Here is a 59,848-nt window from a genome sequence, read left to right as displayed (position 1 = left end):
CAATTATTCTGGTTAACAATATAAAGATGAAGTCAACACTGGAGAAACTTTAGGAATTTGTGAAGCCTTTTGGCCCCAGGGCACACATCAAGTCTGTGGAAAAGAAAATTGTGATCTTGAGGAGTCCATATAATATAGGGAGCACAATCTGGTCCAGGAATCCCAGAGATCAAGAGCAGCAGCAGATGACATATATGTCCCCAGACTGTGGTACTACACCAGCCTGCATTTTCTGTCAGACCAGACTGAACCCAGGCCATCACTTTCTTCTCTTAGTTGCAGCCCTCCCTACCACGCTGCCCTGCAACCCTCCCTGCAGCCTTCCCTCCATGCTGCCCTGCAACCTTTCTTGGAGGCTGTGGCTCTGGTGGTTGACTTGTGGCAGGAGGAGCAGAAGGAGGGGCTTGTTAATTTATTTGGGTGTTGACAGTTAACTCGCCCTTCAGCCCCTTGTGAATGACATCTGAAAAAAGTTTTTCACTAAGGAGGAGTTGGCCCTTCTCCATTTCGAGCAACCCGCTGGCTAAATAACAGCCATAGGCCTCTTCAGGTTCGAGGGAGCCCTTGAGAAAATTTGTAGCTTCTCTCATGAGGCGCAGTGATGCCTCCTCTGTCACCGTCCCCTTCCTAGGCCTTTTTGTATGAAGGCGGAGGGGAGGCACCTGTGATTGTCTGCTGCTCCTACTGGGCCCGGCCACCTCCTGGCTGACACTAACCCCTGGCTCCTCCTGGCTGACACTAACCCCTGTCTCCTCCTGGCTGTCACTGGGCCCGGCCCCTGCCTGCCTGCCACTTTCCACACCTTTCTCCTGGCTGAGCTCATCCTGTGTATAAAAAAGGGACATAGTTTTAGTTTTTGGTTCATCAATCACATACAATTTTCAGCTCATGACTTGCAAATTCAATGTGGATTTTATCCAAAAGATGATGTCTACATATCAATTGACATTAGTGGCCAAAAAATTGTCATCAGCTAGAAAAAATGCTGGTGTCAGAATGATACTCTTTTATATGTAATAGAACATCTAGTTAACATAATTAATATTAGGACACTAAATATGTCTAAAAATAATATACATGGCTCCAGATGGTCACATCCAGTTCTTTCAGGATGGAAGTCCCAGGTTGGTCCTCATCAGCCTCTGCTGGGGTGGAGGGAAGGGTGGAGAGAGGGTTGAAAGAGATTCCCAATTTTCCTATCCACAATCTCCATGGTTGCTTCTGGGATGAAAGTCTGCACAAATGCCAGAAATCTCTCCAGCGTTGACTTCCTTAGTGTTTTAATGTAATATTGAGGGTGTTTGATTTATACTTCTTATAAATTGTGTGAGAAATTCAGGGTCCTTAAATTTATTATTAATTTTTTCTGTAAAAGACAATAAACACTAATGTTAGGCTAAGCTCTTATAATCTTATCCCAACATAGGCCTCAATCTTTAAGCAGTATAGGCCGCTACAAAGTTAATAAAATTTACCTTCGTCTCTGACGCTCGCAACTTCAGTTCTGCTTTCCTCCGCGCACTGAACGTACATACGGCACATGCGTGATAGCTTTATACACACTGCGCATGCATGAAACTCCACCTGCATCGCCCGCCCCTGACGTTCTTTTTTAACGAATATTCTCTGCCCCCTTCTCTACGCACAGAACGTACGAACGGAACATGCGTGTTAGCTTTATACACACTGTACATGCATGAAACTCCGCCTGCGTCGCCCGCCCCTGATGTTCTTTTTTAATGAATATTCTCTGCCCCCTTTTCTCTACAGCGCGCAGTAGGAGCAACAATGGCAGAGACACAACAGGTGTGTACTAATGCTTCAAGTAATGAGGAAAGCCCAGAGCCCAGAACGTCCCGATCCGGGAAGAGGAGATTTACGGCCTCCAATTTTGCCTTTGAAGAGATGGTAGCAATTTTGCTGAAAAAAGATTATGATGGGAAGCATGGACCGTATGCCCAGCCTAATTTAAGAAAGGCAAAAATAATGTCGAAAGTGGTGAAGACCCTGCATCATCATTTTGGGGTACGGCGCTCTAAAATTCAGCTGAGGAAACGATGGTCCAACCTAAAACTCAGGGAGCCAAATCAGTACAGATGAATCCAGAAAGTGTTAAAAAAATTACAAAAAAATAGAGGCCTGTTTGTTAAAAAAAAAATGTTAAAAAAATATAAAAAAACAGAGGCCTGTTTGTTAAAAAAAAATCTTACAAAAATTACAAAAAACAGAGGCCTGTTTGTTTAAAAAAATAAATAAATAAAAGAGAGGCCTGTTTGTTATTAAGAATTTTAAAAATAAAAAAAAATAAAAGAGAGGCCTGTTTGTTCAAAAAACAAAAAAAAATCATTTTTAAAAATAAAAGAATTATATTGTTTTACAAATAAATTATATATATATTAAAAACATTTTTTTTTAAGAAATGCACATGTGAATGTGCACAGATTAAAAATTCTGTTAATAAACAAAATGTGTGGCTTCTTCTTTCAATGCTCAATACCAGTTTTGTAAGTTATTTGGTGTTTACAGTGGGGCTTATTTACACTTGGCACTACAAGTGCACTAGGATAACCTAGGAGACAGCCAAAAATAAAGGCAAGCAATAAATACATTTCTAGATTTTATCTGATCATTATTTTTTATTAAAACAAATTATAGATTGTCTGGCATTGCAATGGCCCCTACCCGTAAAAAAAATCAACATATTTATCCCAAACTTGACAGGTGCTTTGGGGGGCCAAGCCAGTACAGGCAGTATCCCATCAGAGGATTCTCTATAAGTCTGGCCTCAGGCCCAAGTGATGCAAGATAATTGCTCAAATGTTTGTGTAAATAATTGTGCAGGATGCAGCACGCTAGGACAAGGTGATTTAGTTTGTAGTCTGCCATGTGGATAGCTGTCTGAAACAGGCAGAACCAGCTGGCCATTATCCCGAAGGCATTCTCCACAACTCTTCTCGCTTTGGCCAGCCGGTAGTTAAAAACCCTCCTCTCCGGGGTGAGGGTCTCTTGGGGGGAATTCCCTCATCATGTGCTTGCCCAGACCAAAGGCTTCATCTGCAATGAAGACAGAGGGAAGTCCTTCCAAGTTATCCGCATCAGGTGGCAATTCCAGGCCACCACTCTGGAGACGCTGGTAGAACTCCATCTGGGCGAAGACTCCTCCATCCGACATCCGGCCATTCTTCCCCACGTCCACATACAGAACTTCATATTGTGCCGACACCACCACCATTAAGACAATACTATGAAACCCCTTATAATTAAAATAGTATGGCCCCGAATTGGGTGGTGGCACGATGTGGACATGTTCCCCATCTATAACCCCTCCACAGTTGGGAAAGTCCCAATGGTTGGCAAAATGGGATGCCACAGTCTACCATTCCTTTGGCGTTGAGGGAAACTGGGGAGTCAAACAAGAAAAAAAAATATAAGTACTTTTGCACATAACATTGCAAGCACATTACACAAAAAACATTATTGCCCAGCATCAGTATAACATTAATTGTAAGTATTATTTAAATAAAGACTAAAATATAAAGGTCCACTTATCAGATTCATCACCCCCTCTGATGGCCCATTGATAAATTTTAGGGGGGGAGGGGATTCTAAATCAATTTAAGGACACATAGACCATTTGGAGACATTTGGGGGGAGGGAAATCTAAAGCAATTTAAGGACACACAGACCATTTGGAGACATTTTAGGGGGGGAGGGGATTCTAAAGCAATTTAAGGACACACAGACCATTTGGAGACATTTTGGGGGGGGGGATTCTAAAGCAATTTAAGGACACACAGACCATTTGGAGACATTTTAGGGGGGAGGGGATTCTAAAGCAATTTAAGGACACACAGACCATTTGGAGACATTTTAGGGAGGGTGATTCTAAAGCAATTTAAGGACACACAGACCATTTGGAGAAATTTTTGTGAGGTGCTTTTAAAACTTTGCTCAGGTTACCAAAGGGACATCCAAAAGAATCCAGATAGCCAATATAAGGCATCAAAAAATGTTACGATTTGAGAGAAAAGAATTTCAAAATGATTTTTCTTTAGAATAGGACTGTGACAGACCTAGCCGGGAAAGAGACTTTTGGAGGGGACTGTATGCTAGCCTCTTGCCGATCAATCGGGGGCCCTTGCATTTGGGGGAACGGTGCTCTTTGTGAGCTGTATGTCTGGGGACCCTGGATTTGCCATATTGGAATAATGGCTGATTCATAATGCTGGGACAGATACTGGTAGGAGATGCTGATGTAAATTCCAACACCTGCTCATTCAGAGTGGTTGTTTGAGTGCTGAGAGTCTTGTATTGTTTCAAAAACAGCTGAGTTTCCAATTTTGTGTTTTGGTCTAATTTGTAAACCATGTCTTTTATTTACTAATTGCCAGATGGAAACAAAAATGACATGATATTTCTATGTGGGAAGGTTGTTAGCAGTACGACAGGCAGTCGCTGCTCATGTTTTTCCTTTGGCTTGGGCGCTTGGAGGAAATGGAAACAGCGCTCATGGAACCCAAGGAAAGATTCTGGGGCTTTATATGTTAGAAAGACAAAGAAAAGACTGTCCTCACTGACAAACCATTCTTTCGGAAGCAAAGGAAACATGCCAGGCCATTCTGTTTTTAAAGAGTTGAAAACAAAAATGCTCCATCTGCGTTGTAGTCTCTCCTGTTTCTGTGCTGAACAAGACTGTGAGGTGCTTTTAAAACTTTGCTCGGGTTACCAAAAGGACATCCAAAAGAATCAAGATAGCCAATATAAGGCATCAAGAAATGTTACGATTTGAGAGAAAAGAATTGCAAAATGATTTTTCTTTAGAATAGGACGTTGGCAAACAGGCATCTTAATTATTACTACTTGATTTCTACAAGTAGTTTACATTGGAAGTTAACAAACATGTTCACCATTTGTTGAAGGAATAGTGGTTAAGATGTTGCTGAAATCTTTGGCGTGGCAAGGTAGGACTATACTTTCAGGGATCATTTCTGTAGGATACAATGGGAGAAATGTGCTCGAAAGTGTCTAAACTCACCTTCCACGATGATGAATTTTAGGGTTTTTGTCTCAAAAGGATTCTTGTTGGCAGTGCTGCTTTATGCAGAGGCTGCCACCATTTGATGACATGGTCATCTTTCTAGATGGGAAGGTGGCAGGAGAGAGCTCATTCAGAGTGGTTGTTTGAGAGCTGAGAGTCTTGTATTGTTTCAAAAACAGCTGCGTTTCCAATTTTGTGTTTTGGTCTAATTTGTAAACCATGTCTTTTATTTACTAATTGCCAGATGGAAACAAAAATGACGTGATATTTCTATGTGGGAAGGTTGTTAGCAGTACGACAGGCAGTCGCTGCTCATGTTTTTCCTTTGGCTTAGGTGCTTGGAGAAAATGGAAACAACGCTCATGTTGAACCCAAGGAAAGATTCTGGGGCTTTATAATGTTAGAAAGACAAAGAAAAGACTGTCCTCACTGACAAACCATTCTTTCGGAAGCAAAGGAAACATGCCAGGTCATTCTGTTTTTAAAGAGGTGAAAACAAAAATGCTCCATCTGCGTTGTAGTCTCGCCTGTTACTGCGCTGAACAAGACTGTGAGGTGCTTTTAAAACTTTGCTCGGGTTACCAAAAGGACATCCAAAAGAATCAAGATAGCCAATATAAGGCATCAAGAAATGTTATGATTTGAGAGAAAAGAATTGCAAAATGATTTTTCTTTAGAATAGGACGTTGGCAAACAGGCATCTTAATTATTACTACTTGATTTCTACAAGTAGTTTACATTGGAGGTTAACAAACATGTTCACCATTTGTTGAAGGAATAGTGGTTAAGATGTTGCTGAAATCTTTGGCGTGGCAAGGTAGGACCATACTTTCAGGGATCATTTCTGTAGGATTCAAAGGGAGAAATGTGCTTGAAAGCATCCAAACTCACCTTCCACGATGATGAATTTTAGAGTTCTTGTCTCAGAAGGATTCTTGTTGGCAGCGCTGCTCTATGCAGGTGCTGCCACCATTTGATGACATTGTTATCTTTCTAGATGGGAAGATGGCAGGAGGGAACTCATTCAGAGTGGTTGTTTGAGTGCTGAGAGTCTTGTATTGTTTCAAAAACAGCTCAGTTTCCAATTTTGTGTTTTGGTTTAATTTGTAAACCATGTCTTTTATTTACTAATTGCCAGATGTAAACAAAAATGACATGATATTTCTATGTGGGAAAGTTGTTAGCAGTGCGACAGGCAGTCGCTGCTCTTGTTTTTCCTTTGGCTTGGGCGCTTGGAGGAAATGGAAACAACGCTCATGGAACTCAAGGAAAGATTCTGTGGCTTTATATGTTAGAAAGACAAAGAAAAGACTGTCCTCACTGACAAACCATTCTTTCGGAAGCAAAGGAAACATGCCAGGCCATTCTGTTTTTAAAGAGGTGAAAACAAAAATGCTCCATCTGCGTTGTAGTCTCTCCTGTTTCTGCGCTGAACAAGACTGTGAGGTGCTTTTAAAACTTTGCTCGGGTTACCAAAAGGACATCCAAAAGAATCAAGATAGCCAATATAAGGCATCAAAAAATATTACGATTTGAGAGAAAAGAATTGCAAAATGATTTTTCTTTAGAATAGGACGTTGGCAACAGGCATCTTAATTATTACTACTTGATTTCTACAAGTAGTTTACATTGGAGGTTAACAAACATGTTCACCATTTGTTGAAGGAATAGTGGTTAAGATGTTGCTGAAATCTTTGCCGTGGCAAAGTAGGACTATACTTTCAGGGATCATTTCTGTAGGATTCAAAGTGAGAAATGTGCTCGAAAGCGTCCAAACTCACCTTCCACGATGATGAATTTTAGGGTTCTTGTCTCAGAAGGATTCTTGTTGGTAGTGCTGTTCTATGCAGGTGCTGCCACCATTTGATGACATTGTCATCTTTCTAGATGGGAAGATGGCAGGAGGGAGCTCATTCAGAGTGGTTGTTTGAGTGCTGAGAGTCTTGTATTGTTTCAAAAACAGCTGAGTTTCCAATTCTGTGTTTTGGTCTAATTTGTAAACCATGTCTTTTATTTACTAATTGCCAGATGGAAACAAACATGACACGATATTTCTATGTGGGAAGGTTGTTAGTAGTACGACATGCAGTCGCTGCTCTTGTTTTTCCTTTGGCTTGGGCGCTTGGAGGAAATGGAAACAGCGCTCATGGAACCCAAGGAAAGATTCTGGGGCTTTATATGTTAGAAAGACAAAGAAAAGACTGTCCTCACTGACAAACCATTCTTTCGGAAGCAAAGGAAACATGCCAGGCCATTCTGTTTTTAAAGAGGTGAAAACAAAAATGCTCCATCTGCGTTGTAGTCTCTCCTGTTTCTGCGCTGAACAAGACTGTGAGGTGCTTTTAAAACTTTGCTCGGGTTACCAAAAGGACATCCAAAAGAATCAAGATAGCCAATATAAGGCATCAAGAAATGTTACGATTTGTGAGAAAAGAATTGCAAAATGATTTTTTTTTAGAATAGGACGTTGGCAAACAGGCATCTTAATTATTACTACTTGATTTCTACAAGTAGTTTACATTGGAGGTTAACAAACATGTTCACCATTTGTTGAAGGAATAGTGGTTAAGATGTTGCTGAAATCTTTGCTTTGGCTAAGTAGGATTATACTTTCAGGTATCATTTCTGTAGGTTTCAAAGAGAGAAACGTGCTCAAAAGCGTCCAAACTCATCTTCCACGATGATGAATTTTAGGGTTCTTGTCTCAGAAGGATTCTTGTTGGAAGTGCTGCTCTATGCAGGTGCTGCCACCATTTAATGACATTGTCATCTTTCTAGATGGGAAGATGGCATGAGGGAACTCATTCAGAGTGGTTGTTTTAGTGCTGAGAGTCTTGTATTGTTTCAAAAACAGCTGAGTTGGGGGGCGTGGCCAAGATGGCGCTGTGAGCGGCGGCTTTTTCTGAGAGCTCCGCTCATCCAAATCCCGAATCCAGCTCCATCGCCCTCTTTCACCTACAACTTTCACCCCAGCTGATCGGGGGGGACCCAGGCACCCCCTGCCAAGTGAGGAGCGAGGAGGATTTCTGCTCCCGGACCGCGATCGGCGCCGCTGTGCACTCCCGCTCCACTAGGCCGAAGCCGCGGTCTTTCCTGACGGGCCGCGCGGCGAGCCGGGAGTCCCCTGGCGCGATCGCCCCGGTTGTTGCACAAGCCGGCTGCTGTGGACTGCTGAGGGGGGTGAGTGGATTGACCCTGGACTGAAAACAGGCCGTGCTCTGGGCCTGGTCTCTACCCCCCCCCACGCATAACTAGGCCGCAATCGCGGCCTCCCCATAAGATCCGGATCCTGCTGGCCTGGAGGAAGAGGCCCTGAGACGGTGGGGGACATCTGCCTGGGCAGAGGAACCATTTCTGGAGCACCTTCACCCTCGGCCCTCCTGATAGTGGGGGGAGCTGGCTGGGCTGCATAATCTGACAAGCCTGTGGAGCCCTGAAGTGGACAGCCTCTACATCATATAATTGCAGGTGAGAGGAAAGACTGTTAAAGGGACACACACTGCTCCATACCTACTGCTTGACTACCCCTGACCCTGCAGACAGGCTCCATCACTCGCTTACTCTCTGCTGCCTGGCCTGGGCCCCCTAACACCTGAATGAGACGCAGGAACTTCAGCGCAAAATATATTAAAATATATTAAAGGGGGGGACGTGACCTTGCTATGGAAACGTGAAGACGCGTCATCGGGAGCTCTGCACTGAAACGGGCCGTGAATCACCCGTAGCACTGATCAGCTAAGCCATCCATTCATGCCAGGAGGCCGCAGCCACCCACCGGTCACTGAGGTACGGAGGGGACCTGAAATCTCACACTACTTTCTGCGGCAACAGCAGGTTTCCTCGCCGGCGGGAAGGAGCAAGATGGCGCCGCCTCGAGTCAGCATGGCGGGCGCTGCATCCTCAAGTAAGAAGGGCGCTCCTGCAACTACCTCCGCAGCGGAGGAGGACTTTCCCCCCTTGCCGCACAGAGCACCCTCTCCTATAGTGTCCCCGGCTCCCATAACTGCTGACACCCCATTGCCTCCAGATTACGCCGGTGACCTAAGCGGCCTAGTTGAAGGCTCTCTGAGAGACATAGTGTCAGGCCTCCCCACCAAACAGGACTTAAACGCCATGGCCACCTCTATTGTTAACGCACTAACCAGAGAACTGCATGACCTAAAACAGCAAGTGGATGTGGTCGAGGAGAGAGTCACCACGATCGAAGCCTCCCAAACTAATACAGAAGCGCGCCTCACTACACTGGAGTCGGAGTACGGGGCCTTCCGCCGCCATCTTGTCGATGTTCAGCTGCGCCTGGACGACGGCGAGAATAGGAGCAGACGAAACAATTTGCGCCTAAGGGGGATCCCAGAAGCCACCATGGGCCCAGACCTCCGATCCACAGTGGTTGCCATCCTAAACCAGGTTCTGGGCAAACCACCGACAGCTGACCTGGAACTGGACAGGGTGCATCGTATTCCAGGCCCCAGACCCCCGCCCTCCGCACAGAGATCATCATCCGAACTGGACTTTCCCCGTGATGTATTATGCAGGGTGCATTTTTTCACAATTAAGGAGGACATTCTTCGCCTTGCCTGGGAAAAGGGCCCAATAGACTTTGACGGGGCTCCCATCAGGATTTTCCCTGACATTTCCAGACAAACACGCACCATGCGTGGGCTCATGCGACCCCTACTGGAAGTTATCCGCGAGGCTGATGCCACCTACCGATGGGGTCACCCCTTCCATCTTATTGTCAGGAGGCAGGGGGCAGAATTCTACCTCCGCACGCCAGACCAACTCCCTGCCCTTTTTCATTTCATTTCCAGGCCAGTAATTGAGGTGCCCAACTGGTTTGAATATCTGCTCTCCCAGGATCCACAAGGTTCAGCACCACCCAGACAGCAGAGGTTTCGACGCCCAAGATCTCACCCGCCAAACCGAGAAGTCAGAAGAGCCCATCCTACATCATCCGAGGACTAAACACACGCTACCTTTCGGTTTTCGGTAAGACTTTCAGTACCTCATATGGGTAGGTGCCCCGCTCCTTCCCCCCTCTATGGCGATCCTCCCTGGAACATTTAATTCATCTTTTTTTTTTTCATCAGACACCATTTTTATTTTTGTCTTCCTGAAGATGCCTCCTTTTTTCCGTGGGCTAATTCTTAACTTTGGACAGGGGCGGGGGGAGGGGGGACGCATTGTTATAATTGTTATAAATGTTGCACTTTTGCTGCAGGCTAGACTCCATGCACTCCATCCGAGTATATCTGATGTGAACGTTGACGCTGAAGAGGAGATGCATGCATGCTTTCCATGATTCACATCCGGCCGTGCTGCCTTGGCGCACTGACAGTCGGGCGGTGGGGGCTCTATCCTGGTCCTGTCTAGGAGAAGGGCGAGTGGACCCCAGGGGCCCTCTGTCCTCGACCGCCACTGCGATGCGTCAACGCCAGTAAGTCATGGATGTTAGAGTTCTACTTAGTTGTACTTACTAGCCTTAAACACAGTTGCGTTTATGGATGTTATGCCCAGATTTGTGGTAAATCACACTTTATTTACGATGGTTAATGTATTGTTTTTCTCAATGTTTCTGATTCCTAAGGCCCCCCACTCAGTGCATCTCCCTACCACCCCCAAAAGTACCTTGTTATATAGCTTTTCTTGCTTACATAGGCGATAGCAATAACTATTTGGTCGCGCGCTTCGCCGCATTGGCCACCCCCCTTTAGGGCGACCTCCCGGCTGCTGCGCAATTCCTTCTGTGTCTTAGCCGGGAGCTCATAGAGTAGCTACTTGACTAACTTAGATTACTCCCTCCCTCCTCCCCCCCCCCTCCCCCCTTCACTTACCCTCCTCCCCTCTCTCTCTGATCCTGTCATCTCCTTCTTTGTCCCCCTCTCTTCCCCGGTGCTGTTGCTCTCTAGCTGGGTGGGGGCGTGAACCTGAACTAAGAGTGATCGTCCTACTCATCCTGTCAACGATCCTCAGTGCCCCGGCTGCCACAATGGCTCTCCTAAAGGTGACCTCCCTTAATGTACGGGGTCTCAATATCCCGGAGAGGCGTTCCCAGCTCCTAGCTGACCTACGCAGAACTAAAACCCAAATTGCCTTTCTACAGGAAACCCACTTTCATGGCGAGCATATTCCTAAACTGACTAACAATCTGTTCCCGACGGCATACCACGGTATCTCACCTATCTCCAAATCTAAGGGGGTTAGCATTTTAGTGGCAAAATCTGTACCTTGGGAGTTCGGGGCGCAGCAGGCGGACCCCCAGGGCCGCTTTCTCCTGATTAAGGGAAAGGTGTTTGACATTCAGGTCACTTTTGCCAATATCTATTTCCCCAACGCCGACCATGCACAGTTCCTGCGTGGGCTGATACCCAAACTACTTGAGTTTACGGAGGGGATGCTCATTTTTGGGGGTGATATGAACTTTGCGATGGACCCCCTGTTGGATACCTCGCGGGGTGCTTCCCATCTCTCATACGCCCGCCTTAAACGAATTAAATCTGATCTTCACTCACTTCGTTTGATGGACCCCTGGCGCCTCTTACACCCCAGGGACAGGGATTACTCGTACTTCTCACAAGTTCATCATTCGTACTCAAGACTAGATTACCTGCTCCTTTCCCATAAGGACCTGCCGAGGGTGGTGGACTCATCCATAGATGTCATCTCCTTTTCTGATCATGCCCCAATACACCTGACGCTCCAAATGGGACCAATGTCTAAATCCCCACCCTCATGGAGACTGAACGAGTCTCTGCTTCAATCTGCAGAGATCCGTGCTGAGATTCAAGCCAAACTACAGGAATACTTTGCACTCAATGAAGCCTCGGTCCCCAACCCCTTGGTGATGTGGGAAGCGCACAAGCCAGTTATCAGGGGCATTTTGATAGGCATTGGGGCACGTCTCAAGAGGGAAAGAACCCGTAGAACTGAAGAACTTCTTCTTCAGATCAAGACCCTTGAATGTACACATAAGGCCAGCCTAGCTCGCTCCGTATACCAGGAGTTACTTAAAGCGCGTGAGGAGCTTCGCTCGCTTCTGTTGCATAAAACCAAAGAGAGGTTAGCATGGTCACGTCGTACAATGTATGAATTCTCTAACAAACCTGGCTCTCTTCTAGCCAGAGCTTTACGCGGTCCCCGCACCAAAACTTTCATCCCCCACATTCTGACCCCTTCGGGTCGGAGGGTCTCTACCTCAACAGAAATGGCGGAAGAATTCCGTTCATTTTACAGCGATCTCTATAACCTAGACAGACCCTCTCCCGATGCCCCTAACTCCTCTGGGGGACCCACCCCACACGAATATTTAGCCTCCTCTGGCATGCCATCTCTATCGGCCGATACCGTGGAAGAACTGGAAGACCCCATTACGGTGGAGGAGTTGGGGGTAGCACTGGCGAGTTCCAAGCCTAAGAAAGCCCCAGGCCCTGATGGCCTTACTCCAATCTATTTCAAAACCTTCTTTGAGACGCTTTCTAAACCGCTAGTGGATGCACTTAACTCAATCACGAAAGGTAACTCCTTCCCCATAGACTCCCTTAGGGCTTACATTTCTCTCATCCCTAAAGAGGGAAAGGACCTACTTCGGTGTGGGAACTATCGACCGATAGCTTTGCTAAACACCGACTTGAAACTATTTGCCAAAATCCTGGCGAACAGATTGCTCCCACACATACCAAACCTAATTCACAAAGACCAAGCGGGCTTTGTCCCCCAACGGGAACCCCGTGACAACACCATTAGGGTGCTGAACCTCATACATGCTGCTAGGACCACGCGACGACCCCTTCTCCTGCTGTCAACTGACGCGGAGAAGGCTTTCGACCGTGTAGACTGGTCGTTTGTTAGAGCTACTCTCGAACACATTGGCCTCCGGACGTCGATGCTCAGCTGGATCTTATCACTCTACTCTAACCCCACAGCGGCGGTTAGGGTCAACGAAACCAGGTCGGGTTATTTTAACATTCGGAATGGTACCAGACAGGGTTGCCCCCTGTCTCCTCTAATCTTTATTCTTACCTTGGAACCTCTGCTCTGTAAGATACGGGCCAACCCCCAAATAGAGGGCTTCCGTAAAACATCTGGAGCCCACAAGGTCGCCGCTTTCGCGGATGACCTTATCTTCTTTTTGGCTGACCCCATTGCCTCACTTCCCGTCTTGCTTCATTCCTTGAGGGAGTACGGAGCTTTGTCTCTATTTAAAATAAACATGTCTAAATCCTCCATGCTTAATATCACACTGAGCTCGCAAAATATCCGACAATTGCGCTTGAACTACAAGTTCCACTGGGCAACCGATACCATTCCGTACCTAGGAGTGGCCATCACCGCGGACCCCGCCGACCTTTACCAAGCAAACTTTGCCACTCTTCTACACAGACTTAAAACAGACCTGCAGCATTGGCACTCCCTCACTTTAACGTGGTTTGGACGCTGTAATGCCATCAAGATGACAGCTCTCCCGAGGATACTCTATCTCCTGCAGGCCCTCCCCATACATCTCCCGCCCTCCTTCTTCAAGCGAATCGACGCACTTTTCCGAGATCTTGTCTGGTCGCACAGGCAGCCTCGCATCAAATTACAACTACTTTATATGGCAAAAAGTAGGGGTGGGGTGGGACTACCAGACGTAAAAGCCTACTACAGGGCAACACATCTTACCAGACTAATAGACTGGTACTGCCACTCAGAGGCCAAACAATGGGTCACTATGGAGATAGAGGATTCTGATGGTACGGCTAGGAGTTGGCCGTGGCTTTCCACTCCGATCCCGAAGATCATCGCCGAACACCCAACTCTGGGAAACACATTAAGAGTGGCCAGAGAAACCTTTCGTAAAACCACGATATCACCTATTCCTTCTCCTATGGTGCCGATACTGGGCAACCCTGATTTCTTGCCGGGCTGCCAGGGGCCGATTTATAGAGCCCTATCGGAGGGAGATAGATGGCCACACCTCCACGACTTCCTGGATTCCGGTGGCCGGCTCAGGACGGCCGCAGGAATGGAGGACCTGGACACGCCATTGGATTTCCTGAGCGGTCTCCAACTGCGTAATTTTTTGCGCCGAAGCGCTCGGACTTTAGGTCCCCCACGCCCACTCACGGAATTGGAACGTGTCTGCCACCGCAGAGAGCCCGTACGCCACTCTCTGTCCTCGATCTACCTCTCTCTGATTGCCCCGGCTGAAGGCTTTGTGCCCCCCTTCCTCACTAAATGGGAGACAGAATTAGGAGCGCATTTTAATGAAGCACAAAGGGAAAAGATCTTACATTTTGCCCAAAAATCTTCTCTAGCCACAAGGGTCCAGGAGACATGCTACAAGATTGTGACCAGATGGTACAGAGTACCATCCACTCTTCACAGGTTCCTCCCGCAGGTACCAAGTCTATGTTGGCGTTGTGGAGCAGGAGAAGGAACAATGTTGCACATTTTCTGGGACTGTCCCAAGATTAAACCTTTTTGGAAAGAGGTGACAGATACGGTCGAGCGTTTAACGGGCGTCGCACTGGGGGGAGATCCCGGGGCCTGTCTGCTGCACCTATCTAGAAGTCCAATTAAGAAGTATAAAGCCTCACTCACTATACAACTACTTAATGCGGCTAAGGCCTGCATCCCTCTATTTTGGAGATCGGAAATCCCACCAACGAAGATCCAGTGGTATGCCAGGGTTAACGAACTGCGCGACATGGAAGATCTTATGGCCACCCTGCATGACAGGGAGGAAACCTTTCGGGAGACCTGGCGCCCCTGGCAACAATTCATCTACTCCGAGGCTTACCTCCGGGAGGTGACTTAGCGTGGACACCCCCCGTTATGAGGGCCCCACCTGGCTGGAGGGTGGCACCACCACCCTCTTCTCTTTACCTCTCTCTACCCCCCTTCCTCACCTACTTCCCCTCCTACTCCACCTCTCCTCTCTATCTTCCCTGTCCCTCCCTCCCTATTGTCTCCCGCGTTTTACCTCTTCCCTCCCCCACCCACCCTTCCTGGGTTCTCACACAACCCCCTATACTCTTCCGGCTAAGGGAAGATCTGATCAGATATATTGAATATCATGGTCTACATTACTTCATGTTAGTCGCCCTTTGCCGGACTCTACTGATCGGCAAGGAATATCTCCACCCCCGGTCAGTGGAGAGTTTCTCTCTTTGTTATTTTGGCTTACCCTTTTACCTGTCGATAAAGGATAATTACACGAGTCATCAGTTTACACAAGGCATGTCCCAGGGAATTGCTTGCAAATGGACACTAAGATAATCATTACATTAGACCCTCCCTTGCACTCAGGCTCCGCCTTCACCATACAGATTGTGTAAACAAGAGGATTGTTTATGTGTTACATCTCTAGTCGACGACAGTTTCTGTTAAAATCCTCTCCCTACTTCTGTATTATATTATCCATTAAATGTTATAGATCTTGACAATATGTACATCAAACTGTAACATACATTATTGAAATTAAAATAAAATAAAGGAATTAAAAAAAAAAAAAAAAAAAAAAAAACAGCTGAGTTTCCAATTTTATGTTTTGGTCTAATTTATAAACCATGTCTTTTATTTACTAATTGCAAGATGGAAACAAAAATGACATGATATTTCTATGTGGGAAGGTTGTTAGCAGTGCGACAGGCAGTCGCTGCTCATGTTTTTCCTTTGGCTTGTGCACTTGGAGGAAATGGAAACAATACTCATGGAACCCAAGGAAAGATTCTGGGGCTTTATATGTTAGAAAGACAAAGAAAAGACTATCCTCACTGACAAACCATTCTTTCGGAAGCAAAGGAAACATGCCAGGCCATTCTATTTTTAAAGAGGTGAAAACAAAAATGCTCCATCTGCGTTGTAGTCTCTCCTGTTTCTGCGCTGAACAAGACTGTGAGGTGCTTTTAAAACTTTGCTCGGGTTACCAAAAGGACATCCAAAAGAATCAAGATAGCCAATATAAGGCATCAAGAAATGTTACGATTTGAGAGAAAAGAATTGCAAAATGATTTTTCTTTAGAATAGGACGTTGGCAAACAGGCATCTTAATTAATACTAATTGATTTTTACAAGTAGTTTACATTGGAGGTTAACAAACATGTTCACCAATTGTTGAAGGAATAGTGATTAAGATGTTGCTGAAATCTTTGCCGTGGCAAGGTAGGACCATACTTTCAGGGATCATTTCTGTAGGATTCAAAGGGAGAAATGTGCTCGAAAGCGTCCAAACTCACCTTCCACGATGATGAATTTTAGAGTTCTTGTCTCAGAAGGATTCTTGTTGGCAGCGCTGCTCTATGCAGGTGCTGCCACCATTTGATGACATTGTTATCTTTCTAGATGGGAAGATGGCAGGAGGGAACTCATTCAGAGTGGTTGTTTGAGTGCTGAGAGTCTTGTATTGTTTCAAAAACAGCTGAGTTTCCAATTTTGTGTTTTGGTCTAATTTGTAAACCATGTCTTTTATTTACTAATTGCCAGATGGAAACAAACATGACACGATATTTCTATGTGGGAAGGTTGTTAGCAGTACGACATGCAGTCGCTGCTCTTGTTTTTCCTTTGGCTTGGGCGCTTGGAGGAAATGGAAACAGCGCTCATGTAACCCAAGGAAAGATTCTGGGGCTTTATATGTTAGAAAGACAAAGAAAAGACTGTCCTCACTGACAAACCATTCTTTCGGAAGCAAAGGAAACATGCCAGGCCATTCTGTTTTTAAAGAGGTGAAAACAAAAATGCTCCATCTGCGTTGTAGTCTCTCCTGTTTCTGCGCTGAACAAGACTGTGAGGTGCTTTTAAAACTTTGCTCGGGTTACCAAAAGGACATCCAAAAGAATCAAGATAGCCAATATAAGGCATCAAGAAATGTTACGATTTGTGAGAAAAGAATTGCAAAATGATTTTTCTTTAGAATAGGACGTTGGCAAACAGGCATCTTAATTATTACTACTTGATTTCTACAAGTAGTTTACATTGGAGGTTAACAAACATGTTCACCATTTGTTGAAGGAATAGTGGTTAAGATGTTGCTGAAATCTTTGGCGTGGCAAGGTAGGACTATACTTTCAGGAATCATTTCTGTAGGATTCAATGGGAAAAATGTGCTCAAAAGTGTCTAAACTCACCTTCCACGATGATGAATTTCAGGGTTTTTGTCTCAAAAGGATTTTTGTTGGCAGTGCTGCTCTATGCAGGTGCTGCCACCATTTGATGACATGGTCATCTTTCTAGATGGGAAGATGGCAGGAGGGAACTCATTCAGAGTGGTTGTTTGAGTGCTGAGAGTCTTGTATTGTTTCAAAAACAGCTGAGTTTCCAGTTTTGTGTTTTGGTCTAATTTGTAAACCATGTCTTTTATTTACTAATTGCCAGATGGAAACAAAAATGACATGATATTTCTATGTGGGAAGGTTGTTAGCAGTACGACAGGCAGTCGCTGCTCATGTTTTTCCTTTGGCTTGGGCGCTTGGAGGAAATGGAAACAGCGCTCATGGAACCCAAGGAAAGATTCTGGGGCTTTATATGTTAGAAAGACAAAGAAAAGACTGTCCTCACTGACAAACCATTCTTTCGGAAGCAAAGGAAACATGCCAGGCCATTCTGTTTTTAAAGAGGTGAAAACAAAAATGCTCCATCTGCGTTGTAGTCTCTCCTGTTTCTGCGCTGAACAAGACTGTGAGGTGCTTTTAAAACTTTGCTCGGGTTACCAAAAGGACATCCAAAAGAATCAAGATAGCCAATATAAGGCATCAAGAAATGTTACGAATTGAGAGAAAAGAATTGCAAAATGATTTTTCTTTAGAATAGGACGTTGGCAAACAGGCATCTTAATTAATACTAATTGATTTTTACAAGTAGTTTACATTGGAGGTTAACAAACATGTTCACCAATTGTTGAAGGAATAGTGATTAAGATGTTGCTGAAATCTTTGCCGTGGCAAGGTAGGACCATACTTTCAGGGATCATTTCTGTAGGATTCAAAGGGAGAAATGTGCTCGAAAGCGTCCAAACTCAACTTCCACGTTGATGAATTTTAGAGTTCTTGTCTCAGAAGGATTCTTGTTGGCAGCGCTGCTCTATGCAGGTGCTGCCACCATTTGATGACATTGTTATCTTTCTAGATGGGAAGATGGCAGGAGGGAACTCATTCAGAGTGGTTGTTTGAGTGCTGAGAGTCTTGTATTGTTTCAAAAACAGCTGAGTTTCCAATTTTGTGTTTTGGTCTAATTTGTAAACCATGTCTTTTATTTACTAATTGCCAGATGGAAACAAAAATGACATGATATTTCTATGTGGGAAGGTTGTTAGCAGTGCGACAGGCAGTCGCTGCTCATGTTTTTCCTTTGGCTTGGGCGCTTGGAGGAAATGGAAACAACGCTCATGGAACCCAAGGAAAGATTCTGGGGCTTTATATGTTAGAAAGACAAAGAAAAGACTGTCCTCACTGACAAACCATTCTTTCGGAAGCAAAGGAAACATGCCAGGCCATTCTGTTTTTAAAGAGGTGAAAACAAAAATGCTCCATCTGCGTTGTAGTCTCTCCTGTTTCTGCGCTGAACAAGACTGTGAGGTGCTTTTAAAACTTTGCTCGGGTTACCAAAAGGACATCCAAAAGAATCAAGATAGACAATATAAGGCATCAAGAAATGTTACGATTTGAGAGAAAAGAATTGCAAAATGATTTTTCCTTAGAATAGGACATTGGCAAACAGGCATCTTAATTATTACTACTTGATTTCTACAAGTAGTTTACATTGGAGGTTAACAAACATGTTCACCATTTGTTGAAGAAATAGTGGTTAAGATGTTGCTGAAATCTTTGCCATGGCAAGGTAGGACTATACTTTCAGGGATCGTTTCTGTAGGATTCAAAGGGAGAAATGTGCTCGAAAGGGTCCAAACTCACCTTCCACGATGATGAATTTTAGGGTTCTTGTCCCAGAAGGATTCTTGTTGGCAGTGCTGTTCTATGCAGGTGCTGCCACCATTTAATGACGTTGTCATCTTTCTAGATGGGAAGATGGCATGAGGTAACTCATTCAGAGTGGTTTTTTGAGTGCTGAGAGTCTTGTATTGTTTCAAAAACAGCTGAGTTTCCAATTTTATGTTTTGGTCTAATTTATAAACCATGTCTTTTATTTACTAATTGCAAGATGGAAACAAAAATGACATGATATTTCTATGTGGGAAGGTTGTTAGCAGTGCGACAGGCAGTCGCTGCTCATGTTTTTCCTTTGGCTTGTGCACTTGGAGGAAATGGAAACAATACTCATGGAACCCAAGGAAAGATTCTGGGGCTTTATATGTTAGAAAGACAAAGAAAAGACTGTCCTCACTGACTAATCATTCTTTCGAAAGCAAAGGAAATATGCTAGGCCATTCTGTTTTTAAAGAGGTGAAAACAAAAATGCTCCATCTCCGTTGTAGTCTCGCCTGTTACTGCGCTGAACAAGACTGTGAGTTGCTTTTAAAACTTTGCTCGGGTTACCAAAAGGACATCCAAAAGAATCAAGATAGCCAATATAAGGCATCAAAAAATATTACGATTTGAGAGAAAAGAATTGCAAAATGATTTTTCTTTAGAATAGGATGTTGGCAAACAGGCATCTTAATTATTACTACTTGATTTCTACAAGTAGTTTACATTGGAGGTTAACAAACATGTTCACCATTTGTTGAAGGAATAGTGGTTAAGATGTTGCTGAAATCTTTGGCGTGGCAAGGTAGGACTTTACTTTCAGGGATCATTTCTGTAGGATTCAATGGGAAAAATGTGCTCAAAAGTGTCTAAACTCACCTTCCACGATGATGAATTTTAGGGTTTTTGTCTCAAAAGGATTCTTGTTGGCAGTGCTGCTCTATGCAGGTGCTGCCACCATTTGATGACATTGTTATCTTTCTAGATGGGAAGATGGCAGGAGGGAACTCATTCAGAGTGGTTGTTTGAGTGCTGAGAGTCTTGTATTGTTTCAAAAACAGCTGAGTTTCCAATTTTGTGTTTTGGTCTAATTTGTAAACCATGTCTTTTATTTACTAATTGCCAGACGGAAACAAAAATGACATGATATTTCTATGTGGGAAGGCTGTTAGCAGTGCGACAGGCAGTCGCTGCACATGTTTTTCCTTTGGCTTGGGCGCTTGGAGGAAATGGAAACAACGCTCATGGAACCCAAGGAAAGATTCTGGGGCTTTATATGTTAGAAAGACAAAGAAAAGACTGTCCTCACTGACAAACCATTCTTTCGGAAGCAAAGGAAACATGCCAGGCCATTCTGTTTTTAAAGAGGTGAAAACAAAAATGCTCCATCTGCGTTGTAGTCTCTCCTGTTTCTGCGCTGAACAAGACTGTGAGGTGCTTTTAAAACTTTGCTCGGGTTACCAAAATGACATCCAAAAGAATCAAGATAGACAATATAAGGCATCAAGAAATGTTACGATTTGAGAGAAAAGAATTGCAAAATGATTTTTCCTTAGAATAGGACGTTGGCAAACAGGCATCTTAATTATTACTACTTGATTTCTACAAGTAGTTTACATTGGAGGTTAACAAACATGTTCACCATTTGTTGAAGGAATAGTGGTTAAGATGTTGCTGAAATCTTTGCCATGGCAAGGTAGGACTATACTTTCAGGGATCATTTCTGTAGGATTCAAAGGGAGAAATGTGCTCGAAAGTGTCCAAACTCACCTTCCACGATGATGAATTTTAGGGTTCTTGTCTCAGAAAGATTCTTTTTGGAAGTGCTGCTCTATGCAGGTGCTGCCACTATTTAATGACATTGTCATCTTTCTAGATGGGAAGATGGCATGAGGGAACTCATTCAGAGTGGTTGTTTGAGTGCTGAGAGTCTTGTATTGTTTCAAAAACAGCTGAGTTTCCAGTTTTGTGTTTTGGTCTAATTTATAAACCATGTCTTTTATTTACTAATTGCAAGATAGAAACAAAAATGACATGATATTTCTATGTGGGAAGGTTGTTAGCAGTGCGACAGGCAGTCGCTGCTCATGTTTTTCCTTTGGCTTGTGCACTTGGAGGAAATGGAAACAATACTCATGGAACCCAAGGAAAGATTCTGGGGCTTTATATGTTAGAAAGACAAAGAAAAGACTGTCCTCACTGACTAATCATTCTTTCGAAAGCAAAGGAAATATGCTAGGCCATTCTGTTTTTAAAGAGGTGAAAACAAAAATGCTCCATCTCCGTTGTAGTCTCGCCTGTTACTGCGCTGAACAAGACTGTGAGTTGCTTTTAAAACTTTGCTCGGGTTACCAAAAGGACATCCAAAAGAATCAAGATAGCCAATATAAGGCATCAAAAAATATTACGATTTGAGAGAAAAGAATTGCAAAATGATTTTTCTTTAGAATAGGATGTTGGCAAACAGGCATCTTAATTATTACTACTTGATTTCTACAAGTAGTTTACATTGGAGGTTAACAAACATGTTCACCATTTGTTGAAGGAATAGTGGTTAAGATGTTGCTGAAATCTTTGGCGTGGCAAGGTAGGACTATACTTTCAGGGATCATTTCTGTAGGATTCAATGGGAAAAATGTGCTCAAAAGTGTCTAAACTCACCTTCCACGATGATGAATTTTAGGGTTTTTGTCTCAAAAGGATTTTTGTTGGCAGTGCTGCTCTATGCAGGTGCTGCCACCATTTGATGACATGGTCATCTTTCTAGATGGGAAGATGGCAGGAGGGAACTCATTCAGAGTGGTTGTTTGAGTGCTGAGAGTCTTGTATTGTTTCAAAAACAGCTGAGTTTCCAGTTTTGTGTTTTGGTCTAATTTGTAAACCATGTCTTTTATTTACTAATTGCCAGATGGAAACAAAAATGACATGATATTTCTATGTGGGAAGGTTGTTAGCAGTACGACAGGCAGTCGCTGCTCATGTTTTTCCTTTGGCTTGGGCGCTTGGAGGAAATGGAAACAGCGCTCATGGAACCCAAGGAAAGATTCTGGGGCTTTATATGTTAGAAAGACAAAGAAAAGACTGTCCTCACTGACAAACCATTCTTTCGGAAGCAAAGGAAACATGCCAGGCCATTCTGTTTTTAAAGAGGTGAAAACAAAAATGCTCCATCTGCGTTGTAGTCTCTCCTGTTTCTGCACTGAACAAGACTGTGAGGTGCTTTTAAAACTTTGCTCGGGTTACCAAAAGGACATCCAAAAGAATCAAGATAGCCAATATAAGGCATCAAGAAATGTTACGAATTGAGAGAAAAGAATTGCAAAATGATTTTTCTTTAGAATAGGACGTTGGCAAACAGGCATCTTAATTAATACTAATTGATTTTTACAAGTAGTTTACATTGGAGGTTAACAAACATGTTCACCAATTGTTGAAGGAATAGTGATTAAGATGTTGCTGAAATCTTTGCCGTGGCAAGGTAGGACCATGCTTTCAGGGATCATTTCTGTAGGATTCAAAGGGAGAAATGTGCTCGAAAGCGTCCAAACTCAACTTCCACGATGATGAATTTTAGAGTTCTTGTCTCAGAAGGATTCTTGTTGGCAGCGCTGCTCTATGCAGGTGCTGCCACCATTTGATGACATTGTTATCTTTCTAGATGGGAAGATGGCAGGAGGGAACTCATTCAGAGTGGTTGTTTGAGTGCTGAGAGTCTTGTATTGTTTCAAAAACAGCTGAGTTTCCAATTTTGTGTTTTGGTCTAATTTGTAAACCATGTCTTTTATTTACTAATTGCCAGATGGAAACAAAAATGACATGATATTTCTATGTGGGAAGGTTGTTAGCAGTGCGACAGGCAGTCGCTGCTCATGTTTTTCCTTTGGCTTGGGCGCTTGGAGGAAATGGAAACAACGCTCATGGAACCCAAGGAAAGATTCTGGGGCTTTATATGTTAGAAAGACAAAGAAAAGACTGTCCTCACTGACAAACCATTCTTTCGGAAGCAAAGGAAACATGCCAGGCCATTCTGTTTTTAAAGAGGTGAAAACAAAAATGCTCCATCTGCGTTGTAGTCTCTCCTGTTTCTGCGCTGAACAAGACTGTGAGGTGCTTTTAAAACTTTGCTCGGGTTACCAAAAGGACATCCAAAAGAATCAAGATAGACAATATAAGGCATCAAGAAATGTTACGATTTGAGAGAAAAGAATTGCAAAATGATTTTTCCTTAGAATAGGACATTGGCAAACAGGCATCTTAATTATTACTACTTGATTTCTACAAGTAGTTTACATTGGAGGTTAACAAACATGTTCACCATTTGTTGAAGGAATAGTGGTTAAGATGTTGCTGAAATCTTTGCCATGGCAAGGTAGGACTATACTTTTAGGGATCATTTCTGTAGGATTCAAAGGGAGAAATGTGCTCGAAAGGGTCCAAACTCACCTTCCACGATGATGAATTTTAGGGTTCTTGTCCCAGAAGAATTCTTGTTGGCAGTGCTGTTCTATGCAGGTGCTGCCACCATTTAATGACGTTGTCATCTTTCTAGATGGGAAGATGGCATGAGGTAACTCATTCAGAGTGGTTGTTTGAGTGCTGAGAGTCTTGTATTGTTTCAAAAACAGCTGAGTTTCCAATTTTATGTTTTGGTCTAATTTATAAACCATGTCTTTTATTTACTAATTGCAAGATGGAAACAAAAATGACATGATATTTCTATGTGGGAAGGTTGTTAGCAGTGCGACAGGCAGTCGCTGCTCATGTTTTTCCTTTGGCTTGTGCACTTGGAGGAAATGGAAACAATACTCATGGAACCCAAGGAAAGATTCTGGGGCTTTATATGTTAGAAAGACAAAGAAAAGACTGTCCTCACTGACTAATCATTCTTTCGAAAGCAAAGGAAATATGCTAGGCCATTCTGTTTTTAAAGAGGTGAAAACAAAAATGCTCCATCTCCGTTGTAGTCTCGCCTGTTACTGCGCTGAACAAGACTGTGAGTTGCTTTTAAAACTTTGCTCGGGTTACCAAAAGGACATCCAAAAGAATCAAGATAGCCAATATAAGGCATCAAAAAATATTACGATTTGAGAGAAAAGAATTGCAAAATGATTTTTCTTTAGAATAGGATGTTGGCAAACAGGCATCTTAATTATTACTACTTGATTTCTACAAGTAGTTTACATTGGAGGTTAACAAACATGTTCACCATTTGTTGAAGGAATAGTGGTTAAGATGTTGCTGAAATCTTTGGCGTGGCAAGGTAGGACTATACTTTCAGGGATCATTTCTGTAGGATTCAAAGGGAGAAATGTGCTTGAAAGTGTCCAAACTCACCTTCCACGATGATGAATTTTAGGGTTCTTGTCTCAGAAGGATTCTTGTTGGCAGTGCTGTTCTATGCAGGTGCTGCCACCATTTGATGACATTGTCATCTTTCTGGATGGGAAGATGGCAGGAGGGAACTCATTCAGAGTGGTTGTTTGAGTGCTGAGAGTCTTGTATTGTTTCAAAAACAGCTGAGTTTCCAATTCTGTGTTTTGGTCTAATTTGTAAACCATGTCTTTTATTTATTAATTGCCAGATGGAAACAAACATGACACGATATTTCTATGTGGGAAGGTTGTTAGCAGTACGACATGCAGTCGCTGCTCTTGTTTTTCCTTTGGCTTGGGCACTTGGAGGAAATGGAAACAGCGCTCATGGAACCCAAGGAAAGATTCTGGGGCTTTATATGTTAGAAAGACAAAGAAAAGACTGTCCTCACTGACAAACCATTCTTTCGGAAGCAAAGGAAACATGCCAGGCCATTCTGTTTTTAAAGAGGTGAAAACAAAAATGCTCCATCTGCGTTGTAGTCTCTCCTGTTTCTGCGCTGAACAAGACTGTGAGGTGCTTTTAAAACTTTGCTCGGGTTACCAAAAGGACATCCAAAAGAATCAAGATAGCCAATATAAGGCATCAAGAAATGTTACGATTTGAGAGAAAAGAATTGCAAAATGATTTTTCTTTAGAATAGGACGTTGGCAAACAGGCATCTTAATTATTACTACTTGATTTCTACAAGTAGTTTACATTGGAGGTTAACAAACATGTTCACCATTTGTTGAAGGAATAGTGGTTAAGATGTTGCTGAAATCTTTGCTTTGGCTAAGTAGGATTATACTATCAGGTATCATTTCTGTAGGTTTCAAAGAGAGAAACGTGCTCGAAAGCGTCCAAACTCATCTTCCACGATGATGAATTTTAGGGTTCTTGTCTCAGAAGGATTCTTGTTGGCAGTGCTGCTCTATGCAGGTGCTGCCACCATTTAATGATGTTGTCATCTTTCTAGATGGGAAGATGGCATGAGGGAACTCATTCAGAGTGGTTGTTTGAGTGCTGAGAGTCTTGTATTGTTTCAAAAACAGCTGAGTTTCCAATTTTATGTTTTGGTCTAATTTATAAACCATGTCTTTTATTTACTAATTGCAAGATGGAAACAAAAATGACATGATATTTCTATGTGGGAAGGTTGTTAGCAGTGCGACAGGCAGTCGCTGCTCATGTTTTTCCTTTGGCTTGTGCACTTGGAGGAAATGGAAACAATACTCATGGAACCCAAGGAAAGATTCTGGGGCTTTATATGTTAGAAAGACAAAGAAAAGACTGTCCTCACTGACTAATCATTCTTTCGAAAGCAAAGGAAACATGCCAGGCCATTCTGTTTTTAAAGAGGTGAAAACAAAAATGCTCCATCTGCGTTGTAGTCTCTCCTGTTTCTGCGCTGAACAAGACTGTGAGGTGCTTTTAAAACTTTGCTCGGGTTACCAAAAGGACATCCAAAAGAATCAAGATGGACAATATAAGGCATCAAGAAATGTTACGATTTGAGAGAAAAGAATTGCAAAATGATTTTTCTTTAGAATAGGACGTTGGCAAACAGGCATCTTAATTATTACTACTTGATTTCTACAAGTAGTTTACATTGGAGGTTAACAAACATGTTCACCATTTGTTGAAGGAATAGTGGTTAAGATGTTGCTGAAATCTTTGCCATGGCAAGGTAGGACTATACTTTCAGGGATCATTTCTGTAGGATTCAAAGGGAGAAATGTGCTCGAAAGTGTCCAAACTCACCTTCCACGATGATGAATTTTAGGGTTCTTGTCTCAGAAGGATTCTTGTTGGCAGTGCTGTTCTATGCAGGTGCTGCCACCATTTGATGACATTGTCATCTTTCTGGATGGGAAGATGGCAGGAGGGAACTCATTCAGAGTGGTTGTTTGAGTGCTGAGAGTCTTGTATTGTTTCAAAAACAGCTGAGTTTCCAATTCTGTGTTTTGGTCTAATTTGTAAACCATGTCTTTTATTTATTAATTGCCAGATGGAAACAAACATGACACGATATTTCTATGTGGGAAGGTTGTTAGCAGTACGACATGCAGTCGCTGCTCTTGTTTTTCCTTTGGCTTGGGCGCTTGGAGGAAATGGAAACAGCGCTCATGGAACCCAAGGAAAGATTCTGGGGCTTTATATGTTAGAAAGACAAAGAAAACAGTGAGGACGTGAGAACGTAACGTCCGTCACAGAGGGAGGGATTCCAGTGTACCAGCAAGATGCTGCCTCGTGGAATGCTCTGTGAAGCCGTCAGCGTTCACAACACAACAGGAGGAGAGCTTCAGCCCCCAGCTTGCCAATGAGGAAAAATGACAGCTCCTTGAATACCTCCACAGAAGCGACCAGAGCAGTAAGATAAAAACGAGAACCGTGAGTGATCTGTGAAACAGCAATAAGCTTCAATCCCCCGTCCCCCCTCCCTTCCCCCTCCCTCTCCCTCCCTCAGTCTCCCTTGCCTGCCGGGCGGCTGGTAAGATTTATTGTTTGCAGTGATTTTGCAGCTATAACACTGGAGGAAGCAAAAACGAAACTGCCAGAGACACGGAGCTGCAAAGAGTGGAGAGGGTAAGACGTGGATGGTTGAGAGGGATGTGGATAAATGACATGTAAATCTATAGAAGCCAAGCGTACTATTAAATGAAGAAAGTTTTAAATATGAGTGGAAACAACTGAGAAATACACTACAGGAAAAGCTGATAAGGTGACTGAAGGTCAAGGGACTGTGTCTGAAAGTAATTTGTTAAATAGTTGCAAACCTTGGCTTCCCGCCCCCCCTCTGCCTCCTCTTTTTGTCTTCCCCCCCCCGTCCCCCCCCCTTCTCCTGTTCCCCCTGCACCCAGAGCGGCTGATCAGAGGATTCATTATCCGTAAGGACTTAAAGCTGGACTGTGTGTAAAAGGGAATATATATGAATCCCAGCAGTTCCTTGTTTTGTCAGCATAAAGTATTTGGGAGGCAGATCTGAAAGAACAACATCTATTTAAAGGTGAAAACGGTCAAAGTTTTAAGAAACCAGCAGAAAGTATAACACGCAAAAAAAACACATTTAACTGGGGACCACCTGATTATTACACCTGAATACTACAAAACACAAACAGGACTGATATACGGAGACCCCCGGATAGGGGTAACCTGGAGCAACGCTAGCAACCACCACCCTTACTGTCCACCCTCATAAATTGACCGCGGCCCCTCCATACATTCAGATATATTTCTCCCCACTAAAAAAGGGGGAGCAAGGAAATAAGACTGGGTAAACGAATAAGAGTAATAAAGAAGGCAAAAATGAGTAAAAGTACAAATAAAGCGACAAGAGGAGGTGCCCTTAAATCCCCAAAAGATAAACTAGGGACTAGTACACTGAAGCAGTATATGACACAAGGAGCTAGCCCAAGAAATTTAGAAGCGGAGAAGCAGGGGAAAGCGAAGGTGGAAAATAAAAAAGGGACGGACAAAAAGGGAGGGGAGACCCCAGAACACTCCAGGGAAGAGTTTACATCAGAAGGGGAGTTGGAGAGTAGTAGGATAGAGGGGAGACCACCCGAGTCTCTCCCCCCCACAAAGGGAGAAATGAACGAGATGCTATTGAGGCTAGAAAAGTCGATCAAAGCAGACATCAGTATGATGAGAGGAGATCTGGGAAGCCTCCTGGACAGGGTAGAAGAAACAGAAAAAACGGTAGAGAATCAAAAGAAAGAACTGGAAACCCTTAAACAGCAAATGAAAACAGCAAAACAAATACAGAAGGAAATCCTTTATAAAATAGAAGATCAGGAAAATAGAAACAGAAGACAGAATATAAGGCTACGATCAGTCCCAGAAAAAGAGGGAGAAGATCTAAGGAAAATGTGCTCAATAGTATTTGGCCCCCTTATAGATAAAAAGGACGGAGAACCCCTAAGGATAGAAAGAATACATAGAGTCGGACACCGGAGAAACTCAGAAGAAAGACCACGGGACATTATTATTAGATTTAGATTTTATGAAGATAAGTCGGAGATCTGGGGAAAGTTAAGGAGAAAATCACCCCTGGTATATGAGGGTACGGAGTTACAGGTGTACGCCGATTTATCTCAAGAAACTTTAACAAGAAGAAGACACCTTAAACCCCTCTTAGAAAAGATGAGGCAACAAAACATCAGATATAGCTGGGGGTTCCCAGCCTGCCTGATAGGATACAAAGAGGGGAGATCAGCGAAATTGCGCTTTCCTGAAGATCTGGAAGGGTTCTGTGGAAAACTAGACTTGCAAATACCAGATATACCGGGCTGGACGGGGGGGGATTAGGGGGGAAGAGCACACAGATCACGTAAAACAGAAGATAGCAGGTCAACACCCCTTCAAATTTTTCAATCTAAGGAAGGGGTGAGAGGGTACACTGGATCCCATACCTTGGGATAAATAGGTTTGTTGGTCGCCCTGATGTTTGGGGCGCCGAACAAACGAGGGGCCCACAGGGGGCCAGGGGGGGGGGGAGATGGATGGGGGAGGGAGGTGGGAGGGGGGGGATGGGGAGGAGGGGGGGCACATGATGCATATGCCGGGTTAGAAGGAGGGGTGGCTCAGGGTGGGGGGAGGATGGATGGGGGGAGGGGGGGGAGGAAGGGGAATGGGCAGTAGGGGGAGTACAGTGTGCACTTGCCCCGATACAAAAAGGGGTAGCTCAAGACAGGTTAAAGGCACAAAAGATAGCAAATTCAGAAAAATGACAACACTGAAATTTCTTTCCTATAACGTAAAAGGGTTAAACTCAAATTTAAAAAGGCATAAAATCTTGAGGGAACTACAAACCTATGGAGCAGGGGTGGTGTCCCTGCAGGAGACCCACTTAACGTATGAATCAAATATTAGATTAAGATCAAAAGAATTCCCGAATTGGTTCTATGGAGATGCAATATCGAATAGAGCAAGGGGAGTGGCAATAGGATTGGCTAAAGGGGTACAGTTTAAATTAGGAGGTATGATGCAGGACCCAGGAGGGAGATTTTTATTCCTCAGAGGAATACTCGGAGGAATGGAATGTACCCTTGCCAACATATATGCCCCCAACAAAAACCCAGTAAGGTTTCTCAAGGGCACATTAGAGAAATTAATGGATTTTAAGAAGGGAGAACTCATAGTAATGGGAGACCTTAACATGTGTTTAGAACCAGGGATCGACAGTACGTCCGGGGCACAGGGGACGAATAACGGACAGATGAGGAAGATAAAACAGGAACTACATAAAAATCAACTGGTAGACATCTGGAGGATTATGAATGGTAAAATACGAGACTATACGTTCTATTCCCCTGTGCACCGGACGTACTCTAGGATCGACTACATATTAGTAGACCATAGACTTTTAGACAGGATAGTAGGTTCAAAAATAGGAATAATCACAATATCAGACCATGCCCCTATTGAGATGGAGATGCAGATTAATAGGGCACAAGGGAGGCAATCATTATGGAGAATAAACGAAGATCTATTACAAAATGAAGAAATCTCCAAAAAAATAGAGAGAGAGCTAAAATACTATTTTGAAACAAATGAAACAGGAGATACATCGGGATCGGTGACTTGGGAAGCACATAAAGCCTACATAAGGGGAATAATAATAAAAGAGGGAGTAAGGAGAAAGAGGGAAAGGAAAAACAAGATGGGTAATGTTATAAAAGAAATTTCTAACTTAGAACAAGAACACAAAAAACACAGAGGACACCACCAAACAACATACCTCGCACTGATAAATAAACGGGATGAATTAAAAAAGCTGATGGAACAAGAAACAAAGGAAAAATTTAACCAAATAGCTAAAGAAAGATACCTGTATGGAAATAAGGCGGGAAAGCATTTAGCCAGAATGCTCAGGAAAAAAAAAGCCCTTAACTTTATAGGAAAGATACAGGATAAACATGGGAAGATGGTGTATGAAACCAAAGAGATTGGGGAAGTATTTAAAAATTATTATAGTGAACTATATACGGAGGAGATTAATGGAGACCAGATAATGAAGGAAAGCAAAAACAGGAAGATAGAGGATTTCTTAAAAAACGCCAAATTAACCAAAATCACAAAAAATGCGAGAGAGGTTCTGGAGAAACCAATCACAGAGGAAGAGATATATAGAGCAATAGCAGATAGTACACAGGGGAAAAGTCCGGGTCCGGATGGGTTCACCACATATTACTACAAGAAATTTAAAGACATACTAGTTCCGAAAATGTGTAAGTACATGAACGGGGTGGGAAATGAATATGAATTAAGTAATGAGGCGCTTTTCGCTACAATCACCGTAATCCCCAAAGAGGCCAAAGATGCAACTTTATGCGCGAGTTACAGACCGATATCACTGATTAATGTAGATACAAAAATATACTCAAAAGTATTGGCCACAAGGATAAAAGAACTGATGAATGGGGTGATTCATCCGGACCAAGTAGGCTTTATAGCGGGAAGGGAAGGAAAAGACAATGGGGTGAGAACCCTACTGTTGCTCCAGAAGAGAAGGGAGGAGGGACTCCCAGGTCTGCTCTTGTCAAGTGATGCCGAAAAGGCGTTTGACAGGGTGGCCTGGGAGTTCCTGTTTAGAACCCTAGAAATAATTGGAATCGGCCCCAAGATGATAGGATGGATTAAAGCACTCTATAGGAAACCTAAGGCGGCCATTAAGATCAATGGAACCCTGTCGTCACCTTTCGAGATGAAGAGAGGGACAAGACAGGGATGCCCCCTGTCCCCCCTTCTCTTCGTGCTGGCCCTAGAACCCCTCCTGTCAACAATTAGAAATAACCCTGATATTGAAGGATTCAAGGTGGGAAAAGAGGAGCACAAACTGGCTGCTTATGCGGACGACGTGCTCTTCTATATAAGTAACCCCGGAAATACACTACCAAGATTGGTCAAAATATTAAAACATTATGGAGAAATAACAAACTTTAAGGTCAATATGGGGAAATCAGAAATTTTGAAGATAAAAGTGAGTAAAATAGAGGAGGAAAAACTAAAGAGAGATTTCCAATTTTGTTGGAAAAAAGAGATTAAATATTTGGGAATAATGCTTTCGAACTCCCCGGAAAAGTTATATAGGAAAAACTATATCCATCTCTTAGAGGAAATAAGGAGGGAAGGGAAAAAACTTCAGATAAAACCTCTTTCATGGATGGGGCGTATTAACGCCATAAAGATGGTCCTCTTACCTAAGATCACGTATAAATTCCAAATGCTGCCCATTAGACTCCCACAGGAATATATTAGAAAGTTGAAATCAATAATCTCTAACATAATATGGAAGAACAAAAGATCAAGAATATCTCTCAAGACACTAAAACAAGATAGAGCCAAAGGAGGCCTCGCGGTCCCAGATATCCTAAAATATTACAAAGCAATAATTATGTCAAGAGCAATAGAATGGGCTAGGGATAACCAAGAAAAAAGATGGGTGAATATAGAGAATCACTATAGTAAATCACGTTTAGGATCTATAATTTGGAACCCTCCGAGTCACAGAACGGTAGATGAGGAAACACACGGTTTAACAAAAATAGTTTTAAAAACATGGGAGGTAGCATATAAACAGTTAGATAAGACTTTTAATTCTCCTCTGATAGAATTAAAGGAGAATGAATATTTTGCACCAGGGAAAAGAGATATAGGGGGGAACTGGATAAAAAAAGATAAAGTACAGCTCAGAGAAATACTTAAAAAAGGGAAAATAGTCACAATAGCTGAATTGAAAGAAAACACAGACACATGGGTGATAGATGAATGGAGGTACATGCAACTAGATCGCTTCGTGAAAAACTTACCTCAACCAATAAGATCTGGAGAAAACTTGACAGAATTAGAAAAATTATGTTGCGCGGAAAAGACAAAAAATACAATATCTAAGCTATATAAACTATTATTAAAAGTAGAAGAAGCAGAGGTACCCACATTCATCAGAAATTGGGAAAAGGAGTTGGGAACACAAAAAGACACGAACACGATCAATAAAATGCTCCGTCTAGCCCATAGCTCAGCGACAGATACAAAAACGGCCGAGATGAACTATAAATGCATGGCAAGGTGGTACGCAACGCCAGATAGGATGAGTAAATTCCAACAGGGGAAATCGGCAGAGTGCTGGCGGGGATGTGGAGAGATGGGCACTATGGCTCACTTATGGTGGAATTGCCCGGTAATTAGGAAATATTGGAAAAAAATCTTGAGTTTGATAAAGGAGATTACAAAAATAGAGGTGAAGGAGGATCCATGGGTGGTTCTCTTCCACGGCATAGAAGGAAGTGTGAAACAATATAAAACATCTCTGGTTCCACATCTATTGAATGCAGCAAAAAGATTAATCCCCAAAAACTGGTGGGGAAAAGAAAGTCCAGAGGTGTGGGACTGGATAAATGCCGTGGAAGAGACCCACACCATGGAGCAGTTTTCTTTGGATAAGGAGGAAAAGAGAGAAGCAGACAATTGGAAATGTTGGAAGGAGTTTAAAAAAACATGGAGTTATGCGGAAAAAATCAAGATGTAACTACCCACTAAATAAGACCATGGGCAGTGCACAGGGGTGGGAGGGGAGGGGTTATATATATATATATATATACGTGTACGGTTTTCTTGCCTTTTCTTTTTCTCGGCTTTTAGATAGGTGAAACAGAGAGTTTCATAAATAAAGATAAAATTTTAGAGAAGGAAAATTAGGGGTTACGCCTTAATAGGTGAGGCTAAGATTTATATAATTATTCTATGTAAACCCCTGTCTTGAACCCCCGTGGAAATAAAAATAAATACGCCACAGTGATGAAGAGATAAGAAGAGATACTTATGAGCGAGAAAGCTGAATTAGTCTCTCTAAGAATTTTCTGAAGTGGCAGAAAGAAAAAAAAAAAAAAAAGAAAAAAAAAGAAAGACAAAGAAAAGACTGTCCTCACTGACAAACCATTCTTTCGGAAGCAAAGGAAACATGCCAGGCCATTCTGTTTTTAAAGAGGTGAAAACAAAAATGCTCCATCTGCGTTGTAGTCTCTCCTGTTTCTGCGCTGAACAAGACTGTGAGGTGCTTTTAAAACTTTGCTCGGGTTACCAAAAGGACATCCAAAAGAATCAAGATAGCCAATATAAGGCATCAAGAAATGTTACGATTTGTGAGAAAAGAATTGCAAAATGATTTTTCTTTAGAATAGGACGTTGGCAAACAGGCATCTTAATTATTACTACTTGATTTCTACAAGTAGTTTACATTGGAGGTTAACAAACATGTTCACCATTTGTTGAAGGAATAGTGGTTAAGATGTTGCTGAAATCTTTGCTTTGGCTAAGTAGGATTATACTTTCAGGTATCATTTCTGTAGGTTTCAAAGAGAGAAATGTGCTCGAAAGCGTCCAAACTCATCTTCCACGATGATGAATTTTAGGGTTCTTGTCTCAGAAGGATTCTTGTTGGCAGTGCTGCTCTATGCAGGTGCTGCCACCATTTAATGACGTTGTCATCTTTCTAGATGGGAAGATGGCATGAGGGAACTCATTCAGAGTGGTTGTTTGAGTGCTGAGAGTCTTGTATTGTTTCAAAAACAGCTGAGTTTCCAATTTTATGTTTTGGTCTAATTTATAAACCATGTCTTTTATTTACTAATTGCAAGATGGAAACAAAAATGACATGATATTTCTATGTGGGAAGGTTGTTAGCAGTGCGACAGGCAGTCGCTGCTCATGTTTTTCCTTTGGCTTGTGCACTTGGAGGAAATGGAAACAATACTCATGGAACCCAAGGAAAGATTCTGGGGCTTTATATGTTAGAAAGACAAAGAAAAGACTGTCCTCACTGACTAATCATTCTTTCGAAAGCAAAGGAAACATGCCAGGCCATTCTGTTTTTAAAGAGGTGAAAACAAAAATGCTCCATCTGCGTTGTAGTCTCTCCTGTTTCTGCGCTGAACAAGACTGTGAGGTGCTTTTAAAACTTTGCTCGGGTTACCAAAAGGACATCCAAAAGAATCAAGATGGACAATATAAGGCATCAAGAAATGTTACGATTTGAGAGAAAAGAATTGCAAAATGATTTTTCTTTAGAATAGGACGTTGGCAAACAGGCATCTTAATTATTACTACTTGATTTCTACAAGTAGTTTACATTGGAGGTTAACAAACATGTTCACCATTTGTTGAAGGAATAGTGGTTAAGATGTTGCTGAAATCTTTGCCATGGCAAGGTAGGACTATACTTTCAGGGATCATTTCTGTAGGATTCAAAGGGAGAAATGTGCTTGAAAGTGTCCAAACTCACCTTCCACGATGATGAATTTTAGGGTTCTTGTCTCAGAAGGATTCTTGTTGGCAGTGCTGTTCTATGCAGGTGCTGCCACCATTTGATGACATTGTCATCTTTCTGGATGGGAAGATGGCAGGAGGGAACTCATTCAGAGTGGTTGTTTGAGTGCTGAGAGTCTTGTATTGTTTCAAAAACAGCTGAGTTTCCAATTCTGTGTTTTGGTCTAATTTGTAAACCATGTCTTTTATTTATTAATTGCCAGATGGAAACAAACATGACATGATATTTCTATGTGGGAAGGTTGTTAGCAGTACGACATGCAGTCGCTGCTCTTGTTTTTCCTTTGGCTTGGGCGCTTGGAGGAAATGGAAACAGCGCTCATGGAACCCAAGGAAAGATTCTGGGGCTTTATATGTTAGAAAGACAAAGAAAAGACTGTCCTCACTGACAAACCATTCTTTCGGAAGCAAAGGAAACATGCCAGGCCATTCTGTTTTTAAAGAGGTGAAAACAAAAATGCTCCATCTGCGTTGTAGTCTCTCCTGTTTCTGCGCTGAACAAGACTGTGAGGTGCTTTTAAAACTTTGCTCGGGTTACCAAGAGGACATCCAAAAGAATCAAGATAGCCAATATAAGGCATCAAGAAATGTTACGATTTGAGAGAAAAGAATTGCAAAATGATTTTTCTTTAGAATAGGACGTTGGCAAACAGGCATCTTAATTATTACTACTTGATTTCTACAAGTAGTTTACATTGGAGGTTAACAAACATGTTCACCATTTGTTGAAGGAATAGTGGTTAAGATGTTGCTGAAATCTTTGCTTTGGCTAAGTAGGATTATACTATCAGGTATCATTTCTGTAGGTTTCAAAGAGAGAAACGTGCTCGAAAGCGTCCAAACTCATCTTCCACGATGATGAATTTTAGGGTTCTTGTCTCAGAAGGATTCTTGTTGGCAGTGCTGCTCTATGCAGGTGCTGCCACCATTTAATGACGTTGTCATCTTTCTAGATGGGAAGATGGCATGAGGGAACTCATTCAGAGTGGTTGTTTGAGTGCTGAGAGTCTTGTATTGTTTCAAAAACAGCTGAGTTTCCAATTTTATGTTTTGGTCTAATTTATAAACCATGTCTTTTATTTACTAATTGCAAGATGGAAACAAAAATGACATGATATTTCTATGTGGGAAGGTTGTTAGCAGTGCGACAGGCAGTCGCTGCTCATGTTTTTCCTTTAATGGGAGATGAGTACAGCGCTGCACCACTGATCATGTGAAAAAAGTTTACACGGTAAGCAGCTAACACTCCTTTTAGACAAAAGAAAAATAAAAATGAGAACAATATAAAGTGTAGCGCTCTCGGTACAAAAGTGCTGGAAGAACCAAACAAAATGGACTAGGCCTAAACCATTACTGGGAGGCCCACAGAAAACATCAAATTCAAAATTGCATATAAGTGACTAGATACAATACAAATTAAACGAAGTGTCACATATTGTCAAAATAAATTAATATGGTGGAGAAAAAAAAAAAAAAAAAAAAACACAATGTGGAGAAATGTGAAGGTATAATTAAATAAATTGTGTTATATAACAAAAAATGTCCAAATAAAGTCCAAAATTTATGGAGATTAGGATCTGGATGAGATTCAAACACCCACCACCCAAAACAGTCTCTGAAAATTGAATGGTGAAAACAATGATGAGGGACTTTTGCCAAGTGAGTGGATAAAACACCAGATAAATGAAACTTCTGAATAAGTGTCGGGACCACCACCAAAGCATCGGAGGAGGCTTACCGGAACTAGATGACTTGAAAAGACATACGTCTTCCAAGTCCCAAAAGGCTTGTTTAGCCACCAAGGCTGGCAGGATGGATCCTCAGATGTCCTCAACTTCCAATAGGGGAGGGAAGAGGGAAGAAAGAAAGGGGAGGTGGAGATCCCGTCGTACCTCAACCGTCCAGACTCATCAACAGGCCAACCGAATAGAGTTACATGCCATGGGAAAAATAAAGCTCACATGGCATGATATCGTTTAAAACATAAATTTATTAAAAATATAAACAGGAACACTCACATTTGCGAAGATCAGAATAAGCTCAAAACAAAATGGTAAACGCGGTAATCGTAGGGAGTCCACCCGACATGTTTCGGCTAACGAGCCTTCATCTGGGGTGTGGAGCCCCCCTACCTTACCGCTATTTAAACTAGAAATGACCCCCACTGGGAGTGTCACAGCACAGGAAGTGCCCCGCTGGTATCACTTCCGGTTTAAAGAAAGAAATGGAATGTATGTAAATTATAATGTTCTGGTCAGTGGTATAAAGCAACAAATACCCGTTTAATGGTATTCCAATTTGAAATTAATGAACCAGTAAATATATCAAAAAGAACTTCAATACTAGTGATATGGCCAGCCGACCCGGAAGTGCTCGGAATGTAACCAAGCCTCGGGGTCAGCATGGCCAGATAGGCAGATCCGAGCGCCATCGCGCTCTGCCCGCTAGGCGTGTCAGATACCATGGCCTTGCGCAATCGCGGAAGTCACAAAGGTGCCCGCTTGCGCACCAAGCCTCGCTCTCGGTCTGCGTGACTGCAGGCCGGAGCGTCGTCACGCCCCACCTGTCTAATTCAACGTCAGGGAGTTAGGTCGAGCCCGTCACGGTCGAATGCTGCACATGCGCACTCGCACCTCGGGGTTCGGCTGCGTCATCACGCTCGTCTGTACACCTAATTCAACTTCCTACAATAGGGGGAGGATCCCACAGGTCAGGGAAGGCCGGGACCACATCCTGGCGATCGCTTGATCCGGGTCAGGTGTCAGCAGAGGTGGAAAAAAGTTAATAAAATAAGATAGAAGGAATTATAATAAAATGGAGTAAAAATGAAATGCGACTTATGTTAAAAATGTCTGCACATTAGGAATAAATAAAAATTGGATTAGTGTTGGTAATTGTATGGAGGCAGTAACCACAACCATACAGTGTTAGGAAAATGACACTACCAATGGGGGCATCCCGAACAGTCAAATGTGATATAACAAAAACACAAAGTGCTGCCAATATTAGGAATAACATTAAATCGGGATACATCTACCATAATATACAAATAAATGTAAGGTCATGGTATGATTACTTAAAGGGGTATAGACCCCTATAATCAATATATATATATGGTATGAAAATAAAATCAAATGAAAAATTATAAAAATAAAAATAAAAAATTTTTTATTTTAAAATTTATTTATTTATTTTTTTTTTTTTATAAAATTAATAGTAAAGAGAGATCACAGATGGTTAAGCCTGGTTGATAAATGAATTAATGTCCCACTCCACGTTAATACCTTGTGGGAAGTGGCAACCTAGTTCGTAGATCCAGTAAGTCTCACGACGGGAGACACCCCTGAGGGTTGATCCACCCCGCCAGGGGGCCACATACCGGTCGATAATGAGAAACTGGGTACCTTCAGGGTTCCGATCATGGTATTCCCTATAATGGCGAGGTACAGTATGTTTAGTACTACCCGCTTTGATGAGGTTGATATGCTCTGAGACTCTGGTCGTAAATGACCTAATAGTACGTCCTACATATTGTTTGCCACATGGGCAAGTCAGAAGGTAAACTACCCCGATAGTCGCACAGGTGCAAAACTGCTTGATTTTGTAGGAGCGGCCAGTCACCGTAGAAGAAAAAGTGTAGCTAGTTCTCCTACCATTGGTGTTATATTGGCAAACCAAACATTTCCTACAGGGATGGAAACCAATCCAATTATGAAAAAAGGAAGGTTTATTAGGGGGATTAACCACATTAGGAGCAAGTCTATTACGAAGGGACGGGGCACCCCTAAAGACCACCTTGGGGGTTTCGGGCAACATAGGGCCCAAAATCTTATCGGTTTTTAAGACATCCCAATGATGTTCAAAGATCCTTCTGATGTGTTTATGTTGTATAGAGAAGGATGTCATGAATGACCATTTAAAGTCCTCATTAGCCTGTCTTGGTTTGTCTTCTAGAAGTGTTTGGCGATCGACAAGGCAAGCATTGTCTATCTCTTTATCCAAATCTAAGGATTTGTAACCCTTCTCCAGAAATCTATTTTTGAGAGCCACTGCTTGGGTCTTAAAGATGTTAAGATCACTACAGTTCCTCCGTAGTCGCAGGAACTGACTTTTAGGAACTGATCTGATCCAAGGGGCATGATGGCAACTATCGGTAGGAATATATCCATTCCGATCGGTGGATTTGAAGTAGGTACTGAATACAAATTGGCTTTCTCTTCTTTCAATGGTCAGGTCCAAAAAATGGATGGAAGATGAGCTTGCTTCAAATGACAAGACAATGTTCCTGTCGTTATTGTTAAGGGTCGCAAAAAAATCTTCCAGATCGTCCGGAGTCCCAGTCCATAGGAGGAGGACGTCATCTATGTAGCGAGCCCACAGCAAGAGGTGTGGGCTCTGCATAGCATAGACGACGTCCTCCTCCCATTTGGCCATAAATAAATTGGCCAGACTGGGAGCGAACTTGGCTCCCATTGCGACACCTTTGTGTTGCCGGTAAAATCTACCATCGAACCAGAAGTAATTGTGCTGAGTTGCGAACACAATTAACTCGATGATAAAGTCCACCTGGGGCGCGGCAAGGGAAACATCTCTGTCAAGAAAACTTTTGACCGCATCAATACCCCTATCTTGTGGGATACAGGTGTAAAGTGATGCAACATCTGCAGTTGCCATGATGAGATCGCCTGAATAGGATACATTGGAAAGTAATTTTATCACATCCTTAGTGTCCTTCAAATAGGACGGCATCTTAATGACTGATGGCTGGAGGAAAAAATCAATATATTTTCCGATTTTTGAGGTGACAGAATCGATGCCACTAATTATTGGCCGACCAGGGGGATGTAAGGGGTCCTTGTGGACCTTCGGCAGGTAATACATAACAGGTATACGTGGGGCAAGTGGGACTAAAAATGATCTCTCTTTCTTATTTAAAATATAGGAATTATACCCTTTAGACACCAGTCGTTGTAACTCTTTTTTATACTTATGTGTAGGGTTACCTGATAGTTCAATGTAAGTCTCATGATCTCCTAAAATGCGATGCATTTCTTGAATATAGTCCGATTTATTCAATAAGACAATGCCACCGCCCTTATCGGCGGGGCGGATGACCAAGTTTTTATTGTCGCATAGAGTTTTTAGGCCTGTTGAGGGTAAGGGATTGGGAAATCTACGTTTTATTGGGACGTTGGCCAGATCTCTCAACACTAATTCTTTAAACATATTGATAGCCGGTGAGGGCTGTGTTGGAGGGCTGAAAAGGGAGGGGTTGGATAAACCTGAATGGACAGTGCCAGACGTTGCCGACCTGGCTATGTTTCTAGAGGGATTAGAGATGATGTACCTTTGGACGTTGATTTTTCTGATGTACTTTTGAATGTCGATAAAGGTATCGAACTTATTTAGTTTGCACGGAGGGGCAAATTTAAGTCCTTTGTTGAGAATAATTTTTTCTTCCTGAGTGAGAACAGTGTCACTCAGGTTGAAAACCCCCTGACAAGTTAAGTTCTTAGCCTTTTTTCTTCTCTGAATCCTCCTCCCTCCTCTGGACCCTCTCTTGTTTCCGGACCTCTTTTGTTGTTTTGAGGGGCCTCGTGAAAACCCCGAGTTGACCTTGGTCCAGAATAGGGTCGTTTATAGGGGGATGGGCCATAGCCGGCACTAGGAAATGGATAGACATTCTCGCTATGTTGATCCCGCAACGGAGAATATCTATTGTATGTTGAGACAGGGGGGTGCCTATAATAAGGTGGATATTGATGTTGGGAGTAATGGGGAGGATCGTAATTACGACTGGGGGAGCCCCTATAATGGGAACTTTCCCGATCGTAATACCGATGATCATCTTGACCTCGATGATCACCTCTATTACCACCTCTACCCCTACTCCTAGAGTAATGACCCCTCCCTCTTTGTTGGTTACTAGGGGTATGTGCGCTAGGATGTCGGCCTCTACGTGAGGAGGGACGCACATCCTGAGCTCGCCCCTTAACAACTGATGGTTTAGGATGGACAGGATGTTCATGAACGGGGGCTGTCATACCCGTATCCTGGGCATTAGTTTCCATTGCGGTTTCCAAAATGGGTGCCGCAGTGGACTTCTGCCATCCAAACACTTTACCGGCTTTATAGTCACTACAGTCTCGGGAATATTTTTTATGTTTTTTGGTTCTTTGTTCCTTATCCTCCTTTATGAGGTGGGCTTGTAAGTTGGACGACAAAGTGTTATATTCAACCGAGTTTTTAAAGGAGAGTAGTTTGTCTTTAAGATCCCTAATCTCTCGATCAAGGACTGAAAGTCTCGTACGTTTCCTTGAGATGAGAAAGTCTAGAAATCTGATGCCAGCATCATTAAAATAAGTGAACCAGATGTCAAGTTCAGACTCACCCTGTTGAGGGTGAACATCCCATCTCAAGCTCCGTGGGATCATGTCTTCTGCCACATATTTTTCTAAGAAGGCAAGATCCCATTGGAGATGGAGCTCGGAGACCATAACATTTTTTAACCTTAAAAATAGTCCTCCTATTTCTGAATCATTAGGAGTGGCTACAAATACGCCATCAGTATTTACTACTCTAGATGCACGGTAGTCAAATATATCCATATTGAAAGGGATAAGGGCTGCGGCTATACTATGTGTCTAAAAACTAGTAGAATCAATGGGAGATGAGTACAGCGCTGCACCACTGATCATGTGAAAAAAGTTTACACGGTAAGCAGCTATCCTTTTAGACAAAATAAAAATAAAAATGAGAACAATATAAAGTGTAGCGCTCTCGGTACAAAAGTTTAAGTAATCATACCATGACCTTACATTTATTTGTATATTATGGTAGATGTATCCCGATTTAATGTTATTCCTAATATTGGCAGCACTTTGTGTTTTTGTTATATCACATTTGACTGTTCGGGATGCCCCCATTGGTAGTGTCATTTTCCTAACACTGTATGGTTGTGGTTACTGCCTCCATACAATTACCAACACTAATCCAATTTTTATTTATTCCTAATGTGCAGACATTTTTAACATAAGTCGCATTTCATTTTTACTCCATTTTATTATAATTCCTTCTATCTTATTTTATTAACTTTTTTCCACCTCTGCTGACACCTGACCCGGATCAAGCGATCGCCAGGATGTGGTCCCGGCCTTCCCTGACCTGTGGGATCCTCCCCCTATTGTAGGAAGTTGAATTAGGTGTACAGACGAGCGTGATGACGCAGCCGAACCCCGAGGTGCGAGTGCGCATGTGCAGCATTCGACCGTGACGGGCTCGACCTAACTCCCTGACGTTGAATTAGACAGGTGGGGCGTGACGACGCTCCGGCCTGCAGTCACGCAGACCGAGAGCGAGGCTTGGTGCGCAAGCGGGCACCTTTGTGACTTCCGCGATTGCGCAAGGCCATGGTATCTGACACGCCTAGCGGGCAGAGCGCGATGGCGCTCGGATCTGCCTATCTGGCCATGCTGACCCCGAGGCTTGGTTACATTCCGAGCACTTCCGGGTCGGCTGGCCATATCACTAGTATTGAAGTTCTTTTTGATATATTTACTGGTTCATTAATTTCAAATTGGAATACCATTAAACGGGTATTTGTTGCTTTATACCACTGACCAGAACATTATAATTTACATACATTCCATTTCTTTCTTTAAACCGGAAGTGATACCAGCGGGGCACTTCCTGTGCTGTGACACTCCCAGTGGGGGTCATTTCTAGTTTAAATAGCGGTAAGGTAGGGGGGCTCCACACCCCAGATGAAGGCTCGTTAGCCGAAACATGTCGGGTGGACTCCCTACGATTACCGCGTTTACCATTTTGTTTTGAGCTTATTCTGATCTTCGCAAATGTGAGTGTTCCTGTTTATATTTTTAATAAATTTATGTTTTAAACGATATCATGCCATGTGAGCTTTATTTTTCCCATGGCATGTAACTCTATTCGGTTGGCCTGTTGATGAGTCTGGACGGTTGAGGTACGACGGGATCTCCACCTCCCCTTTCTTTCTTCCCTCTTCCCTCCCCTATTGGAAGTTGAGGACATCTGAGGATCCATCCTGCCAGCCTTGGTGGCTAAACAAGCCTTTTGGGACTTGGAAGACGTATGTCTTTTCAAGTCATCTAGTTCCGGTAAGCCTCCTCCGATGCTTTGGTGGTGGTCCCGACACTTATTCAGAAGTTTCATTTATCTGGTGTTTTATCCACTCACTTGGCAAAAGTCCCTCATCATTGTTTTCACCATTCAATTTTCAGAGACTGTTTTGGGTGGTGGGTGTTTGAATCTCATCCAGATCCTAATCTCCATAAATTTTGGACTTTATTTGGACATTTTTTGTTATATAACACAATTTATTTAATTATACCTTCATGTTTTTCCTTTGGCTTGTGCACTTGGAGGAAATGGAAACAATACTCATGGAACCCAAGGAAAGATTCTGGGGCTTTATATGTTAGAAAGACAAAGAAAAGACTGTCCTCACTGACTAATCATTCTTTCGAAAGCAAAGGAAACATGCCAGGCCATTCTGTTTTTAAAGAGGTGAAAACAAAAATGCTCCATCTGCGTTGTAGTCTCTCCTGTTTCTGCGCTGAACAAGACTGTGAGGTGCTTTTAAAACATTGCTCGGGTTACCAAAAGGACATCCAAAAGAATCAAGATGGACAATATAAGGCATCAAGAAATGTTACGATTTGAGAGAAAAGAATTGCAAAATGATTTTTCTTTAGAATAGGACGTTGGCAAACAGGCATCTTAATTATTACTACTTGATTTCTACAAGTAGTTTACATTGGAGGTTAACAAACATGTTCACCATTTGTTGAAGGAATAGTGGTTAAGATGTTGCTGAAATCTTTGCCATGGCAAGGTAGGACTATACTTTCAGGAATCATTTCTGTAGGATTCAAAGGGAGAAATGTGCTCGAAAGTGTCCAAACTCACCTTCCACGATGATGAATTTTAGGGTTCTTGTCTCAGAAAGATTCTTGTTGGCAGTGCTGTTCTATGCAGGTGCTGCCACCATTTGATGACATTGTCATCTTTCTGGATGGGAAGATGGCAGGAGGGAACTCATTCAGAGTGGTTGTTTGAGTGCTGAGAGTCTTGTATTGTTTCAAAAACAGCTGAGTTTCCAATTCTGTGTTTTGGTCTAATTTGTAAACCATGTCTTTTATTTATTAATTGCCAGATGGAAACAAACATGACACGATATTTCTATGTGGGAAGGTTGTTAGCAGTACGACATGCAGTCGCTGCTCTTGTTTTTCCTTTGGCTTGGGCGCTTGGAGGAAATGGAAACAGTGCTCATGGAACCCAAGGAAAGATTCTGGGGCTTTATATGTTAGAAAGACAAAGAAAAGACTGTCCTCACTGACAAACCATTCTTTCGGAAGCAAAGAAAACATGCCAGGCCATTCTGTTTTTAAAGAGGTGAAAACAAAAATGCTCCATCTGCGTTGTAGTCTCTCCTGTTTCTGCGCTGAACAAGACTGTGAGGTGCTTTTAAAACTTTGCTCGGGTTACCAAAAGGACATCCAAAAGAATCAAGATAGCCAATATAAGGCATCAAGAAATGTTACGATTTGTGAGAAAAGAATTGCAAAATGATTTTTCTTTAGAATAGGACGTTGGCAAACAGGCATCTTAATTATTACTACTTGATTTCTACAAGTAGTTTACATTGGAGGTTAACAAACATGTTCACCATTTGTTGAAGGAATAGTGGTTAAGATGTTGCTGAAATCTTTGCCATGGCAAGGTAGGACTATACTTTCAGGGATCATTTCTGTAGGATTCAAAGGGAGAAATGTGCTCGAAAGGGTCCAAACTCACCTTCCACGATGATGAATTTTAGGGTTCTTGTCCCAGAAGGATTCTTGTTGGCAGTGCTGTTCTATGCAGGTGCTGCCACCATTTGATGACATTGTCATCTTTCTAGATGGGAAGATGGCAGGAGGGAACTCATTCAGAGTGGTTGTTTGAGTGCTGAGAGTCTTGTATTGTTTCAAAAACAGCTGAGTTTCCAATTCTGTGTTTTGGTCTAATTTGTAAACCATGTCTTTTATTTATTAATTGCCAGATGGAAACAAACATGACACGATATTTCTATGTGGGAAGGTTGTTAGCAGTACGACAGGCAGTCGCTGCTCTTGTTTTTCCTTTGGCTTGGGCGCTTGGAGGAAATGGAAACAGCGCTCATGGAACCCAAGGAAAGATTCTGGGGCTTTATATGTTAGAAAGACAAAGAAAAGACTGTCCTCACTGACAAACCATTCTTTCGGAAGCAAAGGAAACATGCCAGGCCATTCTGTTTTTAAAGAGGTGAAAACAAAAATGCTCCATCTGCGTTGTAGTCTCTCCTGTTTCTGCGCTGAACAAGACTGTGAGGTGCTTTTAAAACTTTGCTCGGGTTACCAAAAGGACATCCAAAAGAATCAAGATAGCCAATATAAGGCATCAAGAAATGTTACGATTTGTGAGAAAAGAATTGCAAAATGATTTTTCTTTAGAATAGGACGTTGGCAAACAGGCATCTTAATTATTACTACTTGATTTCTACAAGTAGTTTACATTGGAGGTTAACAAACATGTTCACCATTTGTTGAAGGAATAGTGGTTAAGATGTTGCTGAAATCTTTGCTTTGGCTAAGTAGGATTATACTTTCAGGTATCATTTCTGTAGTTTTCAAAGAGAGAAATGTGCTCGAAAGCGTCCAAACTCATCTTCCACGATGATGAATTTTAGGGTTCTTGTCTCAGAAGGATTCTTGTTGGCAGTGCTGCTCTATGCAGGTGCTGCCACCATTTAATGACGTTGTCATCTTTCTAGATGGGAAGATGGCATGAGGTAACTCATTCAGAGTGGTTGTTTGAGTGCTGAGAGTCTTGTATTGTTTCAAAAACAGCTGAGTTTCCAATTTTATGTTTTGGTCTAATTTATAAACCATGTCTTTTATTTACTAATTGCAAGATGGAAACAAAAATGACATGATATTTCTATGTGGGAAGGTTGTTAGCAGTGCGACAGGCAGTCGCTGCTCATGTTTTTCCTTTGGCTTGTGCACTTGGAGGAAATGGAAACAATACTCATGGAACCCAAGGAAAGATTCTGGGGCTTTATATGTTAGAAAGACAAAGAAAAGACTGTCCTCACTGACTAATCATTCTTTTGAAAGCAAAGGAAATATGCTAGGCCATTCTGTTTTTAAAGAGGTGAAAACAAAAATGCTCCATCTCCGTTGTAGTCTCGCCTGTTACTGCGCTGAACAAGACTGTGAGTTGCTTTTAAAACTTTGCTCGGGTTACCAAAAGGACATCCAAAAGAATCAAGATAGCCAATATAAGGCATCAAAAAATATTACGATTTGAGAGAAAAGAATTGCAAAATGATTTTTCTTTAGAATAGGATGTTGGCAAACAGGCATCTTAATTATTACTACTTGATTTCTACAAGTAGTTTACATTGGAGGTTAACAAACATGTTCACCATTTGTTGAAGGAATAGTGGTTAAGATGTTGCTGAAATCTTTGGCGTGGCAAGGTAGGACTTTACTTTCAGGGATCATTTCTGTAGGATTCAATGGGAAAAATGTGCTCAAAAGTGTCTAAACTCACCTTCCACGATGATGAATTTTAGGGTTTTTGTCTCAAAAGGATTCTTGTTGGCAGTGCTGCTCTATGCAGGTGCTGCCACCATTTGATGACATTGTTATCTTTCTAGATGGGAAGATGGCAGGAGGGAACTCATTCAGAGTGGTTGTTTGAGTGCTGAGAGTCTTGTATTGTTTCAAAAACAGCTGAGTTTCCAATTTTGTGTTTTGGTCTAATTTGTAAACCATGTCTTTTATTTACTAATTGCCAGACGGAAACAAAAATGACATGATATTTCTATGTGGGAAGGCTGTTAGCAGTGCGACAGGCAGTCGCTGCACATGTTTTTCCTTTGGCTTGGGCGCTTGGAGGAAATGGAAACAACGCTCATGGAACCCAAGGAAAGATTCTGGGGCTTTATATGTTAGAAAGACAAAGAAAAGACTGTCCTCACTGACAAACCATTCTTTCGGAAGCAAAGGAAACATGCCAGGCCATTCTGTTTTTAAAGAGGTGAAAACAAAAATGCTCCATCTGCGTTGTAGTCTCTCCTGTTTCTATGCTGAACAAGACTGTGAGGTGCTTTTAAAACTTTGCTCGGGTTACCAAAATGACATCCAAAAGAATCAAGATAGACAATATAAGGCATCAAGAAATGTTACGATTTGAGAGAAAAGAATTGCAAAATGATTTTTCCTTAGAATAGGACGTTGGCAAACAGGCATCTTAATTATTACTACTTGATTTCTACAAGTAGTTTACATTGGAGGTTAACAAACATGTTCACCATTTGTTGAAGGAATAGTGGTTAAGATGTTGCTGAAATCTTTGCCATGGCAAGGTAGGACTATACTTTCAGGGATCATTTCTGTAGGATTCAAAGGGAGAAATGTGCTCGAAAGTGTCCAAACTCACCTTCCACGATGATGAATTTTAGGGTTCTTGTCTCAGAAGGATTCTTGTTGGCAGTGCTGTTCTATGCAGGTGCTGCCACCATTTGATGACATTGTCATCTTTCAAGATGGCAGGAGGGAACTCATTCAGAGTGGTTGTTTGAGTGCTGAGAGTCTTGTATTGTTTCAAAAACAGCTGAGTTTCCAATTCTGTGTTTTGGTCTAATTTGTAAACCATGTCTTTTATTTATTAATTGCCAGATGGAAACAAACATGACACGATATTTCTATGTGGGAAGGTTGTTAGCAGTACGACAGGCAGTCGCTGCTCTTGTTTTTCCTTTGGCTTGGGCGCTTGGAGGAAATGGAAACAGCGCTCATGGAACCCAAGGAAAGATTCTGGGGCTTTATATGTTAGAAAGACAAAGAAAAGACTGTCCTCACTGACAAACCATTCTTTCGGAAGCAAAGGAAACATGCCAGGCCATTCTGTTTTTAAAGAGGTGAAAACAAAAATGCTCCATCTGCGTTGTAGTCTCTCCTGTTTCTGCGCTGAACAAGACTGTGAGGTGCTTTTAAAACTTTGCTCGGGTTACCAAAAGGACATCCAAAAGAATCAAGATAGCCAATATAAGGCATCAAGAAATGTTACGATTTGTGAGAAAAGAATTGCAAAATGATTTTTCTTTAGAATAGGACGTTGGCAAACAGGCATCTTAATTATTACTACTTGATTTCTACAAGTAGTTTACATTGGAGGTTAACAAACATGTTCACCATTTGTTGAAGGAATAGTGGTTAAGATGTTGCTGAAATCTTTGCTTTGGCTAAGTAGGATTATACTTTCAGGTATCATTTCTGTAGGTTTCAAAGAGAGAAATGTGCTCGAAAGTGTCCAAACTCACCTTCCACGATGATGAATTTTAGGGTTCTTGTCTCAGAAGGATTCTTGTTGGCAGTGCTGTTCTATGCAGGTGCTGCCACCATTTGATGACATTGTCATCTTTCTAGATGGGAAGATGGCAGGAGGGAACTCATTCAGAGTGGTTGTTTGAGTGCTGAGAGTCTTGTATTGTTTCAAAAACAGCTGAGTTTCCAATTTTATGTTTTGGTCTAATTTATAAACCATGTCTTTTATTTACTAATTGCAAGATGGAAACAAAAATGACATGATATTTCTATGTGGGAAGGTTGTTAGCAGTGCGACAGGCAGTCGCTGCTCATGTTTTTCCTTTGGCTTGTGCACTTGGAGGAAATGGAAACAATACTCATGGAACCCAAGGAAAGATTCTGGGGCTTTATATGTTAGAAAGACAAAGAAAAGACTGTCCTCACTGACTAATCATTCTTTCGAAAGCAAAGGAAATATGCTAGGCCATTCTGTTTTTAAAGAGGTGAAAACAAAAATGCTCCATCTCCGTTGTAGTCTCGCCTGTTACTGCGCTGAACAAGACTGTGAGTTGCTTTTAAAACTTTGCTCGGGTTACCAAAAGGACATCCAAAAGAATCAAGATAGCCAATATAAGGCATCAAAAAATATTACGATTTGAGAGAAAAGAATTGCAAAATGATTTTTCTTTAGAATAGGATGTTGGCAAACAGGCATCTTAATTATTACTACTTGATTTCTACAAGTAGTTTACATTGGAGGTTAACAAACATGTTCACCAGTTGTTGAAGGAATAGTGGTTAAGATGTTGCTGAAATCTTTGGCGTGGCAAGGTAGGACTATACTTTCAGGGATCATTTCTGTAGGATTCAATGGGAAAAATGTGCTCAAAAGTGTCTAAACTCACCTTCCACGATGATGAATTTTAGGGTTTTTGTCTCAAAAGGATTCTTGTTGGCAGTGCTGCTTTATGCAGGTGCTGCTACCATTTGATGACATGGTCATCTTTCTAGATGGGAAGATGGCAGGAGGGAACTCATTCAGAGTGGTTGTTTGAGTGCTGAGAGTCTTGTATTGTTTGCAGTCCCTGACTATTTCTTGTATCATGTTTGCAGTCTCTGACCATTTCTTGTATCATGTCTGCAGTTTCTGACCATCTTATGTATCATGAGTCCTGTAAAAAGCTGCGCTAAAATTATTAAAAGTTCATATAAATGACATCAAGGGGATTTCTCCAAGTCCTTATTTCAAAGTGAAAACACCACCACCGTGCACTTCTAAGCAGTAGTGACAATCCACCCTAGTAGTAGAGCCTGCTTACCAGATGGCAAGCATAAAAGGGCAAGTGGCTTTAGCCTAGCCAAGGCCTTTTAGCTTGCTGATGCTCCCGGTGTTCCTATGGGGGGTAAATCTCCAGGCTCCCTTAGGTTATCCTCATGTCGCCATTCAACACGAAAAACCCGGATGACCTGGTGGGATGTCTGTGTTCCAGATCTTCTGTATCATGTCTGCAGTCTCTGACGATCTCTTGTACCATGTCTGCAGTCTCTGACCATCTCTTGTACTATGTCTGCAGTCTCTGACCATCTCTTGTACTATGTCTGCAGTCTCTGACCATCTCTTGTACTATGTCTGCAGTCTCTGACCATCTCTTGTACTATGTCTGCAGTCTCTGACCATTTCTTGTATCATATCTGCAGCCTCTGACCATCTCTTGTATCATGTCTGCAGTCTATGACCATCTTCTGTAGTATGTCTGCAGTCTCTGACCAGCTCTTGTATCATGTCTGCAGTCTCTGACCATCTCTTGTATCATGTCTGCAGTCTTTGACCATCTTCTGTATTATGTTTGCAGTCTCTGACCATCTCTTGCCCATCAAACGCAGCCACTGTGCCCATCAAACGCAGCCACTGTGCCCATCAAACGCAGCCACTGTACCCATCAAACGCAGCCAGTCTCTGACCATCTCTTGTATCATATCTGCAGTCTTTGACCATCTCCTGTAGTATGTTTGCAGTCTCTGATCATCTCTTGTACTATGTATGCAGTCTCTGACCATCTCTTGTACAATGTATTCAGGCTCTAACCATTTCTTGTACAATGTATTCAGGCTCTAACCATCTCTTGTACAATGTATTCAGGCTCTGACCATCTCTTGTACAATGTATGCAGGCTCTGACCATCTTTTGTACTATACAAAGAAAGGCTGCGCTGCTGTTGATTAAGTGAGTGTGATCATGGACCATTTATATGACCATAACATGTGCACCCATGTGTGATAAAAAACAATTCAGGATATTAAAAAGGGAATAATAATTGCTGGGACAAACATTAAACTTAATTACCACCAATTTGGAACAAATATGATTAATCTATATCAATGAACAGTCAGATATGCAGTATGTTATGCAACGTCCATACATAAATGTTCCTTTGCTGTAAATGTCTTTCACCAGAAAAAAGAAAGATTATAAAATGAAACACCACTCTTCTGATGATGTGAAGCATGCAATGTTGTCACCCTGCAGATTGTGATGATAGGGAAATTCCTCCACCAAAAAAACGATCTGTCCCTTACCAGATTTTTTGATCTCTTGTTAAGGAGATCGTAAGTGCAGGTGGCTATATCCCCCAGCCACTGGGTCTCTGTCAGAAGTATGGCTCCAAGGGTCACCTTTCAAGGGGTCCACTAGATGACATACTGGCACTCAGATCCCAAGGATAGATATAAAAGAAAGAGCTCCATAGCGTAATCCTCCTCTACTGCCACTTCCAGTAATGTCTTCTCTCTACTTCCTCCCATTTTTTTTTGCTTATTGAATACTTTATAGGATAGCGCAGTATATACCTTTTTGGTTTTGAATCTTTTGTACTATGTATGGAGTCTTTGACCATCTCTTGTACTATGTATGAAGTCTCTGACCATCTCTTGTATCATAACTGCAGTCCCTAACCATCTTCTGTAGCATGTTTGCAGTCCCTGACCATTTCTTGTATCATGTCTGCAGTCTCTGACCATCTTCTGTAGTATGTCTGCAGTCTCTGACTATCTCTTGTATCATGTCTGCAGTCTATGACCATCTTCTGTAGTATGTCTGCAGTCTCTGACCATCTCTTGTATCATGTCTGCAGTCTCTGACCATCTCTTGTATCATGTCTGCAGTCTTTGACCATCTTCTGTAGTATGTCTGCAGTCTCTGACCATCTCTTGTACTATTCATGCAGTCTCTGACCATCTCTTGTACTATGTCTGCAGTCTCTGACCATCTCTTGTACTATGTTTGCAGTCTCTGACTATCTCTTGTATCATAACTGCAGCCTCTGACCATCTTCTGTAGCATGTTTGCAGTCCCTGACTATTTTTTGTGTCATGTTTGCAGTCTCTGACCATTTCTTGTATCATGTCTGCAGTTTCTGACCATCTTATGTATCATGTCTGCAGTCTCTGACGATCTCTTGTATCATGTCTGCAGTCTCTGACCATCTCTTGTACTATGTCTGCAGTCTCTGACCATCTCTTGTACTATGTCTGCAGTCTCTGACCATTTCTTGTATCATATCTGCAGCCTCTGACCATCTCTTGTATCATGTCTGCAGTCTATGACCATCTTCTGTAGTATGTCTGCAGTCTCTGATCATCTCCTGTATTATGTCTGCAGTCTCTGACCATCTCTTGTACTATGTTTGCAGTCTCTGACTATCTATTGTACTATGTCTGCAGTCTCTGACCATCTTTTGTATTATGTCTGCAGTCTCTGACCATCTTTTGTATTATGTCTGCAGTCTCTGACCATCTTTTGCATTATGTCTGCAGTCTCTGACCATCTCTTGTATTATGTCTGCAGTCTCTGACCATCTCTTGTACTATGTCTGCAGTCTCTGACCATCTCTTGTACTATGTTTACAGTCTCTGACCATCTCTTGTATCATAACTGCAGCCTCTGACCATCTTCAGTAGCATGTTTGCAGTACCTGACTATTTCTTGTATCATGTTTGCAGTCTCTGACAATTTCTTGTATCATGTCTGCAGTTTCTGACCATCTTATGTATGATGTCTGCAGTCTCTGACCATCTCTTGTATCATGTCTGCAGTCTCTGACCATCTCTTGTACTATGTCTGCAGTCTCTGACCATCTCTTGTACTATGTCTGCAGTCTCTCACCATCTTTTGTACTATGCCTGCAGTCTCTGACCATTTCTTGTATCATATCTGCAGCCTCTGACCATCTCTTGTATCATGTCTGCAGTCTATGACCATCTTCTGTAGTATGTCTGCAGTCTCTGACCAGCTCTTGTATCATGTCTGCAGTCTCCGACCATCTCTTTTATCATGTCTGCAGTCTCTGACCATCTCTTGTATCATGTCTGCAGTCTTTGACCATCTCTTGTATCATGTCTGCAGTCTTTGACCATCTTCTGTAGTATGTCTGCAGTCTCTGACCATCTCCTGTACTATGTTTGCAGTCTCTGACCATCTCTTGTACTATGTCTGCAGTCTCTGACCATCTCTTGTATCATGTCTGCAGTCTCTGACCATCTCTTGCATTATGTCTGCAGTCTCTGACCATCTTTTGTATTATGTCTGCAGTCTCTGACCATCTTTTGTATTATGTCTGCAGTCTCTGACCATCTCTTGTATTATGTCTGCAGTCTCTGACCATCTTATGTATCATGTCTGCAGTCTCTGACCATCTCTTGTATCATAACTGCAGTCTCTGACCATTTCTTGTATCGTATCTGCAGTCTCTGACCATCCCCTGTAGTATGTTTGCAGTCTCTGACTATCTTGTTCTCTTTATTGTTAAGAGATCATGGGAGGATCCCAGGATAACAAAGACTCCTTAGGGGAGCATATCTGTGTTTGAGTCGTTGCCATAGAAACATTTGCAAAGGGGAGGAGTTAGTAAGATGACCACGCCCCCGTGGGGGCGCCCAAAATATTTCTGCACCCAGGCGTCTGTGACCCTAGGATCGGCCCTGGTCTAGTGAACGGATATTCCCATGCCTCTGGAACATTTAGTTCTCTTTTCAGCTGTGCAAAGGATTTTAGTTCACCATTATCATATAACCGATGTAGGTATGTGAGACCAAATTTGGCCCATCTAAATCCATCCTCTAAACGAAAAAATTCCTTCAAGCATGGGTTAAACCATAGTGGGGCGTTAGAGGATAGGTGACAAGGATTGTCTATTATATGTTGTATACAGATCCCCAATATTCATTTAGCGGATTTGAGTATCTCTTTACCCCCCTCAGTGGGCACCTCTCCTCTAAAAAAGAAATTTAGTAAGGTTTCATAAGAAGTTACTGCTGCTGCTTCAATTGCAATTGCAGCATTGTTCAGCTGTGGAAACATTCGCCAGTGGATAAGTACTAATTGGGATGCTAGGTAATATAGGCGTAGGTCAGGTATCGCCAATCCCCCTCTCTGAACTGGTAGTTGTAAAATCTCCAGGAGACTGTAGCCATCTTATTGCCCCACAGAAACAATGTCAATAAGGAGTTAATGGAGAGCACATGTAAAAATTTCGGGAGGAAGATCATTTTAAATAAATTAGCTCTACCATAGAGTGTAAGTGGGAGGTCTTTCCACTTCTGTATCCTGTCACTAAATGCTCTAATTATAGGCCATAAATTGGACTGAGGGATTCCTATATTTTCTGATATGAACAATCTACGATTATATCCGGTCTTCTATGAATATGTATTTTGATACGGCATACCCTGTTTGAAAGTATCATACCTAGACGCTCGTGATCATTGATTCACAGGTGGTTCCTGGGTGTTGCTTGCCTGGTGATTTGCTCTGACCTCATTGCGCCACCTTGCTTTTTCCCTTTGTTGGAAATTACTTTGTCGATCACTGATTGATTAATATGTGATTCCCTTTGCAAGATAGTGAGACCCCTTTCTCTTCTTTGCAACTACTGAACCCTAAAACAGTCCTGAAGAAGTGTACAACGAAACGCGTAGAAGCATTAGGGCTCATATCATATATATAGATCTTTTTTGTATATATGATTTTTATCGATGCTTCTTTCATGTTCCTGTTGTTTGTATTATATATATATTTCAATAAATGCTAATATTTTTGTATATCTCTACTGTTTGTTGTGCCTTTAAAGTCTGACCACAGGTTTTCCTTTTTTCAAATTCTTTTTTGCTATTTCGCCATAAATTGGCCTCAATGAATGAATCTACCGGTGATTGGATCATTATCCACAAGTATTTAAATTTTTCTACAATGGTCAGAGGACACCGGGCAGGGAGGACTAAGTCTGGTTGCGGATCCAGCGGAAAAAGGACCGACTTGGTCCAATTGATTCGGAAACCTGAAAAATCTCCAAACTCCCGAATCAGGGAGACTGCGCCATTTAAAGACGCGTCAGAGTCCCCCAAGTAAAGGAGCATGTCATCCACATATAATGATACGTGTTCCTCTAGGTCCCCAACCAGAAATTCCTGTACAGTGTCATGGGTCCTGAGTTTAGCCGCTAGTAGCTCAATGGCCAGAGCAAATAGGAGAGGAGACAGGGGGCACCCCTGTCTCGTTCCCCTATGGATCTGGAAGGAGTCAGATAGGAGCCCATTTACTCTATTGCCCCGTACACACGGTCGGACTTTGTTCGGACATTCTGACAACAAAATCCTAGGATTTTTTCCGACAGATGTTGGCTCAAACTTGTCTTGCATACACACGGTCACACAAAGTTGTCGGAAAATCCGATCGTTCTAAACACGGTGACGTAAAACACGTACGTCGGGACTATAAACGGGGCAGTGGCCAATAGCGTTCATCTCTTTATTTATTCTGAGCATGCGTGGCACTTTGTCCGTCGGATTTGTGTACACACGATCGGAATTTCCGACAATGGATTTTGTTGTCGGAAAATTTTATCTCCTGCTCTCCAACTTTGTGTGTCGGAAAATCCGATGGAAAATGTCCGATGGAGCCCACACACGGTCGGAATTTCCGACAACACGCTCCGATCGGACATTTTCCATCAGAAAATCCGACCGTGTGTACGGGGCATAATGCTCGCTTGGGGTTCCTTGTATAAAAGTTTAACCCAAGATATAAATTTTGGTCCAAAGCCCAATTTGCCTAGAAGGGAGAATAGATAGTTCCATTCTACTGAATCAAACGCCTTTTTGGTGTCTAAAGACGCTATTACTCATTTGCCCTTATTCATATGTTGAATCTGTAGATTGACATACAATCTATGTAAGTTCATTTGGGTAGAGTGGCCGGGTATGAATCCTGTCTGATCAGAATTTATTAATTTAAGGATCACCGACATCAGCCTATTAGCCAAGATTTTGGCCAGTATCTTGACATTAGAGTTGATCAGAGAGATTGGCCTGTATGACTCACATTCTTGTGGGTCTTTCCCAGGTTTGGGGATCACCACATTTAAAGCCTCCCGCATAGAGTCTGGTACTGTGCCTTCCTTTTCTGCTGCTATGAAAACTTTTTGGAGAGATGGTGCTAGTCTCTCTTTATGTGGCTGGTACCAATCAGCCGGGAACCCATCTAGGCCAAGTGATTTACCAGGTTTGAAGGATGAGATTGCGCCACTTATCTCCTCCAGTGTTATTGGTTGCTCCAAAACATCTCTATCTTCCCGTTCTAGCGAAGGAAGGGTTAAGTTCTCTATATAGAGTTCTAATTCCTGATTAGTATGTTAAGTCTGTGTCTGGTAAAGGGTTTCATAAAAGTTCAGAAAGGTGTTTAGAATCTCCTGAGATTCCGTTACCACCTCTCCAGGCGGTTTTCTGAGTTGCATTACCGAGATCAGAGCATTAAGTGCCTCACTAGGAAGGAAAGGAGGCGGCCACTCTTGTCCCCAAACTCAAAGAAAGATCTGGTCTGGCGTAGCTGTCTTTTTACAGTATATTCAGTTAGAAGTAGTTTGTATTGTAGTGTTTGGTCTTGCCAATATTGGTATTTACCAGGGGATGGGTCATGTATATACTCTATTTCAGCGTCAGTGTCCTTGACCTCTGCGTCTTTCATATCAGAGTTGAGGGCTTTAGAAAAATTCCTCGTCTCTGTGGCAAACACCCCTCTCATAGTTGCCTTAAAGGTATTCCATTGACTGGCCACCGGTATTTCCGTCCCTTTCTCCTTCCAATATTGGTCAATGCTCGTTTTGCATTTAATAGTAATGAATTCCGCTTGGAGCCAGTTTGAGTTCATCTGCCATTGTCTCCTTCCCCGTGGAGCGTTCAGGTCTAGTGTAACCTCCTGAGGAGAATGATCTGATATATCTCTAGGGAGATATCTGACACCAGATATATACGGAAGCCCATCTACTGATGATATTGCTGAGTCTATTCTAGAGAGTGTCTTGTGGAACTCAGAGTGACATGAGTATTCTCTGACTCCAGGGTTTCTCTGTCTCCATATGTCTGTGAGAGCATAACTCTCCAGCCAGGAGGATAGGATATGACGAGAGTCAGACACATTACCATGTCTGTCTAGAGCACCATCTGACACTGCATTGAAATCTCCCAGGAGTAGTATTGGGCCCTGTGCAATTAATACAGCTTCCTTCAGAATATTATCTAGTATTTGGAAGGAGAAGGGGGGTGGAACATAAAAACATACGAACGTTAGGCATACATTGAACACTTGGCACACCATTATAGCATATCTGCCATTTGGGTCCAGTTTGACTTGCATAATGTGCGCTGCAGCCTTTTTGGTGACCGGAATAGGAACTACTCTAGAGTATGTGGAGTATTCAGCATGGAGTACTCTCATGACATTAGCTTTTTTCAATGCCATAACTTTAGACCCATGCAGATGCGTTTCTTGCAATAGTATAATATGTGGTTTATACCTCTTTATAAAATCAAATATGAGAGATCTCTTAAACTTTGAATTCATACCACGTACATTCCATGATATTAATTTTATCTTACTCTCCATTAATGTGTAGAGGAGATGGATGTAGTATGTCTGGGGGAACCTCCTGTGAGCAAGGTCCTGACTGATTATACAACCTGTAGGGAACAGAGCAAAGCACACCAGCAGCACACAGCACAAACCAGCACATAACATTAACCCCTCCCGTCCCACCCTGCACACAACCCCAACCTGTTGTGTGCCTGAATCTCATAACCAAAAGAAATGTAAGCGACCTCGGGGGGGGTCACAGGTCTCTAGCAATATCTGACACACCACATAGCTATAGGCGGTGTATCATGGAGGAGCTGTATAGCATTCAAAACGGCATGGTGACAGGGGGAAAGAGAGAGAAACACAAAAAAAAAACTTTCTCTCCTTTCCCCTCTTCTTCCTCTCCCCCTTTTTTTAAAAAATATAAAAGTATAACAAGTCAGTTCTCCTTCTCCTTCCCTCCTCCTCCGAGACCGGAGACCAAAATTTAAAAGGGAAGCCGCCAAGAGAGAGAGGAGAGAAAAAAAAATCAACAGCAAACTTTCTCATAGGCGGTAAGCCAATAGGTAGTCTAGCTAGGAACTAGCTGGAGGGAAGAAGAAAAAAAGAAAAAAAAAAAAACAATGGAAAAATAAAACCAAAAGAAAAACAAGGTCCCAAATAGTTCTTATTCTCTCTCTTCTTCTCCTATATCTGTAACAGTTCAGTAGATTGTTGTTTTAATTTGTGCATAGAACCAGGTGGGACAATTCGCCAGATTAATGTAGTACCAGATTATATAATGTGTTAGTCCATCACTATGAAATGACATAAGTGTCCATGTTGCTAACTTCGCATGTGCACAGCAGTTATCTCCTTGTCCATTTAATGATGCGCATCTGGGCTGTGGCGCCCCCTGGTGTCCAACCATCGTGAGGCCTCCGTGGGGATATTAAAGAATTACACTTTCCCTCTATCCACCACTCTCAATTTTGCCAGGTACAGCATACTGTAGGCAAGTTGTAAGTCTCTGAGTCTTTTTTTCACATGAATGAAGCTGGCTCTTTGTTTTTGTATGGCTGCAGAGAAATCTGGATAGATGGAAATGAGTTTCCCATTGTATTGTAATTCACCCCCTGTACGAACTGCTCTGAGTATGCTTTCATGATCTCTGAAGTGCATAATGCGGGCAATAATAGGGCACGGATGTGCTCCCGGGGGTGGAGGTTTATAAGGAATGCTGTGTGCTCTTTCTATGGCGAATGAGCGTGAAAAAGTGGTGTCAGCCATATTATCTTTAAGCCACAGCTCCAAAAAATCCTCTGGCTGTTTACTCTCAGCTTTTTCAGAGAAACCTACAAAGCGGACATTGTTCCTCCTTTGTCTGTCTTCTATGTCTCCCAGTTTATCAGTATTGGAATTTACTTCTCTGTGCAGATTTTGTACTTTATCTTCCATAGGACGCACCATGTCCTCCATGTCACTAATTCTTTGCTCCGCTTCTGAGGCCCTTTCCCTAATGGTCTGTACATCCTGCTTCAGGAAGGACATTTCCGCCCTCATCCCATCAATGTGAAAGTAGTTTGGCAGGTGTAAATAGCCTCCATGATTTTCTTTAGTGAAGGTTCCTCTTCTCCCTCTGCTAGCACTATGTCCCTTGTATCTTTGGGGGGTAGTTTGTCTAGGGACAAGCCTCTTCTCCTTCCCGGGGATCTGTGGGGCAGAGGGCTTACTTTCCAAGAATGTGTGCGTGATCTATCAGCTCCACTCCGCTGCGTACTGCTGGGGTCTTGGTCTGCTGCCTCATGTGCACCGCCATCTTGGGATCCCCATGCATAGCAGGACAGGCGGTCCGTGGCTGGTTCCATGAGTGCTAGCCCATATTTAACCATACCCCGGTGATCTGCAAGGTCCAGGCAGTATGGGGGTATTGATGCTGTGGAGGATCCGTGTCTCTGACACTCAGGATGTTGGCAGGATACGATGTCCCGGCCGGAGCTCCTGTAAAGCGCTGCTCACATGTCCATTGCTAGCTTTGCCCCCATGAGTGATAATTAAGTGCACAGTATAGTCTAGTAGAAATAAACAAGCTATTAAATATTAGCTATATTGGATATTTATGTTTTTCTGATCCAAAACCCGTCATGCAGCAGTGAAGGTTTACTTTAAAAAAGAAAAGATCTGTAAAATTAGCTATTCGTCATTTGATGCCTTTTTTGTATGTTTTATTTGTCACTGTATTCAGTTGGTGGAAATTGTATTGAAGGATGACCCTAGAGCATAGGTATGCGGACGGGGTGTGCCAAATGTGCACACCCCTAATCAGGGGGTCGGCAACCCATCGATCGCAATCTACCCATTGATTGTGGGCAGGTGACAGGCAGACCATGATGCAGCAGTTAAAAGTAGGCCAGCATTCAGCTGCCACAGGAGGAAAATACAGGGGATCAATATCAGTGTTTGCCACCCCTGCTGCCTCTACTGTCCCTATTCCTTTTCTTTCTGCTGCCTGGGGCCCCTGTGTGCTCCCCTCACAATGGCAGAACACCAGGGCCCAGTCACAACCTTTGCAACCTTGATAGTTCCATCACTGATGTTTACTATGCTTCAGTTTGTGATGAAAAGGAAGCCACTCACCACAGAGCACTTCCCATTCATTCACTGTCTAGTGCAGCTGAAGCTGCAGAGAAAGGGACCAGGGAATCTCTGTCCTCAATCCCTTTCTGTGTCTCATAAGTCAGACATCAAGGGTCTGTTTAGACCCCTAATATTTCACCAAAGCCCCCCAATGGAGTTCCTATAAAGTAATATAACAAAAAATACAGTAAAGGTGTGGCGCTCATATACAGATAAAACAATATGTGACTACAATCCAGTGTGATATAATCATAGTGTAGTATTTATTTAAAATTGGTTGGTATTATAAAGAGAGTTATCACACTCACGTTTAATTGTCCAAAAG

General features: G+C 42.5%; 25 non-coding genes and 1 pseudogene across 25 annotated transcripts; all 26 read left to right on the top strand.

The window, feature by feature from the left end:
* The first annotated feature begins 4,963 nt into the window (after positions 1 to 4,963).
* LOC141130961 (small nucleolar RNA U3) lies at positions 4,964 to 5,178 on the top strand. Its single transcript, XR_012242595.1, has one exon. It is a non-coding gene; the product is annotated as a small nucleolar RNA U3 (small nucleolar RNA).
* Positions 5,179 to 5,857: 679 nt separating this feature from the next.
* On the top strand, positions 5,858 to 6,072 carry LOC141130915 (small nucleolar RNA U3). Its single transcript, XR_012242555.1, has one exon. It is a non-coding gene; the product is annotated as a small nucleolar RNA U3 (small nucleolar RNA).
* Positions 6,073 to 6,747: 675 nt separating this feature from the next.
* Positions 6,748 to 6,962, top strand: LOC141130962 (small nucleolar RNA U3). The gene has a single exon (XR_012242596.1). It is a non-coding gene; the product is annotated as a small nucleolar RNA U3 (small nucleolar RNA).
* A 676-nt stretch (positions 6,963 to 7,638) lies between these two features.
* LOC141131048 (small nucleolar RNA U3) lies at positions 7,639 to 7,853 on the top strand. Its single transcript, XR_012242672.1, has one exon. It is a non-coding gene; the product is annotated as a small nucleolar RNA U3 (small nucleolar RNA).
* Positions 7,854 to 16,185: 8,332 nt separating this feature from the next.
* Positions 16,186 to 16,400, top strand: LOC141130921 (small nucleolar RNA U3). Its single transcript, XR_012242559.1, has one exon. It is a non-coding gene; the product is annotated as a small nucleolar RNA U3 (small nucleolar RNA).
* Positions 16,401 to 17,076: 676 nt separating this feature from the next.
* On the top strand, positions 17,077 to 17,291 carry LOC141130978 (small nucleolar RNA U3). The gene has a single exon (XR_012242610.1). It is a non-coding gene; the product is annotated as a small nucleolar RNA U3 (small nucleolar RNA).
* A 676-nt stretch (positions 17,292 to 17,967) lies between these two features.
* Positions 17,968 to 18,182, top strand: LOC141130947 (small nucleolar RNA U3). Its single transcript, XR_012242582.1, has one exon. It is a non-coding gene; the product is annotated as a small nucleolar RNA U3 (small nucleolar RNA).
* Positions 18,183 to 18,858: 676 nt separating this feature from the next.
* LOC141130180 (small nucleolar RNA U3) lies at positions 18,859 to 19,073 on the top strand. The gene has a single exon (XR_012242027.1). It is a non-coding gene; the product is annotated as a small nucleolar RNA U3 (small nucleolar RNA).
* A 676-nt stretch (positions 19,074 to 19,749) lies between these two features.
* LOC141130974 (small nucleolar RNA U3) lies at positions 19,750 to 19,964 on the top strand. The gene has a single exon (XR_012242607.1). It is a non-coding gene; the product is annotated as a small nucleolar RNA U3 (small nucleolar RNA).
* Positions 19,965 to 20,640: 676 nt separating this feature from the next.
* LOC141131047 (small nucleolar RNA U3) lies at positions 20,641 to 20,855 on the top strand. The gene has a single exon (XR_012242671.1). It is a non-coding gene; the product is annotated as a small nucleolar RNA U3 (small nucleolar RNA).
* Positions 20,856 to 21,531: 676 nt separating this feature from the next.
* On the top strand, positions 21,532 to 21,746 carry LOC141130979 (small nucleolar RNA U3). Its single transcript, XR_012242611.1, has one exon. It is a non-coding gene; the product is annotated as a small nucleolar RNA U3 (small nucleolar RNA).
* A 676-nt stretch (positions 21,747 to 22,422) lies between these two features.
* On the top strand, positions 22,423 to 22,637 carry LOC141130904 (small nucleolar RNA U3). Its single transcript, XR_012242545.1, has one exon. It is a non-coding gene; the product is annotated as a small nucleolar RNA U3 (small nucleolar RNA).
* A 676-nt stretch (positions 22,638 to 23,313) lies between these two features.
* On the top strand, positions 23,314 to 23,528 carry LOC141130182 (small nucleolar RNA U3). The gene has a single exon (XR_012242029.1). It is a non-coding gene; the product is annotated as a small nucleolar RNA U3 (small nucleolar RNA).
* Positions 23,529 to 24,204: 676 nt separating this feature from the next.
* On the top strand, positions 24,205 to 24,419 carry LOC141130959 (small nucleolar RNA U3). The gene has a single exon (XR_012242593.1). It is a non-coding gene; the product is annotated as a small nucleolar RNA U3 (small nucleolar RNA).
* A 676-nt stretch (positions 24,420 to 25,095) lies between these two features.
* On the top strand, positions 25,096 to 25,310 carry LOC141131042 (small nucleolar RNA U3). Its single transcript, XR_012242667.1, has one exon. It is a non-coding gene; the product is annotated as a small nucleolar RNA U3 (small nucleolar RNA).
* A 676-nt stretch (positions 25,311 to 25,986) lies between these two features.
* LOC141130949 (small nucleolar RNA U3) lies at positions 25,987 to 26,201 on the top strand. Its single transcript, XR_012242584.1, has one exon. It is a non-coding gene; the product is annotated as a small nucleolar RNA U3 (small nucleolar RNA).
* A 7,415-nt stretch (positions 26,202 to 33,616) lies between these two features.
* On the top strand, positions 33,617 to 33,831 carry LOC141131032 (small nucleolar RNA U3). The gene has a single exon (XR_012242657.1). It is a non-coding gene; the product is annotated as a small nucleolar RNA U3 (small nucleolar RNA).
* A 676-nt stretch (positions 33,832 to 34,507) lies between these two features.
* On the top strand, positions 34,508 to 34,722 carry LOC141130958 (small nucleolar RNA U3). Its single transcript, XR_012242592.1, has one exon. It is a non-coding gene; the product is annotated as a small nucleolar RNA U3 (small nucleolar RNA).
* Positions 34,723 to 35,398: 676 nt separating this feature from the next.
* LOC141131052 (small nucleolar RNA U3) lies at positions 35,399 to 35,613 on the top strand. Its single transcript, XR_012242675.1, has one exon. It is a non-coding gene; the product is annotated as a small nucleolar RNA U3 (small nucleolar RNA).
* A 7,884-nt stretch (positions 35,614 to 43,497) lies between these two features.
* Positions 43,498 to 43,712, top strand: LOC141130946 (small nucleolar RNA U3). The gene has a single exon (XR_012242581.1). It is a non-coding gene; the product is annotated as a small nucleolar RNA U3 (small nucleolar RNA).
* A 676-nt stretch (positions 43,713 to 44,388) lies between these two features.
* Positions 44,389 to 44,603, top strand: LOC141130987 (small nucleolar RNA U3). The gene has a single exon (XR_012242618.1). It is a non-coding gene; the product is annotated as a small nucleolar RNA U3 (small nucleolar RNA).
* A 676-nt stretch (positions 44,604 to 45,279) lies between these two features.
* On the top strand, positions 45,280 to 45,494 carry LOC141131022 (small nucleolar RNA U3). The gene has a single exon (XR_012242649.1). It is a non-coding gene; the product is annotated as a small nucleolar RNA U3 (small nucleolar RNA).
* Positions 45,495 to 46,170: 676 nt separating this feature from the next.
* On the top strand, positions 46,171 to 46,385 carry LOC141130973 (small nucleolar RNA U3). The gene has a single exon (XR_012242606.1). It is a non-coding gene; the product is annotated as a small nucleolar RNA U3 (small nucleolar RNA).
* A 676-nt stretch (positions 46,386 to 47,061) lies between these two features.
* LOC141130998 (small nucleolar RNA U3) lies at positions 47,062 to 47,268 on the top strand (annotated as a pseudogene).
* Positions 47,269 to 47,944: 676 nt separating this feature from the next.
* LOC141130999 (small nucleolar RNA U3) lies at positions 47,945 to 48,159 on the top strand. Its single transcript, XR_012242628.1, has one exon. It is a non-coding gene; the product is annotated as a small nucleolar RNA U3 (small nucleolar RNA).
* Positions 48,160 to 48,835: 676 nt separating this feature from the next.
* LOC141130954 (small nucleolar RNA U3) lies at positions 48,836 to 49,050 on the top strand. Its single transcript, XR_012242588.1, has one exon. It is a non-coding gene; the product is annotated as a small nucleolar RNA U3 (small nucleolar RNA).
* The last annotated feature ends 10,798 nt before the right edge of the window (positions 49,051 to 59,848 follow it).

This window comes from Aquarana catesbeiana, linkage group LG02 (assembly GCF_042186555.1).
Source record: "Aquarana catesbeiana isolate 2022-GZ linkage group LG02, ASM4218655v1, whole genome shotgun sequence".
NCBI lineage: Eukaryota > Metazoa > Chordata > Amphibia > Anura > Ranidae > Aquarana > Aquarana catesbeiana.
Note: the sequence above shows the minus strand (reverse complement) of the source record. Positions and strands in the feature narration are given on the sequence as shown.